The sequence below is a fragment of the Schistocerca serialis genome, chromosome 3 (genome assembly GCF_023864345.2).
Source record: "Schistocerca serialis cubense isolate TAMUIC-IGC-003099 chromosome 3, iqSchSeri2.2, whole genome shotgun sequence".
NCBI classification, from domain to species: Eukaryota; Metazoa; Arthropoda; class Insecta; order Orthoptera; family Acrididae; genus Schistocerca; species Schistocerca serialis.
The window spans coordinates 338,710,889-338,782,977 of NC_064640.1; the positions used below are offsets into that span (position 1 = coordinate 338,710,889).

At 43.1% G+C, this 72,089-nt stretch overlaps 1 protein-coding gene across 1 annotated transcript; it reads left to right on the top strand.

Annotated features, from left to right (window-relative positions):
* The first annotated feature begins 6,734 nt into the window (after positions 1–6,734).
* On the top strand, positions 6,735–42,479 carry LOC126470149 (activating signal cointegrator 1 complex subunit 2 homolog). The gene is made up of 3 exons (XM_050097762.1): positions 6,735–6,867; positions 27,092–27,345; positions 41,701–42,479. The coding sequence occupies exons 1-3, from the start codon at positions 6,781–6,783 to the stop codon at positions 42,146–42,148; spliced, it is 789 nt and encodes a 262-aa protein (XP_049953719.1). The 5' UTR covers positions 6,735–6,780; the 3' UTR covers positions 42,149–42,479.
* The last annotated feature ends 29,610 nt before the right edge of the window (positions 42,480–72,089 follow it).

Sequence of the window (72,089 nt, forward strand, 5' to 3'; positions counted from 1 at the left end):
TTAGAATTTCTCTCAGCACACTACAAATCAGATTAAAGAGTCAAACTGAATCATATCTGAGCTATGGAAGGAAACGTGAATACGAGGTTAAAACACCAAAGCTACAGTGTGTCTCACATGAGATTCAAGAAGCATGTGCTTCATCTTCCCATCAGACGCGCTTCTTATCTGCTACAGAGATTGCTTCAAGGAGGACAGCTATTCTGAAAGGAGAAGAAGACAGAAGACAGACCAAGATGAAGAAGATAAAGTCAAAGAAAACCTAATGTGTGAAAGGAGGAGACAGGCAAGAAGAAGAAGAAGAAGATGATGATGTATAATATGATGAGAAAATGATGATGATGTTAAAGAAGAATCATGAAAGAAAATTGCAGCAGAGACAGGAGATAGATGTCAGCATCATATTCTAGTGAACAAACAGACAAAATACGTAATACTGTAAAAGGCAACAATGGTTCAAATAGCTCTGAGCACTATGGGACTCAACTGCTGTGGTCATCAGTGCCCTAGAACTTAGAACTACTTAAACCTAACTAACCTAAGGACATCACACACATCCATGCCCGAGGCAGTACTCGAACCTGCGACCGTAGCAGCAGCGCGGCTCCGGACTGGAGCGCCCAGAACCGCACGGCCACCGCGGCCGGCTAAAACGCAACAAATTTGAAACACAATCAGGGGTGTGGATGATTGATAATTCACAGGTAGATGTTGGTAAATATGATTTAATAAATCATAATGTAAGTTACCTGAGAATGAAAGAATTATGCATGGTGTAATGGGTGTAAGTCCAGATATTTTTATATATCAGTTTGTTCGTAGCTTTTTCTTTGTGTCGAACAGTCTTTCCATAAACATGTGACAAAGTTTACTACCTGATGTTTTCTTCGTGGCCATAGCTGCAACACTAGGTGGACTACGCCTGTCAGTCGAGACTAACCGTTCTGTGTCCACGTGTCCACACTTCAACACCTGACATGCTGCCCAGGGGAAAATAAACATTAATGCCTTGCTCTTAGCACATGCACTTGGATATACTAACCAGATATACTAACCAACCTAAAAACAAAATACTCCTAATAACTATAGTTATTAGTCTGTAAATAAAGTAAGTACTGATGTAATGTTGTTCAGTACACGATCCTCAGCCACCAATAAAAATATCAGATTTTATACCTGTCGTATCATGTATAGTGTGTTGTTTAAAATTAAACATCAAAAGAGTTTCACAACACAAGATCTTCAAAACTGTAGTAAAATTCTAGAGACTGCCAAGTCTCCAAAGTAAAACTATCTCTCCTACAGTCCATTAGATCTATACACAGCCTATAAATATACGCATATTGTTACATTTGCATTATATAAAGGTTGTGAATCATTATTGAGAAATAATGACAAGCATATCAGTATAGGGAGAATGAAAATGCGCCCGACAGTTGTGATTGGGAGACAGTCTCCAAAGAATGATCAGCGCATGTGTATACTATTCAATGGAATAATCTGAATGAATTGGTGGAATGATTAGTTTTCCTAATAGCTTCGAAAACGGCCGGCAGTAATTCACATATAATGAAATAATACCTGTTGATGAGGAATTTCCCAAAACATTGATTATTGCTTGAAGTTAACTATGGATATCGAAAATTATAAGGTGAAAGACATAATAGCAGAATGAGAAGTTGCAAATGAGAACGTTCTATCAGTTGAAAGACACCCACAAAGGGCACATGTCGCAGGTTTGGAAACATTTCAGGTAATTACTGAGTCGGATTTCGCATATCGAATAGCACACGCTGGGTGCTTCGAACAGGCAGCAAGGAACCATATTCAGTTTCAGAGGAGAACTGAATATACGGGCCGAATTATGTCACGGATATAAGCAAAGATAATGAAGAAAGACCGAAACTGTAATCTGGTGGCTTTATTAAAGCATTCAACAACAAAAATCGACACCCGTCAAAATTTTTTAAAGTCTTTGCTTCATATAATTCCAAGCGAAAGTTTATTAGCACAAAAACTCGAAAACTGCACTCCAACACCAAGCCTATGGACATATTGTAAAATTGAACCCTTTTATCAAATTCCTTGCTCATAACTTTAACCCCCAAGCTATTGCTTGTAAGAGCAAAGAATTTTGGCTTTGAGGGTATTTTTCCATCGCGGATATGACTTCTTAATCAAAATGGTGGGTCACCATAGTATGTAATTTTTCAGCACTAAGGCTGATGCATTCTTTCTCTCTGCAAAGCCGTGGCAGACCATATAGCGGGAGGCATGCCTTATCATGAGTTGCCTCCGTAGCGGGAGCATGAAACCATACGTTCCACTACTGAGCTGACCAGGTCGCTTTCCCAGAGATGTCGGTTAGCTGTACCACTGGACTTCTCTCTTGGTCATCCAGCCAGTAACTGGAAATATTGGCATTATGTGTTTCTGAGATGTATGTGTTAGATGTGTGAGCGTGTGTGTGTGGTTGTGTGGTGTGTGTGTATGTATGTGTGTGTGTGTGTGTGAGAGAGAGAGAGAGAGAGAGGGAGAGTGTGTGTGTGTGTGTGTGTGTGTGTGTGTGAGAGAGAGAGAGAGAGAGAGAGAGAGAGAGAGAGAGAGAGAGAGAGAGATTTTGGAAATACTGTAATATTCACAAAATTTTTTTGAAGATGACGCCAATTTTGCACAGTTTAGGTGACACTTGTGCTTGTGACGTGTGTGTAAATGTAATATAAGTACAGCAACTGATAAAAACCTTTTTGTTAGATAATACAGAGGTTGAAGTACTGTATTGTCACTCATTTTGGAATCTGACACAAAAATTCAGATTCTTCTGAATAATTTGTTAACCTGCTGCATAACATTCTCATACTTTTCAACATACCAACTACAGTGTGACTAGATGTTTCATTTCATAGTCTGCTAAAACACTAGGCTGTGTTTTTCTGTTTCGTTTTAATGGTAGGTAAATTACTACGCTCTCGTGGGAGGAGAGGGCAGAACAGTGAGGTAAGGGAGTGGGGAGGGGGGAGATAGGAGAATTTGGACCTTGCCTAAGAAGTGGGCGTGGATTACCGCCATCTTGCATTGTGACATCATGTACAAAGAAGGGCAACACACATTTCACACGCTGCGACTGTTTTTGATACAGAATCTACATTTTATTCTTACTAATGCAGCTAAACGATAGTAGTTTTCCGGCTGTTTGTTTGTACAGAGAGACATTTGCCAGTCGTTACAATGAGCGTGAATCCTCTGCAAGAGTTCTTACACTTTGCAACAATTTTTTCTTCACCTTTATATGTGAACCACTCATTCCTAAAATTCTCCCAATAAACCGAAGTCGACCATTTGCCTTCCCTACCACAGTTCTCACATGCTCGTTCCACCTCACATCGCTTTGCAACGCTATGCCCAGATATTTAAACGACTTGACTGTGTCAAGCAGGACACTAGTAATACTGTATCCGAACATTACAAGTTTGATCTTCCTACTCATCCGCATGAACTTACATTTTTCTACATTTAGGGCTAGCCGCCATTCATCACACCTACTGGAAATTTTGTCTTGTACCTTTCTATAGTCACTCAATTTCGACATCTTACCGTACACCATGACATCATCAGCAAACAGTCGCTGATTGCTGCCCAGTTTGTCTGCCAAATAATTTATGTATATAGAGAACAACAACGATCCTATCACACATCCCTGGGGCACTCCTGACGATACCCTTGTCTCTGATGAACACTCGCCGTCGAGGACAACATACTGGGTTCTATTATTTAAGATGTCTTCGAGCCACTCACATATCTATGAACTTATTTCATATGCTCATACCTTCGTCAACAGACTGCAATGGGGCACCGTGAACATAAACAATGCTATAACACCTATCTTAGGCATGCGAAAAGCTGCATTTCCATCTTACTAATTCCTGGGTTGAGAATTATGTCCAAAGTTTTACTTGCTAGTAAGTCTTGTATTCAAGCACAAAGCTGGTCTGATATACAGTAAGCTTGTACTTTTTGCACTAGGTGACAGTATGCCGCTGTATGTAAAGCATTCTGAAAATCAAAGAACACAGCACCAACCTGGGTACGACAAACAAGTTACTGTGACACAAGTGCTTCCTACACTTGGTAGTTCTTCCATCACGCCTAATACTTGAGGGGTATTGGCTCTAATGAGAGCCACACTCTTTTCCATGCTGTAAGACCTGATTTTGATTATATAAATACTCACGTGACTACTAATTGATATTATTTTTAATTTATTAGTTACTTACATTTTCTCGTTGGGGGACAATCAGACAGTAGCCATTTTGCCGCTGGCCCTACCTGAACCCAATGGAACACCTTTGGGATGAGTCGACTTCGCCCCATACCCAACCATCCAACATCACTAGCTTCTCCAGTTTTGGTTCTTGAGGAAGAATGGGCTGCTGTTCTTCCACAGACAGGAGATGTGGTCTCCGAGTAAGTGTTACATCACGAAACGTATAAGGTAAAAAAAAAAAAAAAAAAAAAAAAAAAAAAACAAGCCGCATTCTGATTGGGAGATGATGGACGAAATCTTATCGTGTGAAGAAAAAGCTGCTTCTTTTGCATCACAGGTCACTCAAAATGGCCCTCATACAAGGTATGTTTTTTTCGCTGCCGAACTGAACAAGAAAAGTTCCACCGTTCCGGTCTCAGACCGCCCAGTCTTGACCGACCGACAGACCGCCGTATCATCTTCATCCAGTGGTGTCATTTGAAAGCGGTATGGAGGGGCACGCCACCCTCCCGTCGTATAGGTAGCAGGAACGACGTGAGGCAGTCGAAAGCCTCACAACTAAGAAGAAACACAGCTTAATGTAGGCAAAACAGTGTAAGGCTATTAGCCCTTCGAATCATGAAACATGAAAACCAAACCTGCAACATGGTTCTCAAGCCTAATGCGAACGACAATGACGACGACGGCGACAACCGTCTGTTGTCAGCTTTGTAGACCTAGGAGCCGCTAACTCTCATTGACGTAGCTCATCAGTTGGCATCACGAAGCTGAGTGGATCCATTTCCATTCCTCTCACTAAGGAAAAATCCCTGTTGGTATCGGTAACTGAAAACGGTTCCTCTACATCGTAATCAGCAACAGTGACCGCTCAGTTACGGAGGCGGACCTAACCAGTCTATACTATGTGATCGGTCTCACTGAAAGCATTCTCGGTATACTGCCATGTCATCTTAAAAATACTTAAAATACTGAAGTACCACAAATAGTCAACCATATAACCATTCCTCCTCTCTTTATACCCACCGATGTTACTTTAGGGCCAATAGAATCTAATAAATGTTACGTAAGTGGTCTAGTAACAGAGTCAGGAAAGCGATATATTAATGCAACCACACCTCAGATAACATCTCTTTGCACTGAGGGAGGCAGCTGATGCTCGGCCAAAACGTCGCTACATTTTAATATTTAAATTTTTATCTTAGATGGCGCGTCAACATAACCAGAATGCCTTTGATGAGATTCACACCGGCCGCGGAAGCCTACGCATTTCTATAACTGATCGATTTCAGTCCATGACGTGTAGTTTAATGCGTATAGTATAGACGATGATCCCATGATGGTGTTACAAACTTTCAGGGATGAAGGATAAATGTATCGATTTGAGCTAAGGGATCCTGGTTCGGAAACGACTGAGTCGAAAGTTATAATCGGATATCGTTCTCATACCTCTGACGGTGGATTACGTGTACTGGTACTGCTTTTGCCTAGAGTGCTAATACAGCTTTCAGAGGTGGTAGTGTGGACGTAAACAAGGATAAAGATTCCTAGTAAACATGAGCTCTAAAATACTAAGCGTAAGAGCTCGATTACTTGTTCATCTTCAATACTGTGAGAGACATCTCTCCAACTGCAAGTTCTTTCAATTATATATTTTTTGAGGAGGTAGTATCAACCACAACAAGAAAAATACGTCCAATAGAAATGGGCTCTAAAATGCATGCTCTAAGAGCTATGAGTACTTGTTCACCTTCGCCTTTGTGAAAAACATCTCTTCTACTGGACAAGTGCCCACATCTCTTAAGGTACGCATTTTGGACCCCATATTTACTGGACATATTTTCTTGTTTTGGTCGATATTACTTCCTGCAAAAATGTGAAAACCAAAGAACTTCCAGCAGAAGAGATGCGTGTTACAGTATTGAAGATGAACAAGTGCTCACAGCTCTTAAGACAAGCATTTTAGAGTCCGTATTTACTAGAAATATTTTTTCTTGTTTACGTCCACACTACCACCTCTGAAAGTTGCCTACTCTACAGTCTTGGCAACAACAGTACCGGGACATGTATTCCACTGTCAGGGGTATCAGAACGGTTTTCGATTATAACTTTTTACTCGGTCGCTTCCGGATCGGTATCCTTTATCTCAAATTGATACATTTACCCTTCTCCATCGTCGCTGAAAGTCGGCAACATCATCACGGAATCACCCTGCATTGTTTTAGGAGGGTGACAGCAGAAATGTATCATATCGAAAGGTACAATATCTACTGGTGTGTAAGTCTACCTATGGACTGACAACAGCGTTATTTTTTATATCTCTAGTTACTCACTCTATTAAAGATCAGGTCGTTGGTCTGGCAATGACAACTGCTTTTCGCGTTGCATAACCAGGAAAAACTGTTCGCGACAGAGGTCACCCGGCGGAGGCAACCAGCGCAGTAGAAGATCAGGATTTTCGGGCGCCGTCCCTTTCTCCGCAGGAAGCCGCAACCGCTGATTCGCCGGGAAGTACCGCTATGACGTCAGTAGGCTGTGCTGGAAGCTATATGCGCGGAACCAGTGCTCCTGTCTTCAGTTCAGTCTGTGACGCCGCTGTCGAAATGGTAAGCTGCCCAGCCTTGCTTATTATATTTGGTATGGACTTACTTCGTGTTTATGCTTTGACAGAGATTCTTCCAACGTCTAACTCCACAATCTCCAAGCCTGGCTACTACGACTATCGTATTAAAAATTGATCACATTGACTTCCAGCCGCGTCATTTCAAACTTCATAGCAGATCAGTCTTAATACACTCCTTAGACGTCATGAGTTGACTTTTTCTTAAGAAGTGTGGGAATGGAAGGAGCAAACGACTTTTCGCAATCCAAAATAAACAAGAGGATGATCATCTGAAATTCAAATTGAATAGGCTGTCGGAGGAAGGGAGGGAGGGATGGTATGAGGCATGGCCTACTTGTAAATAGGTGCCATTATTAGTCAGAGTCAAGTGGGTGGGACTGGGGACATACACGTTTAGATTCCCCTTGTGTTGGGGAGGACAATTACATATTTATATCAGTGAACTTTACTAAGAAGTATCTGCTTATGTCAAGTGAACTTAATCAAAAAATCACGCAGTGGTTAAAAATAAGTACCTTACATAATACTGCAGATATTTTAGCAAAATAAATGGCGACATCATCTTCAGAGCGAAGAAATAGTGTGACTCTCCTTGTACGATACACTGTATCCAATTGCCTATCCAGCTGTTCTGTATGGTTGGAAGGTCCTGCCATTTATGCCGAAGATAACCTTCTATTCGCACAGGTTGCTGGGTGGTAATGTTTCGATTTACAGGTACACATTTCAAAAATTTAGTTATTTGCAGATTGTCCAGTGCCAAGGTTGCATATACCCGTGGGCAAGTGTGGTCGCCCCCTCGCCTCTCCCCCCCTCTTCACACTAGTTCGCATGCAATGAGAAAAATGTAGTGTAATCAGGTGCTTTTCTTTCAAGAAAATGATTAAAAGTCTGTAACAGTGCCGTAAAAGGCTCTTTTTTACGGCTGCTTACAAGTCATCTCTGTCTTTCAAAATATAAAATATTAAAAATACACCATACCCTAATTCGAGGGTGAGAGCCCTTTTCCAGTGCTAACTTAAGGATTTTTCTAAGCAAACTGGAGACTGTTTTGACTTTTATACAATGTAAACACTAGTTTCATACTACATAAGAACTTCAGTGCTGAACTTATAGACAATATGGAAGTAGAATGTCTCGTACTATACTTTCGACTCTGACTTTTGCAGTAAGAACACAGGAAAACTAATATACAGCAGTATATAGCATTTTAATTAATGTCACAATATTAAATAGTTCAAGTGTGTAAATGTTTAGTAATGGGATCTCAGGCAATGAAGCTGTATTACGAAACAACTGAGGAGCACACAGATATGCAAGAAATTTAGGGCCATTAACATACTTGCCATACAATAACTTATTCAGTTGTTGAAGCACTGTCGGTGGCAGGAAGTGTATAATGTAAACACTTAGAATAATAAACACAATGCATTCATATAGACTCTTCTTAAATTTTACGAAAGCTACTTCCCACTAAAGTACAAAATACGAAACCCCAGTTGTGGCAAGTAGTGGCAGGCAGACAGTTTGGAAAATACAGACCATCAGGATCTCTTGTATAAATAAGCAGTAAGTCTATCAGAGTTAGTGGCACAATTAATACCTACTTGCAGTAGCTGGTTACATGAAATCCTGCAAGATCTCAAGAAATTTTGCAAGAGAGCCTATGATTATATGTTTCACAAGGAGGATACGTAAATCTCAGCATAAAATTAAAAAAGAAAAATATGGAGTGTAGTGACGTCAGTGCCAAAGACGCAGGCGAAAGTTTCAGTTGTCAGTTTGGTGAAATGGGAGAATAAAGACGTTACTGGCATTACTGAGTTCTTGAAGGATCATTTATTATCTATTTTGGGTAAACTGATTCAAAACTATTTGCTCAACACAAGTCACATAGATGTGTTACAGATTGCTTTTTCGAGAGAACAACAAGAGATGAGGCAGCTAGACCTTAATACAAGGCGAACTGAGTCAATAATTAAGCCGATGAAGTGTTATATTCAAGTGGGTACAGTCATATACCAAGTAGGATATTGAAGATTTGTGCACTACACTTTGGCAATGTCCTTAGTCACTCATGCATCACGTCTTTCCATGTTAGTATTTTCCCAGAGGGGATCCTACATAGTAAAAGGGAAAGGATACTGTTGGCAACTATAGGCCTATATCATTGTCACATGTATCGTCACAAACTGAGTGAAAGGTATTTTGCAATAGAGCAGTCGCATATTTCTCGGGCCACATATAGACAGATACACCGTTCGATCTGTGTTGGCTGCTTAGTTTGCAGGCAGCTACATTCCTTCTTGCAGTACACAGAGAACCGTATTGAATAAAAACTGTCGTCATTGGATATATGCTTTTACTCCACAATAACACTGAATGTCCCAATAATGATAGTAACAACTTTATTGACACTGTGGACCAAAACTGCGAAACTACGGTATTTATAAGGCTTGAATCTCAGTCTAAGCAATAGGAAGCAGAAGTTTGCATTACGGGGTTTCTTCTGTTGTACAGATAACTGTCAGTTTTTTTTTCTTTTTCTTTTTTTGCGACTAATGTAAACATAATTGTTACAGATGCGATGAAGAACTCATTAATAAAACAAAATCATGACATAAAGATACACAACTTTCGTTTCACACTCTTAACTGCAATAAAATACATTTTATTCAATTTCTAACATACAATGCTGTTCGTGCTGATTTTCAACTCTTCCGTGGGAAAGAGAGGCACCAGTTTTCGAGGTTTGAACAAATTATAAGGTTTCGTGGAAGACACCTATGCGGGACCTTCCATAGAAGCTACATGCAACTACCTTTACTTTATGGTCTATAGTCCACTACCAGTACCACTGATTCAGTGAGACACGTTTACTTCACACATTTCCATTCCTTGAGTTCATATGTGATAATATTTTGGGGACAGTCCGTCCAGGCAGAAAGAATACGTTTTAGCCAAAAAGCGAGCGACCTGGATCATATATTGAAATAATCAACGGCGTTTAAGTAGGTCTCTATGTGATAAGCTGAGGATTATTACGCAATTGAACTTGTTTAAAAGTGATAGCAGCATTCGTCCGGTGAATTTTAGACACAATAATGATCTTTATGTGCGAGTAAATCCTTGACTACTGTTCGTACACAGGTGTTGCACTTTTCAATAGGCTTCCACAAAAACTGAAGACCATGAGTGACACACCACACGTTTTCACAATCAAGCTGAAGGATTTTCTCCGTCGAACGTTTCCTTTTTCTTGAAGTATTAACCTACGTCCATTTCTTTTCAAGAAATGTAATTTGGCTTGATTAATGGGTCATTACAATTGTAAGTCATTAAAGTGCAGTAGAAAGTTCGAACACAGGTCACTTAATGAAGATAAACTTTTTCGATCCGATACAGCCATCCTTATTTGGACTTTCCTTGATTTCGCCAAGTCGATACAAGAGAGAGTATCATGCCTAGTTGAATAAAAAGTAAATAAATTAATTACATAGATACATAAAATTCAGTCACTTCGCTACCTTAGCCACATAATCGGAGTAGCTCTACCGTCTGGGAATCCAGATTCAGGCTTTCTAAATTGTTCCAGGGCTGTGCTGGGATGGTTCCTTTGAAAAGGGCACGCTCGATTTCCTTTCCCATCCCTTCATAACAGAAGCCAGTCTTCCGTCTCTAAGGCGCCTTGCCACGGTCCTTGCGGCTCCACCCGTCGGAGGTTCGAGTCCTCCCTCGGGTTTGGGTGTGTGTCTTGTCCTTAGCGTAAATTAGTTTAAGGTAGATTAAGTAGTGTGTAAGCTTAGGGACCGATGACCTCAGCAGTTTGGTCCCATAAGACCTTACCACAAATTTCCAAATTTTTTTCCGTCTGTAATGACCTCGCTGTCAACGGGACGTTAAACTCTAATCTTCCTTCCTTCCTTCCTTCATTGCTTCCTTCTGAGTAGCCGAAGAGGCTTTAGCCAACAAAACGTATGTATTTCCGACACGTTCCTTTCTCCGTGGAATTTTCAGTGGCAATGTTCTCGATAGAAGTATCTTAATAATTATATTCCACTTACACTAATAACACCACGAGTTCTTTGTTTTATAATTTCTGAGGAGATCATATCCTGAAACAGAGGTTTGGGCAGGATATGTTTCTCACGAAGAAGAAAAACCATCGTCACGTTCCAATACTGCAGTACCACATTAGTTCATAAAACCGTTTGTAATGCAACTGATTAGATCCAACAGAGTTATATGAATGCTAAGTACTTAACTCCTTATTCACTACAAATATTACATGCTGTGTCATCATAACCACTGTTTATGTAGTTTAAAATAAGTCAGTTACTAGTTTTTAAAAGGCATCAAACTTTATGAGTAGGAGCCTTAAATCCTCAAGAAAAAATTTCTAAGTTGAAGAAATACATTTTTTATTTCATCTATTTGCCTTTGGTATACGAGAGGGAGAGCGGTGTGCTGACCACATGCTCCTCCATATCCGCATCCAGTGACGCCTATGGGCTGAGGATGACACGGCGAGCGGTCGGTACCGTTGGGTCTTCATGGCCTGTTCGGGAGGAGTTTAGTTTTATTTGCCTTGGGTACCCATATACAGGGTGTTTCAAAAATGACCGGTATATTTGAAACGGCAATAAAAACTAAATGAGCAGCGGTAGAAATACACCGTTTGTTGCAATATGCTTGGGACAACAGTACATTTTCAGGCAGACAAACTTTCGAAATTACAGTAGTTACAATTTTCAACAACAGATGGCGCTGCGGTCTGGGAAACTCTATAGTACGATATTTTCCACATATCCACCATGCGTAGCAATAATATGGCGTAGTCTCTGAATGAAATTACCCGAAACCTTTGACAACGTGTCTGGCGGAATGGCTTCACATGCAGATGAGATGTACTGCTTCAGCTGTTCAAGTGTTTCTGGATTCTGGCGGTACACCTGGTCTTTCAAGTGTCCCCACAGAAAGAAGTCACAGGGGTTCATGTCTGGCGAATAGGGATGCCAATCCACGCCGCCTCCTGTATGTTTCGGATAGCCCAAAGCAATCACACGATCAACGAAATATTCATTCAGGAAATTAAAGACGTCGGCCGCGCGATGTGGCCGGGCACCATATTGCATAAACCACGAGGTGTTCGCAGTGTCGTCTAAGGCAGTTTGTACCGCCAAAAATTCACGAAGAATGTCCAGATAGCGTGATACAGTAATCGTTTCGGATCTGAGAAATGGGCCAATGATTCCTTTGGAAGAAATGGCGGCCCAAACCAGTACTTTTTGAGGATGCAGGGACGATGGGACTGCAACATGGGGCTTTTCGGTTCCCCATATGCGCCAGTTCTGTTTATTGACGAAGCCGTCCAGGTAAAAATAAGCTTCGTCAGTAAAGCAAATGCTGCCTACATGCATATCGCCGTCATCAATCCTGTGCACTATATCGTTAGCGAATGTCTCTCGTGCAGCAATGGTAGCGGCGCTGAGGGGTTGCCGCATTTGAATTTTGTATGGATAGAGGTGTAAACTCTGGCGCATGAGACGATACGTGGATGTTGGCGTCATTTGGACCGCAGCTGTAACACGGCGAACGGAAACCCGAGGCCGCTGTTGGATCACCTGCTGCACTAGCTGCGCGTTGCCCTCTGTGGTTGCCTTACGCGGTCGCCCTACCTTTCCAGCACGTTCATCCGTCACGTTCCCAGTCCGTTGAAATTTTTCAAACAGATCCTTTATTGTATCGCTTTTCGGTCCTTTGGTTACATTAAACCTCCGTTGAAAACTTCGTCTTGTTGCAACAACACTGTGTTCTAGGCGGTGGAATTCCAACACCAGAAAAATCCTCTGTTCTAAGGAATAAACCATGTTGTCTACAGCACACTTGCACGTTGTGAACAGCACACGCTTACAGCAGAAAGACGACGTACAGAATGGCGCACCCACAGACTGCGTTGTCTTCTATATCTTTCACATCACTTGCAGCGCCATCTGTTGTTGAAAATTGTAACTACTGTAATTTCGAAAGTTTGTCAGCCTGAAAATGTACTTTTGTCCCAAGCATATTGCAACAAACGGTGTATTTCTATCGCTGCTCGTTTAGTTTTTATTGCCGTTTCAAATATACCGGTCATTTTTGAAACACCCTGTATAAGTGTATACTGCTGCAGTGAGATACCAACGGAACCAAATGCTTGCGAGAAAGGTTACATGTAATTTCACAACTGTAGATCTGCCAACACTCTGACAGCGGATAGTGACTCGTGTTTGAATAGCTCAGTCGGTAGCACATTTGCCCACGAAAGGCACAGGTTCCAGATTCGAGTCCCGGTCCGGTACACAGATTTATTCTGCTAGGAAGTTGCAAATCAGCATACACTCCAATGAGGGGGAAACTCATTCTGGGAAGATTACATGTAGTTGTGACGCGGCCATCAGAGGTCAGTGCCCAGACACGTCATCTCGAACGCCTGTAGCAATGAAATTACTGAGACTAGGTTCAAATACTTCCACTTTATCGTTGGTCACTGGTGAATAAAAAATCTGATTTCGTCCATCGCTAGTTTCATAAACCGTTATTTGCACTTTTGCGTAGTATTATTATCATATGAAAAAAAATATTTTCCGATACTGATATTATTTTTAATTCATAAGTGCTAAAACATACAACGACCAAGTGCCTGATATCTGCGTCTGACACAGGAAATATTCACAGACAAAATTGACAAAAGTCTTCAAATATCTGAAACTACCTTTCTACTTTTGTCTCGAAAAGTGGTTGTAACGTTTAAAAAGATACCTTGCTTTGAGTCTACTACCCATATCTTATACGGAATTGAAGAAAACCTAACAGCGGTTAGGAAAATCATTTCACCGACGACAAAGAACATATAATATAGGCGAAGAGAATTTCCAACACTAACAGTGAAACGCCAGAACTAGCTCAGACAGAAATTTCAAGACTGATATGTACTATCTTTCGCCTCTTTCAATGAACAGAATGCCGAGAAAAGTGAACTAGACGACGAAAATAATTTAGGGTAGAGAAGTAAAGGTAACAGATTCTGATCATTATCTATGCTAGGCTCAAAACTTATGGTACTCCAGATGTAGTTCCTTGTGACAGTCTTTGCTGCACTTCCACTTCTGTTTGTAACAAATATACGTTTAATCTGAAAGCAATAAATGATTCGAACACATGCTGCTATCAAATACTTTTTTTAACTCATTGCATTTTAAGGAGAACTCGCTGTTAATCAGAAGTAATAATGAAATTCAGCTTATAACAGGATCTACAACACGACTGTCTATTTTTAAAGCGCGAACATTTACTTATATTTAGTTATCATTGTTTAGCGAATACATCTGTTATTACGTTAAATTTTGAACTAACAGTGGAGCTAATTATGTATATGCACGTCGGGGTCATTAGAGATGAACCGTTATATAATTTGAAAAATGAATCCGATATGCCCAGATTAATAAATCATACCAAATTCCCACTAGCTAAGGCCCAAGTAGCCCAAATTAGGACAATATGTCGGATATTTGAGCATAACTCCTCTCGAATACCACACCAGTGTTTAATTTACTATGCTATCTCTCGCTGATCTTTCAAGAATACTACGCTGAATTCACAGCTGGCACTGTTGCTGAATTTCCATGGCAAAATTAAGCAGCTTCTAAAAAGCACTTAGGCAACTTCCTCTAGCATGAAATAAGGGCTATCGAACCAGCTCACCTCGTCCTTTTGGAAGGACCTCAGCGGAAGATATTGTCCCCCGTGATGGCAATGCCTTTCAGTACCCGTGTTTATAGAAACTAAGATGGTGATTAGAATAATGAATGGATGTTATGCCACATCTGTGTCGTACATGAAAGTTTGTGTCAATACGTTGAGGCGAACGTACCGTACCAATATTTACATCTGGCAGGAATTAAGATTTTCTTTGTTTAATTCTTCCCAAGTGACACAAATTAAGGAGGAACAGGAAATACAGGGAGAATCTGAAGATCATAGAAAAAATTTAGGAGTTCGTTTCTAGATAGTTTCTGACTCTTTTCGTGTAATGGACCTATTGTCTCCAGTGTCTCGATGTAGATTAGTTGCATGTCATCTGATATTTTATTTCTTACCCCCATTTATATTTTTATCTGGATTGCACTGAAAAATCTGAACAACAGTGCAAATGCCCTGTGTGTCGTGCTCGGAAACGAACTTGTTCCATTCACCGACAGTACTTGTTGACAACTGTAATGCCCACTTATTCTTCGCCGTCAGCCTTGCACTGATTACAGCTCGGTTCTGTCCCAGATTTTTTTCCCGGCGGTGTTAGTTGTAGGTTAAGAGTGATATACAGCATTAGCATTTGAACCACTCAATAGCTGGTCGATATGCACGTGTGCATTGGGTCGCTGAATGCATTCGAGAAGCGACTTAACGATCCTATTCTCAACTGTTCGGCTACGACGGCAGTCACATCACAGTACATTCGAATCTCTAAGGAGTTGTTGGGTTACTCTGTCTTTTACGTTCTGGTGGTTGCATACTACAGGCTTTTTTTTTCACTGTTGTTAGGGTGTTTTCACAGAAACAAAAGTAAATTGGGTAACAAACCGAATAAATCATAATTTCATTATTACGCATTAAAGGGCCATTGCAGGCCACGTGTTTCTTGTACCAAAATATTCTTCAGCATCCTCCGAAACTTTGTCCTTAGAATTCAGGTCCACCCTATATATATCACGAGGTGAAAGTGACAAAAATTTCGAATAAAAACTTTCACACTGTAACATGTCCTATTTTCTGTTACGGCCCTCGTCTAAACGCATGAAGCAAACCATACAGGATAGTCAAGGGGAAAGGTACATGCTTTAAGAGGTGTTAATATTAGTGGTCAAAACCCTACCATCTGGTGAGCAAGATGTATGAAACAGGCGAAATACCCTCAGACTTCAAGAAGAATATAATAATTCCAATCCCAAAGAAAGCAGGTGTTGACAGATGTGAAAATTACCGAACTATCAGCTTAATAAGTCACAGCTGCAAAATACTAACACGAATTCTTTACAGACGAATGGAAAAACTAGTAGAAGCCAACCTCGGGGAAGATTAGTTTGGATTCCGTAGAAACACTGGAACACGTGAGGCAATACTGACCTTACGACTTATCTTAGAAGAAAGATTAAGGAAAGGCAAACCTACGTTTCTAGCATTTGTAGACTTAGAGAAAGCTTTTGACAATGTTGACTGGAATACTCTCTTTCAAATTCTAAAGGTGGCAGGGGTAAAATACAGGGAGCGAAAGGCTATTTATCATTTGTACAGAAACCAGATGGCAGTTATAAGAGTCGAGGGACATGAAAGGGAAGCAGTGGTTGGGAAGGGAGTAAGACAGGGTTGTAGCCTCTCCCCGATGTTGTTCAATCTGTATATTGAGCAAGCAGTAAAGGAAACAAAAGAAAAATTCGGAGTAGGTATTAAAATTCATGGAGAAGAAATAAAAACTTTGAGGTTCGCCGATGACATTGTAATTCTGTCAGAGACAACAAAGGACTTGGAAGAGCAGTTGAATGGAATGTACAGTGTCTTGAAAGGAGGATATAAGATGAACATCAACAAAAGCAAAACAAGGATAATGGAATGTAGTCTAATTAAGTCGGGTGATGCTGAGGGAATTAGATTAGGAAATGAGGCACTTAAAGTAGTAAAGGAGTTTTGCTATTTGGGGAGCAAAATAACTGATGATGGTCGAAGTAGAGAGGATATAAAATGTAGGCTGGTAATGGCAAGGAAAGCGTTTCTGAAGAAGAGAAATTTGTTAACATCCAGTATTGATTTAAGTGTCAGGAAGTCATTTCTGAAAGTATTCGTATGGAGTGTAGCCATGTATGGAAGTGAAACATGGACGATAAATAGTTTGGACAAGAAGAGAATAGAAGCTTTCGAAATGTGGTGCTACAGAAGAATGCTGAAGATTAGATGGGTAGATCACATAACTAATGAGGAAGTATTGAATAGGATTGGGGAGAAGAGAAGTTTGTGGCACAACTTGACCAGAAGAAGGGATCGGTTGGTAGGACATGTTCTGAGGCATCAAGGGATCACCAATTTAGTATTTGAGGGCAGCGTGGAGGGTAAAAATCGTAGAGGGAGACCAAGAGATGAATACACTAAGCAGATTCAGAAGGATGTAGGTTGCAGTAGGTACTGGGAGATGAAAAAGCTTGCACAGGATAGAGTAGCATGGAGAGCTGCATCAAACCAGTCTCAGGACTGAAGACCACAACAACAACAACAATATTAGTGGTTCTGACATAAAAAGTTATACGAACGTATGTCCTGCTTTACGAGTTTCGAGGAAACTAATGAACAAATCGGGAACAGTACAAATCCAGATAATAGTAAGTGAAATATTGTGATCTAATGTTTTGTTTAATTGTGTACATTTCTTCTAAAAGATGTTTAAAACGTCCGCCGTCAACTGCAATGCATTTTGCAGCTCTTGTGGACAGCTGCTGTGTTCCTGATCTGATCTCACTCCTACGATCGTTTACTTGAGAACAAGCATGTAAAATACGAAATGGAAGTTCCTTCTTTGTGTCCACTCTATGCGTCTAGACTTCGCTCTTACGCCAACCACACAAACAGTAATCTAATGGAGGAAGACAGGGTGACCTCGACGGCTAAGAAATGACTATACGTCGACTGACCGAACGCCCAGCATATATTTTAGTGAGGTGCTGTGTGACCGTACGCAGAGTGAAGACGGAGGAGAAGAAAGAAAAAGGAAGGGAACAGTGGTGCTAGCTGCAGCGGGACATTATGAGGAATCATTGGCGACAATCGGAAATGTGTACCAGACCGGTATTCGAACCTGGGCCCTCCTAGTTACTAGGCAGGTTCGTTAACCACTGAACTACCTCCAACACATTTTCAAGGAAATCAAGACAATGTACCCCATTAACACGGTTATCGAAAACTACTGGACGGATGAGCTGGTGGTCAATAATGCTGAACTACACTTTTACTGGATAACGTCAAATGGCTCTGAGCACTATGGGACTTAACATCAATGGTCATCAGTCCCCTAGAACTTAGAACTACTTAAACCTAACTAACCTAAGGACATCACACACATCCATGCCCTGGATAACGTCGTTGAAAATTTGTTTCAACAGTGACGTGCATATTTTCATTTGCCCACACGTGAGAGTTGCGTGTGTTATTGATGCCATTGCTGGTAGATGTTGACTCGTTAGTGAACAGAATTATTGGAATACAGCGTTCATTGGCAATGATCCATTGACAGAATTCCTTTTGTTTGGCATAATCTCCCGCACGCAGGTGTTGCACACTGCCGATGATACGGATGCAGGTAGCCGGTAGTTGGACTGCGTTCTACCACTTCAAGAATGTTCTCAACTTTAGTGATATCTCATGTTGGACGGAACGTTCAGATACATGTACGCTGGGAAGCGTACCACGCTCACGCAATCTGTCAAACGCCGGCCGAAGTGGCCGTGCGGTTAAAGGCGCTGCAGTCTGGAACCGCAAGACCGCTACGGTCGCAGGTTCGAATCCTGCCTCGGGCATGGATGTTTGTGATGTCCTTAGGTTAGTTAGGTTTAACTAGTTCTAAGTTCTAGGGGACTAATGACCTCAGCAGTTGAGTCCCATAGTGCTCAGAGCCAATCTGTCAAACACCCTGTTAAATATCCGTATCCAGAACTCCGTGATAGGAAATGGCCGTTCGTATTCGCGAACAGCGGCTCTGGAATTACTATTGCAAAACCCGTAGACAATGATCATGTCACCATACTCTGCCTCTGTGAAGACCTGTGGCATTTTCACTACAGTGACTCGTACTGCTTTGATTGTACCAGTGTAGTACACTGGTGTAACCACTGCGAGGTAAACAACGTGTAAACCCACAGGACTCGTCACCCCACCATGTGCAAGTGAAGTGTGTATTAGAATGGTCAGTTAAGACTACACTATGTAGCGTAATGTCGCTTTGGTTGTATCCACGTGCGAGTGCTGGTGAAGACGGACATGCGACAGACGCCTGTTATTTCCAAACAGCTGTATGTTGGATACAGTTAAGAAATTGCTAATTTTCATTTGAAGTTTTTGTTCAAAATCACTAATACTATCACCCCTCAAAGCATGTGCCTTTATTCCTGACTCGCCCTGTATAAACATGTTTTAAGATTCATGGATTGATTAGTGATACATTAAATGATTACGAACAACAGAATAATTTCGAGAATTTAAATACTAAAACTTAAATCAGCTGTACAAATGCACGTTAAGGCATTTTTCACAAGAGTAAGTGTAAATACTTTTGTCCAAAAAAAAAATCTAATGTGTGTGAAATCTTATGGGACTTAACTGTGAAGGTCATCAGTCCCTAACCTTACACACTACTTAACCTAAATTATCCTAAGGACAAACACACACACCCATGCCCGAGGGAGGAGTCGAACCTCCGCCGGGACCAGCCGCACAGTCCATGACTGCAGCGCCTAAGACCGCTCGGCTAATCCCGCGCGGCGAATATTTTTGTGTTTTGTTTACATACCTTTGGAAAGCAGTAATGATCACAATATGAAAGAACATTTCGTCTCACATTTTTATTTCCGTGATACTTATTTTTAAATTCTACACAGAGATAACCGATATTTTGCGTCTTATTTTCTTTTATCAGAAATATCTTTCTCTAAATTCTTCTGATAACCAGTAATTACTGTTAGAGCCTGCATTCGGGAGGACGACGGGTCAATCCCACGCCCGGTCATTCTGATTTGGGTTGTCCGTGATTTCCCTAAATCGCTCCAGGCAAATGCCGGAATAGTTCCTTTGAAAGGGCTCGGCCAACTTCCTTCCCCGTCCTTCCCTAATCCGATGAGACCGATGACCTCGCTGTTTGGTCTCCTCCCCCAAAAACAACCCAACAACTGTTAGAGCCATCTGAGTGACTGAGGTAAAAGTAAGCCTTTATTTTCAGTGCAGTGCAGATTCAGTATACTGTTCCGTCTGTCAATATCCCTCCAAAGAATCAAATCAAGGTTAGACTGCGAGAGCACTGTCACTTCACGACAAGAAGAGTGACAGCATAAGCCATAGCCTGCCGAACTGGCATATGTCGTTCAAGCATTCGACCGCTATCGTGAGAAAAAGAACTGAAGATCAACCTCCTTGAGGTCGCTTGCCTGACATCACCATCTGATGATCGCTACCAGAACTCATTTCGCGTAGGCATCACATGTTGAATGCTACAGCACTGTGCGCTGCCGTTTTGGAGGCAATTGGGAGGGCTGTGTCAAAGCAGACAGTACCTAACCATCTTCACACGATACATTTGGCCTCTAGGTCTCCATTACGAACAATAGTACGAACCCCTTGCTCCTCCGTGGGCGAACACAGTGGACAAGGAAACATCTGAAGTGGAATCTGGATATAAGTCGTTGTATTCTCTTCATCGTCGAGTGTAGGATTTGCCTGACGCCTGGTGATCGTAGTGGGAGAGTGTGAAGACGGTCAGATATTAAATCAGGTTTCTGTTAGACTTAATTAAGATAAAGTTTTACCCCCGCATAAGAGTGATGGGCACAAAACAGGACCAGTGAGTGACGCATTACGCTATCATCGTTCTGCGTCAAATAATTTGCCGAACTGTTCAAATGGTTCAAATGGCTCTGAGCACTATGGGACTCAACTGCTGTGGTCATAAGTCCCCTAGAACTTAGAACTACTTAAACCTAACTAACCTAAGGACATCACACACATCCATACCCGAGGCAGGATTCAAACCTGCGACCGTAGCGGTCGTGCGGTTCCAGACTGTAGCGCCTTTAACCGCTCGGCCACTCCGGCCGGTTGCCGATCTGTGATTCCACGTAAAGACATACCACTCCACGCGCAATCACTCCGTTTGGAAGGAATTACTTTCACAGTTAAGAGTTGGATGATGTAGTATTTCGGCTTCTGGACAACTTAAAGCACGTATTCCCTGGCAGCACTTGAGTAAAAATTTTGAATACTAAAATTATGGTTCGAAATTAATGGTGTACTTTCGATGAAATCAGCAATTCGACTGGAACCCGAAAGCACATCATTAATAAATCACACCGAGGCAGTTGAGCCACTGATTTATATGCTGCTTCTTTGTGCAGTACTACTGTTAAAATAACATATATGTTTCGTATTGACTGCTTTATGTTTTTCTGAGTTATTGTTGTTTCTGTAATTTTTTGTTAATTCGTAGAATAAACTTGAGTATAACACACTAAAAAAGATGCATATCGACTGATGAACAAAACATTATGACCACCTGTTTAATAGCTTGTTTGACCTTCTTTGGAACGAAATACATCATTGATTCTGGGTATCAGGAATCCTACAGTTTGTTGGTAGGTGTGTGGAGGTATGTGGCATTAGATGTCTACGCACAGGTCATGTAATTCACGTAAATAACGGGCCGCTGATATGCGTACGCGGTGATGGCGCCCGATAGCAACGCAGGTGGTTCAAATGGCTCTGAGCACTATGGGATTCAACTGCTGTGGTCATAACTCCCCTAGAACTTAGAACTACTTAAACCTAACTAACCTAAGGACATCACACACATCCATGCCCGAGGCAGGATTCGAACCTGCGACCGTAGCGGTCGTGCGGTTCCAGACTGTAGCGCCTTTAACCGCTCGGCCACTCCGGCCGGCCAACGCAGGTGGGTTACATAGGATTTTCATCAGGTGAATTTGGTCGCCGAGACGTCAACATGAGTTCTCTATAATGCTTCTCAAACCACTGTAGCACTGTTCTGGTTCCGAGACAGGGACAATTATACTGCTGGAAGATAACATCACCGTTGGAGAAGACATCAAGCATGAAGGGATCCAGGTGATTCGCAGCTATCAGAGTGTTTTAGATTGCTACCACAGGTCCCATGCAAGCGCAGGAGAATGTCTCTCGAAGTACGAGTATAATACTGCTCCCACCAGCCTGCATCCGTGGCGGGCTGGACGTTTCGAGCCACCGTTCACCTCGATTACGGCGTTTGCGGAGACGACCATCGACAAAAATTTGGTTCACCCGAAGAACCGACACGTTTCCATTGATCGACGATCGAATCCCTATTGTCCCGCGCCCACTGCAATCTTAATTGACAATGTCGTTGAGTCAATGTGTGAACACATAGGGGTGGTCTGTTGCGGAGTTCCATGTTCAACAATGTACGATGAATGATATGCTCCAAAACACTTGTGCGTGCACCAGCATTGTGATCTTTCGGCAGATGTGCCACAGATCACCATTTGTTCTAATTTACAGAGCAAACAAGCCTCCAAACCCCATGTTCTATGAGGAGCCTTCAACGTCCAACCATTTAGTGTCTAGTGGTAATTGCACTGTTTTTCTACCTCTTTCCGTAGATACGAGAGTAGCATGTGAACATTCGACCAGTTTCACCGTTTTCTTGATCTTATTCACACGTTGTGTGTAGTAAGAATCTCCTCTTTGTCAAAGTCGCTTAGCTCAATGGATTTCGCCGTTTGCAGCCCATATTTTTGTTAGGGTGATCCCACGCCCGTGTCTGCTCCTCTTACATCCTTTTGTTACAGCGTCACGTGCCCGCGTAGACACCAGGTGACATCCAACGTCGCGGTGGGCAGTGGTCATAATGTTTTGGCTTATCGGTGTATTTTGCTCAGGTTCTCAAATGGAGTCTACGAAACAGTACCTGAAGGAAAAATCAGAATTATGGTTTAACGCCCAGTCGATAACAAGGGCTTTATGGATGGAGTACACGCTGAATGGGGAACGACGGGGAAAGAAATCTGCTGTCCTTTTTCAAGGAAACTTCTAGGTATCTACCTTAAGAGAATCAGGGAAACCATACTAAACCTAAACCTGTGTGGACAGACCGGGATTTGCACCATCATCCTCCCGAATGCAAGCTCAGTGTCTTTACACAGCGCCTCCTCGCTCAGTAAAAATGTCCTGCTTAACGCCAGGAAGTTTCACACGTATTACTTTTTCACGAAGAGGAAATAGTAAGCAAGATAGTTTCTTTTATAAACTATACTGCGTGTCAAAAAAAAGTGAAGAACTCACAAGGGGAAGAGGAAACGAAATTAAAGTTCACCAGTTAAGAAGGCATATGATATCGTGTCGTTTCGGAGATTACAAACTTGAGCCAAATTTACAAAGAATTTGACAATATGAGCCCACTTATAATTATGACGTTGCACACCTTCTCACCTCAATGTACACACTGATTCAGTTGGGAGTGTTGTCATAAAGTCGTTGTATCCTCTTCTAACGCAAGGTGACGTACAACTGTTGTAACTGATCGCTGAAACCCAGGATGCTGGATGGAGATATCGTGGAGCTGCTCCCACACGTTTTCTATCGGGAATGATTTGGCGATCTTGCTAGTCACCGGACTACCTCATCAAGTAGACAGTTCGCAGACACAAATGGTTCAAATGGCTCTGAGCACTATGCGACTTAACTTTCGAGGTCATCAGTCGCCTAGAACTTAGAACTAATTAAACCTAACTAACCTAAGGACATCACACACATCCATGCCCGAGGCAGGATTCGAACCTGCGACCGTAGCGGTCGCTCGGTTCCAGACTGTAGCGACTAGAACCGCACGACCACTCCGGCCGGCTCGCAGACACACACGTGCCATGAGTGAACGAGTATTGTTCTGTTGAAAAATGGCACTGCTGTACTGTCGCATGAGAGAGAACGCATGAGCACACAGGATGTCCATGAGGTACCGTTGTGCTTTCAGAGTTCCATCCATCTCCACCAACCATAACGTGAAGGCATACCTGATGGCTCTCCGCCTCATGACGTCAGGAGCAGTCGCGCTCTGCCTCTCCAAAAGTCTCTCCCCAAGTTCCAATCATAGTCGCCGAAGACGGTCATGCAGGAAACCACGATTCATCGCTGAACGCAATGCGGTGTCATTCATCAGCAATCTATACTCCACGGTCGAGTCACCACGCCAAACACAGCTGTTAGGAGGTGTTAACGGCAATCTGCATGTGGTATTGTAGTTATTCTGGAGTTCGGCTGCCGCTGGGTATGGTCGACCGGAACTTTGATGACGAGTATACCTGTCTTCACGCTCCCATGCAGTCCAATTCGACCCACTGTCACGTCTGAATGCCTCATAATGCTGGATATTGCACGATTCGACCAGCCATCCTAATCAAAACCCGCAATGAGGCTCCTTTCAAACTCCGTTAGGTGCTGATAACGCTGTCTCCGTGTCCGCAGTGATCACTCAACATCTGATGTTGTTCACCCCCGTTATTTAACCTACCAAGCACTCTGGTGGCCGTTCTATCTGTCACAGAGAACCGCACCTCTAATCATTTACATATGCGACGATGGTGTGTACATGTACGTAATTACACTGACATTAGACCATGTCTCTTGGGTGCTTCATGTTTTTGTGAGGCAATGTATACAAGATGGCGCCAACTGCACTAATGCCCTATAGCATCAGCAACATGTATTGATCGGGAGGGCCTCGGGAATATTTATTAGCCGCAAAAACCTCGGCCTCACAAATTATAAGTTTCCGGAAATTCCTGACGCAGATTCCGTGTAGAGGCTGCAGGAACGACAGAAATTTTAATAGATACCCAAGTCCGGAGGTCTATTGTACCTACGATATAGCATCAAACACATGGAACAGACTGTTTCTCTTTCCTCGTCTACAGTGGGAAAAAGAGAAAAATAATTTACAGTGAATCTGCTAATTACCACATAGGCAACTGACTAGCAAACCGCTATCGCATTCATGTAAGAGAATGAGGACTAGGACAAAAAAGGTAACGAGTGAATAATATGAAACCTGAATGCTGTACACTTTGTTGCACTCCATGGCAATGAGCATTGTAACCGCTTTAGTTAGCTGGTTACAAAAGCAGTAACTCGCAGGTTTACAGCAAATTCTTGTCGCTTTTTTGAACATCAGACGCTTATTTCCGAATCACGACGTCTCTGGACATGGATTCATGTGCAAACAATTACCCATCCAGTTTTCTCTGCATACCCAGAGAGACATTATGCGGATTTTCCAAATATCCTGTTAACTTCATACTGTATGTGCCTGGAAGGTTTTGTAGTGGCAGTTTCATATCAATTAAAATAACCATGTGATTGATAGTAGCAGGAAGCGGGTAATGGGGAACAGCTATCATGTTATTCATCATTCATCTTAAACACCACTGGTTTGCTGCCTTTCCTAATCCACAGAAACGTGCGTGACTTTCAGATCGTAACAGCTTTTTCTCCTGCACGTACCTGCACAGTCCTAATTCTCAAGGTTTTATAAATAAATTTATGAAATATGCAACAACAGAAACAAATACCCAACTTCTCGACGAATATCGGTGCAACACAGTCGGATTCCGCATTAAAGGCAAGGATCAACAATAATCCCGTCTACAAGCAGAGTAACAGATATAACCCACAAAACTATTGTGCAAACTCATTCACATCCATCTATCGCAGAATGTTAGAATATATTCTGAGATCAAATTTCATGAGCTATCTTGAACACAATGACCTCCTCCTTGCGAGAAAGCACGGATTCAGAAAACAGCGGTCATGCGAAATCCAACATGCACTGAAAGCCAGGGCAGTCAGGTCTGACTCAGTACCACACACTTGTTAAAGGAAGTATGATCATATACGATATCAAATGAAATTTCGACTAGATTGATGATTTCTTGGTACGGATTTACATTGGAAGCATTGATTGAGAGTGATTAGATAATGGAGAGTCATCAACAGGTGTAGAAGTAACTTCTGGCATGCCCAAGGGACGTGTGTTGTAACCCCTGCTGCTCATGTTGTATGTCAATAACATGATAGTTACAATTAATAGTGACCTCAGAATTCAGAAATTTTACGGGTGATGCAGTTATCTGTAATGAAGTATTATCTGAAAAAATCTGCACAAATATGATTAGGCCCTTTGGTAGGATATTGAGGAAATGCTTTTAGTCTACAGAGAAGGCTACTTACAAATCATCAGTGCGACTCAACCCATAACATTGTTAAGATGTATGGGGCCAGTATCAAACACATATAACGGGGAATATTGAACTTATACTAAGAGGGCAATACGATTAGTCACAGGGCTGTATGACACCCCGGAAAGTGTCAAAAAAATGGCTCTGAGCACTATGGGACTTAACATCTGAGGTCATCAGTCCCCTAGAACGTAGAACTACTTAAACCTAACTAACCTAAGGACATCACACACATCCATGACCGAGGCAGGATTCTAACCTGCGACCGTAGCAGTCGCGCGGTTCCTGACTGAGTGCCTAGAACCGCTAGACCACCGCGGCCGGCCTCGGAAAGTGTCACAAATATGTTGACAAATCTGAACTGACAGACTCTTTAAGAGAGATACCAGCTCTCCTGCGAAAGGCTATTTCAGATACTCTAACAACCAACATTAAATGAGAAATCTAGGAATATATTAAAACCCCATGCGCATCGCTTCTACCGGGTCAAGATAAGATTAGACTACCTTGAACAATCGGGTCCTCTGCCGGTTGTTCGTGTCGTTCTAGAACGATATTTCGACGTCGTGTCTCACTGTCTTCTTCAGGTGGCTAGGGGACCACCTAAAGAATACAGCGAATCACTCTGTCAAAATATAGTGCAAGAACGACGCGAACATCCGGCAGAAGATCTGATTATTCAACATGTCAACATATCGCCTGGAAAAACTAAAGAATTACATAAGATAGACTAATTAGCACGCACACGAAGGCATTTAAGTAGTCACAACTAGTGCGTTATATGCGTGAATGGATAAGAAAGAAACTTAATACGTGGTATTATGGGGAGTATCCTCTATCATACACACAGAGCGAGGTGACGCAGTGGTTAGCACACTGAACTCGCATTCAGGGGACCGACGTTTCAGATCTGACCAGCCATACAGATTTAGGTTTTATTTATATTGCCCGTGATTTCTCTGAGTCGTCCCAGATATGCCTTCCCCATCCCTGAAAAAGTCCGAGCTTGTCCTCCATCTCTAATGACCTCGATGTTGACGGGACGTTTTCCTGACGTAGAATTCATCATAGATTAAACTCGGCATCAGAAGTGGACGACACATCTTACGTATCGATTTGCAGTAATTTTTTGCCTAACAGCTGGGGATGAAAGCGGCGTTGGTGGCGGTGCTGACGCTCGTGGGAACGGCGATGTCGCAGTACCAATCGTTCTACGCAGGCGGTGGCTGGTCGTACCCGGGCCCGCTGCCGCAGTTCGCCGCGGCCAACTCTGAGGAAGGCCTTGAAAACCGTGTTGGTGCGACGACTACTACCACGCAGTCGCCTGAACAGTTCATCTCTTCGCAAGTCGGTGCCTGGCCAGAGGACCGTCAACCATTCTGGTTCGTCAACAGGTACGCAGATACTGCCACAGCACCACTAATGTTTGTTCGCAATGTGTCCTTGTGTCACTGTATCACTGTGGAGCTGTTGATACTTCTTCATCAATGATTCCAGCTTTGAACGAAGTCTGCGCGTGTTTTATCTTCCTACAGTACAATATCTAGTAGGAAGGAACATCCATTGGGAAACTAGAGACACTGGACATTTAAGACAATGTGATACTACACTACTGGTCATTAAAGTTGCTACACCAAGAAGAAATGCAGATGACAAACGGGTATTCATTCGACAAATATATTATACTAGAACTGACATAGGATTACATTTTCACGCAATCTGGATGCATAGATCCTGAGAAATCAGTATCCAGAACAACCACCTCTGGGCGTAATGACGGCCTTGATACGCCTGGGCATTGAGTCACACAGAGCTTGGATGGCGTGTACAGGTACAGCTGCCCATACAGCTTCAAGTCGATACCACAGTTCATCAAGCGTAGAGATTGGCGTATTGTAAGGAGCCAGTTGCTCGGCCACCATTGACCAGATGTTTTCAGTTGGTGAGCGATCTGGAGAATGTGTTGGCCAGGGCAGCAGTCGAACATTTTCTGTATCCAGAAAGACCCGTACAGGACCTGCAACATGCGGTCGTGCAGTATCCTGCTGAAATATAGGGTTTCGCAGGGATCGAATAAAGGGTAGAGCCACGGGTCGTAAGACATCTGAAATGTAACGTCCACTGTTCAAAGTGCCGTCAGTGTGAACAAGAGGTGAACGGGACATGTAACCAATGGCACCCCATACCACCACACCGAGTGATACGCCAGTATGGCGATGACGAATCCACGCTTCCAATGTGCGTTCACCGCGATGTCGTAAAACACGGATGCGACCTTCATAATGTTGTAAACAGAACCTGGATTCATCCGAAAAAATGACGTTTTGCCATTCGTGCACCCAGGTTCCTCGTGAGTACACCATCGCAGGTGCTCCTGTCTGTGATGCAGCATCAAGGGTAACCGCAACCATGGTCTCCGAGCTGATAGTCCATGCTGCTGCAAACGTCGTGGAACTGTTCGTGCAGATGGTTGTTGTTGTGGCGTAACAAGCTAGCTACGCCACACTGAGAAGGGAGCCGAAAGGCACGCGTACACACACGCCGACTGGCGTCAAGTCTGGAACAGGATAAGTATTGAATTCTAATAAGAAAAGTATGCAGCTCCTCGAATACTTATCTTTTATTTATCCTTGTGGTACATCGCTCTTGATAATACAAATAAGACTATCTTCAGATACGGTTAATGGCGCCTTGCTAGGTCGTAGCCATGGACTTAGCTGAAGGCTATTCTAACTGTTTCTCGGCAAATGAGAGCAAAGGCTTCGTCAGTGTAGTCGCTAGCAAAGTCGTCGTACAACTGGGGCGAGTGCTATTCCGTATCTCGAGACCTGCCTTGTGGTGGCGCTCGGTCTGCGATCACACAGTGGCGACACGCAGGTCCGACATGTACTAAATGGACCGCGGCCGATTTAAGCTACCACCTAGCAAGTGTGGTGTCTGGCGGTGACACCACAGTTGTTGTCTTGCAAACGTCCCCATCTGTTGAATCAGGGATCGAGACGTGGCTGCACGATCCGTTACAGCCATGCGGATAAGATGCCTGCCATCTCGACTGCAAGTGATACAAGGCCGTTGAGATCCAGCATGGCGTTCCGCATTACCCTCCTGAACCCACCGATTCCATATTCTGCTAACAGTCATTGGATCTCGACCAACGCGAGCAGCAGTGTCGCGATACGATAAAATACAATCGCAATAGGCTACAATCCGACCTTTATCAAAGTCGGAAACGTGATGGTACGCATTTCTCCTCCTTACCCGAGTCATCACAACAACATTTCACCAGGCAACGCCGGTCGACTGCTGTTTGTGTATGAGAAATCGGTTGGAAACTTTCCTCATGTCAGCACGTTGTAGGTGTCGCCACCGGCGCCAGCCTTGTGTGAATGCTCTTAAAAGCTAATCATTTGCATATCACAGCATCTTCTTCCTGTCGGTTAAATTTCGCGTCTGTAGCACGTCATCTTTGTGATGTAGCAATTTTAATGGCCAGTAGTGTACCTTATTACTAGCGAAACTTTGAGATTTTCCCCGCTTATAAATTTTCCAACAAATTTCGAGAATGAAGTCGTCTGACGTCTTCGACAACCGCCGACATTACGGCAGTTGCACATCCCATCATTTTCAAGGCGCAAATGCAACGAGAGAGCGCTTTGGAAGAAAATTTAGAAGTTCTGTATGGAGGGCATGTGCTGAAAGACAACACACACACACACACACACACACACACACACACACACACAGTAAACATAAGTGTCACCACACAACCACACAGACAAAGATAGTCTACATCAGATGTTATCAATACAAACACACACACACACACCTTTCGAACAGGCCTTGAAGGCAGAACGGTACCGACCGGCCACTGTGTCAACCTCAGCCCCTAGGCGTCACTGGATGTGAATACAGAGGGGCAGCGGTCAGCACACCGCTCTCCTGACTGTTGTCAGTTTGGGTGGCGGGTGCCGCTACTTCTCAGTCAAGTAGCCCCTCAGTTGGCCTCAAGGCCTGAATGCACCCCGCTTGCAAACAACATTCGGCAGACCCGGACGGTGAACCATCCAAGTGCTAGCCAAGCCTGACAGTTCTTAACATCCATGATCTGACGGGAACCGATGTTACCACTGCGGCAAGGCCGTTGGCGCCAGATGTTATCAGTAGTGAATATTAAGTAGCAGCAACTGAGTTAACGTTAAGTCTACTGTTTGACTAGGGAGAGAGCAAGATTCCAAACAGAATTTAAACAAAAACCTCCACTCTTCTTTGCAATATCGCTCGCTAATTTAATCTCAGCTGCTTCCTTAATAACACCATCCCAATAGCTGGAATAGCTGGAATAGCTGGAAGTGCGTGCCAGAATCTCCGTGTGTTTATATTCCATAGGATGAAGGGTACCGAGGAAATGTTATCCAACAGTTGATTTTCTCAGGTGTTTTAAGCGTGTGGGCCACTTACACTCAGTACACGAGTTCTCTACAGTCCAGATGGTCTGACAAGTGTAACATGCCACAGCTGCAAGAGATATGGTAGACACCCGCCTTACGTAAACCAAGATCATTCTTAACAGACCCTCCAGGTCCCTAATCTTAGATCAGGGCCGGCTATGGCGTGCCAAAGTTCATGCGTACAGCGTGTGCGGTCCACTGGCGAGCCGAGACCCGGCCTGGTACGCGGCTTTGCTCGCTCCTTCTCGGAAGAGCCTGGAACAGCGCCACATTTCATTTAACATTACGGTGCAGCATTTCGCGATCGTCACAATTCTCTGAGTTTGGCGGAATCGTGGTGTCAGCTCCGTTTACCTTTGCTATTTGTCCGCGGTATGAAGGACGTTCACAGGTCCAATGGCTGATTGCACAAAAGAGGCAGTCTAGCGATCTGTCGTCACAATCCTTTAAAATGGAAGGGAATTACAGATCAGAGGGATGAGAATTCTCAATTCACATAAGAGACGGGTCTTGCTTATTTGCTATGAAACGACATTATAATACCATCCCGAAAGAATTTAAACCTTTACATGACAATGAAAGAAAACAAAATTTCAAAGATCAATGGATGGGATTCATTGTTCTGTACATCAAGAAGCACTTTGTGGCAATTTTGCAAGCATGGAGCGCTTGAAGAAATTGGTAATACGAATAGTAAAATTTCTGAAGTTGCATCCGTTATTCCAATTCAGTTGCAATAGTTTTCAATGGAAATGAACGAAGAGTATGGAAACTTCATGTAGCACTTTGGCTAAGTCAAGGGGCATGATTAGAACGATTTTTCGATTAAAATATCTCTATTGTTGAATTTATGAAGGAAAATGGAATGCAGGAATGAAAATTAGAACGTCCAGAATGGACTGCAAACTTCGCATTTTAAGTTGACTTGACTACACGCTGCTCAAAGTAAGGCATTGCAAAGTATCTTCTTTGTGGTTTATGGGCATTCATTTAAAGAGGAAATCGCGTTGTAGAAGGGACACATTCTGACGAAGACAATCCAGTTTCCTAAGCTCACATGCGTTAAAGAAAGCCCGAGGTTTGAAGAATTTATTGTGGCCTTGCAAGAACTACAACGTTAGTTTTATAAAAGTTTTGAGGACAGTGTTAATCTTAGTCCGCAGCTCGTGGTCGTGCGGTGGCGTTCTCACTTCCCACGCCGGGTTCCCGGGTTCGATTCCCGGCGGGGTCAGGGATTTTCTCTGCTTCGTGATGACTGGGTGTTGCGTGCTGTCCTTAGGTTAGTTAGGTTTAAGAAGTTCTAAGCTCTAGGGGACTGATGACCATAGATGTTAAGTCCCATAGTGCTCAGAGCCATTTTTGTTAATCTTACATCTGTTTTCGAGTCTGTCTGCCGTTTCTGTTGAATGCGCCCCTGTGCATGTGCAGATGTAACTGATTGACTTCAAGGTAATTCCAGTTTCAATTACAAATCTTTTAACGTGAAAACTGTCCAGGACGTCTACATTGTTTTTCTCAGTTGGATTTTCCAAGTCTCCATAATAAGGCCGCAAAAGTGCTATAATATTTCGATCGACATACTGATGTGAAAGACCTTTTTTTCGAATATGAAACTACGTAAGTCACGTTTATGTGGCAACTTGAGAGCGAAACTCGCCGAAATTGTCAGTCTCTGTCCGTATGCCGACAGTTTGTACCTGATAGAAATTACATTGTATTTTCAGCACGACAAATATAATTAATTAATACTGAAAGCTTGTTTTGTTTGTAATGTATGTTGTTGAGAAATGTGAAATACAAAACCAGGTCATACGCGGTACGACTGCACTGCCATTTAAATTCGGCGCGTTCGCTGTTTTATCCTCTTCTCCCTACACGCGCTCAGACAGCGCGACGTGCTGGAGGCGGAAATACGAAGCGAGGCTGAGCACGTCAGCACTCGGTCCCGGGTATGGCCCGCGTGCCGAAATCTTGGCCATCCCTGTCTTAGATGACGGTCGAAAGAAATTTCACATCTCGTTTTCGCAGAAAATGATGAAACCTGTTAGTGCCACCTCCATATTATCATCACTCACTCGGTCCACGGCTGGTTGATAATGCGATGTGTGTCTCACCTGTATTTCACTAGAACCATTCTGGTTAAAGGTGACTGCGAGATGGACTAACTCAGCGTATAGGCTATCAGAGTCTGAGGTGAAGTAGGACCTATGAACCAAGGTACGAATTACCCCTTCATGCTGAGCCCAATGGTGACGACGACCTGTCTGAAGATACAAGGGTTTCCTGTTTGCGTATTGTCAATAACACTGGTACTCCGACATACCGTGTAGCGAAACCTCATGTTACTCTGCTGATACCTCCAGTAGAGTGGTGTGTGCATTACATTAAGAGCTCGAATAAATTCTTATATCGGTTAGAGGGATTGAGTTTGAATGCCACTGATATTTTAGTAAGTTTCGATATGGTCTCTTTCTTCACTCGCATTCCACTGTCTCGTCCGTTATGTTTAACTGAGGTTAGCTTTGTTGTTGAATTAACAAACCTATTTCGAATGTGTTGTCTTACTTTTTATTCGATGACCAGTTTTAAGCACAGACAGGAAGAGTAGTGATGGGGATGTTTTTGTCACCTATTGTTGCCAGTCTAAAACGTTTTCGATTATGTTGAGTCACAGTAATGCAGTACTGTTTAAAAAAGTAAACCATCATTTGACTATGTATTACTATATTTATCCTTTGTACTATCTAGATTTCGGCTTTTATGCCCTTCTAAAATACAATGCTAAAAGTTATTGGACCATTATTATGTCATATCTATTAAGGCAGTCCAGAGTAGAACTTGTTTATCTGCTTTGGACTGTTTTAACAGATATGACATAATAATGGTCCAACAACTTTTAGCACTGTACTTGAGAATGGCATAAAAACCGAAATCTAGATAGTACAAAAGATAGTAATGCACAGTCAAATTGCAATTTACTCTTCTAAACAGTATTGTCAGTCTGTTAATGTAAGATTTCCAGGAATGTGCCTTAGAGTCGGCGGCACTGAAACCTGCGTCTTTTTCAGATACGTAGGCGATAATTTTGTTGTTTGGCCTCATACAAATAAAAATTGAAATGACTTTGTGGAATATCTGAATTCAATTCACCCGTATATTCGCTTCATGATGGATGTAGGAAAGGATGGCTGCCTTCCCTTCCTTGGTATATTGGTCGGGAGGAAGGTTAATGGTACGTTCGGACATGCCGTTTATTGGAAGCCACCTCACACTGATTTACATTTCCAAACTGATTATTGTCACCACTCGGCTCAGCATGACGGGGAATTGACTATCTTGGGTTCTAGTACCCACGCCATCTCAGAACCTGAAAGTTTGTCAGCTGAGTTATCTCACTTCACGGTCTCATTTTGTCTGAATGGTTAAAGTGAAAGGCAGATGAGACACACGTGAATTGGCTGAGTGTTAAAAATAACAAGGTGGCATGAAAGTCTATGGTGTTTTTACGTTACGCATATAGCATTTCCAACAGGATTGGTCATATTTTACGAAAACATGACCACCATTTAAGATTGGGATCTTTTTAGTGTCCGTAAACTATAATCTCGGTTTGCGTAAGGCTGAGCCGGCCGCTGTAGCCGAGCGACTCTAGGCGCTTGAGTCCGGAACCTTGCTGATGCTACGGTCGCAGGTTCGAATCCTGCCTCGGGCATGGATGTGTGTGATGTCCTTAGGTTAGTTAGGTTTAAGTAGTTCTAAGTTTAGGGGACTGATGACCTCAGATGTTAAGTCCCATAGTGCTCAGAGCCATTTGAAACCTTTTTTTTTGCGTAAGGCTGGTGTGTGCCACATACCTTGCATTTGTGGCACATTGTGCATTGGTCAGACCATCAGGACCGTGAAGGACTGGTATATTGAGCATGAGTTGAAACACGACAGTAGTCTGCAACAGATGTGTTAGAATGGGAATGGCATGCGAACGTGTATTTTATCTCGTCGCTTATGCGCTTTGCCCTGTAATGAACATTTCTGACTGCGAGAATGTTAATTGTCAATAACTTTAAACCTAACCAAAACTGCACGAATTTACGTAGTACAAAAACTGAATCTGATGCAACACTATTGATTGGGAATGGCCCCGGTAATAAAACAAAACTTGATCAGTTTGAAAATAATGTTCCCTGTGCTTAATGAATGATATCCGTGAAATAATAAAATTTCTTACCTTTATCTGCGCAATGGTAACGCTCTTCCCACTGTTCTCTGTTAGTATATTAAATTGTATAGTTTGCATACAGCTATTGTGTAACGCTGTTGCTTATCATACATTTTAATTAAATCGAATATGGCTGAGATAATAACTTCTTGAGCAAAATAGTTTATCAAAAATGACATGGGTATGGTAACTGGTATTGATTTGTGGTAAATAACAATATGGCAATAACTTTAAAACTTGAATTTTGACTCTGAAAATTAATAACGCTCACAATTAACACACAATAAACTGATTATACAGTAACAGTTAGCTTTAGAGAGTCATTGGATGTGAGTGCCATACATTGTCTCAGTAATCACTTACGATTACGTGCATTGCATTGGTAACAGAACAACTTTCTTTACCTTAATTATTTCCAGTATGGTATCTTGGAAATAAAAAATCATCGTATATATCCAGCACACATCAGCTACAACTCGCCTTTACGCTTGAGAGTCCTCCATACATCTCGCTATCTAAAGTTACTCTACACATTACCCATAACACCTTGAACCAGCGATCGCTGTTGAACAGCGACGCCACTATACAATCGATACTACATTTGACCATCTCTGGTTCAATATAAAGTTTTCTTGTAAAATTTTATCCTGTGTATATACCTTTCAAAGAGTCACGCACGATTATAACAGCTCAGCAAATCTACTGCTGCAAAACATTGTCTTGGTACCGGTCATCCTATGGAAAATGGCAACGCAGAGAATCTGGCATGCACTTCCAGCTATTGGTACAATGTAATCAAAGATTTAAATTCTGCTTGGAATCTTGCTTTCTTCCTGTTCAAATAACAGAGGGACAGAGTTAACGCTACCTCACCTGTTGGTAATTAATATTCACTTTAGATAACATCTGCCGTTGGTCATCTTTGGTTGTGCTACGGCACCAGTGTTTACGGGGTGTGTGTGTGTGTGTGTGTGTGTGTGTGTGTGTGTTCTCTTTCGGCATATGCCCCATGTACCGAGATTTTAAATTTGCTTGCACACGGCTCTCATATTGCATTTGTGCCTTGAAAATGACGGGTTGTGCACCTGCCGAAATGTCGATGGTTGTCGAAGCTACTATCCTAGGCTAAATCCTCGTGAAGGTGGTTTATCGTTGCATTCCTCAGACCTGTTATGAAGTGGAGTGTCAAGTGGGTATCTGTATCGTGTAGATGGATAGAGTGAGTACTTGTGCAACGTAATATTGCTTGAGTATGGAGTAGGTGGCTGTCGCGAGTACTTGTGCAATGTAATATTGCTTGAATGTGGAGTGAAAGGAAGGGAGAGAATGAAACTCGGAGCAGGCATATGCTACAGAAGAGATGATACATGTCTCGAATAACACCAAGTATACCGATGAAGTCATCGTCTGATTTCGACACATGGATCATTCACTCAGCCACATAATCCAACTCACAGGAGACTGCGAACGCGTTTTTAAGTACTTTGGCGCACTGACGCAGATTTAAACGCTGACCCTCTCCTCATCTTCCCAAACAAAGTCCGATAATGGACATTTATTCTGTCACACCAGCTAATTTTGGGTCGTCCATCACCACTCTAGAATGTGTTTGCCATATCGACACCAGAATCGGCTTCTACACAACAATAAAACAAATAATTGCTCTGTAAACTGCTCTGTATTTGAAATATGAAACTCTCATCTACATTAGGGTTCCAGATGCCTCAATGATCGTCAAATGACTGTTCTTCATAGTGGAGATTAGAATCAAACACCGCTTTCAGTCACAATTATATTTTTCAAAGTTTTTATGTACAATGAATCGACATGTCATTAACTGCAACTACAGGTACTACACCAGTTACGTGCTGCGATTGCACTGATTATACATTGATGACTAATGTCGAGTACGCCGACTGTATTCTCAATTTCACCATTTAACATTTGAAACTGGCACTCTATTTCATCTGTGATCTTTCATGAGTACAAGGGATGCATAAAACTTTAAGTTGGTTTGAAAATAACATTGTTATGGAATTCATATAAGTATAGGCGCCCTCAATCTGGAGGTTGTTGGAAGCATTATAGTGCTGTACCAGATGTACCTCTGTTGGTGGTGATATGATTTGCCTCCCTGCGATCTTCGAAGAGACTTGTCTAACCAGTTAAACGAACACTTAAAGTTTAACACGAGTATCAAAGCACGGTGCAAGTCAGTGTTTCTCACACAAAAATCACTTCCTGAGATGACAAAAGGATAAACGACCAAAAAAAAAAAAAAATCCTAGGACTGACAAGTCACTGAATAACAGACTTTTGAACAGATAGTCGAACTAGGTAGGCACACGGAACACGGTTATCTACTAGAAATAGCATGTATTTCTTACCCAAAGAATCAGCCATTAGTGAGACACCAACAATAATTTAACGTGGAACATGAACACCGGCACGACTTCGCTTATTCACATTCATAGAGCATTTTCGAAGGTGAAACCCGTGTTTAAAGCCAGCTGGAACATGAACTGAAACTCTAATCTGTGAGTTTTACATGTGGATTCTAAGTACAAGTAGGAACAGCCAGACATTGTTTATTAAAATGACACCGTTACTGTATACAAAGTGTTAGGTCCATCTTCAGACGGTTGTTAATATTTAACTCGATCCATTTAAATAGTTCTGACCATATAACGTCTATTTTCAGTTGTGGTGAAATTGTGTTAGGTTAGTGATGCCCTACAGCAACACAAGATATTGTAAGAGGACTATTTTATTTTCATTTCCACAAAACAACATAATTAGCTTTGTAACTGCTACGTGCGGCCGGCCGTTGTGGCCGAGCGGTTCTAGGCGCTTCAGTCTGGAACCGCGCGATCGCTACGGTCGCAGTTTCGAACCCTGCCTCGGGCATGGATGTGTGTGATGTCCTTAGGTTAGTTAGGTTTAAGTAGTTCTAAGTTCTAGGGGACTGATGACCTCAGATGTTAAGTCCCATAGTGCTTAGAGCCACTTTTTTTGCTACGCGCATAAAACATCCTGCTTTGTTTTTGTGGACCCGATGTTTGCTGTTGGTGAGCTTCACATAACGCGGAAAAATAAGCTCATTTTATATTTCAGACTTCCATTCAGTGTAAAGCACCGCACACACACACCTCAATTCTGATGAAATTTGACAGACAGAAAATAGTGCCATAGAATACGTATTTGGACATGTTACAACATCGATATAATTTTTACAGAAATTTGTTGTCCGTGACAGGATTTACAATAAAATAAAATAAGTAATTCCTGGATCGCTGAAGAAACTTACTGCGACTATGCTGCAACTCGTGAATTGACATAAGTATCGCCACAAGGAGTTGTTGTTATATAAACCTTCTTTAAGCAATTTGCGTTGAAGTAACTTTTCTTGATAATACAAATATTTGACAGTGTTTGATTGTTGTTATTAATAAAAGTAACAATTAACCTGTATTTTCCACAGCTATGGCCCCATTATGTCAGTTTTGGACAAAATAATCTTTGAAGTCTTAATCTGGTACAACCACTTCACTACCGAGCCTTACGTTCTGTACGATATCTGATCAAGTTATATGTATACAACGCTAGAAGGACGTTGCAGGCGCGATGATGTTGCACGCATAGCGTTCTCTCTCGCAAGCTAGCAGGAGAGAAAAGCTCAGGGGTCTGCAACACGATCAGGTGAGGTATACTAAGCACAAAGAGTCAACCTGGAGGACTACAGATCGCCAAAGCGTCACTGGTTAATTTCTGGAATCTAAAAGTGTAGTAGAGGCGCTCACAACCAATATGTGAGAACTGAACATGTTAAGTTTCAAAAACTGTAGGCAGAAGGGTAGGGTGGAGGGAATCGATCCGCGAAGCCAGCAGCCATCATACGGTACTCTCACCGTGATTTCCTTATTGTGGCATTAACTCCACTGAAGACCTTGACGGTTCGTTGCGAAGTACGGTAACCTGGTTTTCGTGCTGGCATTTTGTCAGTCACACATCACACAGACATTGTAATGGTCAAATTGCATCTTTTTCCAGATCGTGTTCCTTGTCACTTCCATACTACTGCAATCCAAAAGTTCTGAAAACTGTATGTGAGCCATACATTTTTGGAAATACAGGGTCGAAAACAAAATGAAACACCCTTAAAGACAAGGTCATTTTATTGACAAGTTATGTGACAGAAAACTCATCATTGTAGGAGTAGTATATGATAACAAACTCAGACCGAATGAAACACTCATGTCACAGTAAGGGGAGCTCGACCTGTCGCATCAGTACACAGATATCCCACTCAGGCGGCAACGCAGACGTACATTCTCACAAAGGTGTCGAATAGCATCTTGTGATAGATTGTCCGAAGATTTTCGCACCTTTAGTTCCATTTATGCAGTGGTTCCTGTAGGCTACGGTGAACGAATAAGTTCCAGCTTCACCTATACGTGTTCAATAGTAGAGAGATCTGGTTATCTTGCTGGCTAGGCAGTAGTTGTGTAGTACGAAAAGCATATAGCGTCACAGCATCCGTATTTGGACGTGCGTTGTCCAGCTGAAAAAGCGCAGCACCATCACATCGACGAAATGGCAGGAGCAAGGTGATAACCTGTGCAGTGTAATGGTCCTGCAGAAACATCAAATGTTACCACGCGTTCTAAATGATAGCCCCCATAACATGAAGCCCAGGGCGAGACCTGTCTGTCGTGGGTGAATGCATTCTGAAATAGACCGCTCACAAGGTTTACGTCTTACTCGTGTACGTCCATCATCCGCATACAGATAAAACTTACACTCATCACTCTAGTCGACAGAGCGCCATTCCACACTCTAGTCGACTCTTTGACGACACCAGAGTAGGTATGCTTGGCAGTGTCGTGATGTCAGTTGTTGCCTGGCCAGAAGCACACGTGCCGGCCGGAGTGGCCGAGGGGTTTTAGGCGCTACAGTCTGGAACCGAGCGACCGCTGCGGTCGCATATTCGAATCCTGCCTCGGGCATGGGTGGTTGTGATGCCCTTAGGTTAGTTAGGTTTAAGTAGTTCCAAGTTCTAGGGGACTGATGACCACAGCAGTTAAGTCCCATAGTGCTCAGAGCCATTTGAACCAGAAGCACGCGTGATCTTAGTCTTGGTGCCAGCACACCATCTCCGATGGTGATATCGGAGATCGTGTGCTGGCACCAAGACTAAGATCATGCGTGCTTCTGGCCAGGCAACAACTGACATCACGACACTGCCAAGCATGACACAGCAGGTAAACATGTGCCCAGATTCCATCACGTGACGTTAAACTGTACCTTAGGGTCTCATAACTTACTTATCACGACTAGTACCTGTGAAAAAATGTATTATATATGTGAAAAAAAGTTCCACTGTCGCTTTCACTGTGAACAATAGCGGCGTTATTTACACTACTGGCCATTAAAATTGCTACACCACGAAGATGACGTGCTACAGATGCGAAATTTAACAGACAAGAAGAAGATGCTGTGATATGCAAATGATTAGCTTTTTAGAGCATTCACACAAGGTTAGCGCTGTTGGCGACACCTACAACGTGCTGACATGAGGAAAGTTTCCAACCGATTTCTCATACACGAACGGCAGTTGACCGATGTTGCGTGGTGAAACATTGTTGTGATGCCTCGTGTAAGGAGCAGAAATGCGTACCATCACGTTTCCCACTTTGATAAAGGTCGGATTGTAGCCTGTCGCGATTACGGTTTATCGTATGGCGACATTGCTGCTCGCGTTGGCCGAAATTCGGTGACTGTTAGCAGAATACGGAATCGGTGGGTTCAGGAGGGTAAAACGGAACGCTGTGCTGGATACCAACAGCCTCGTATCATTAGCAGTCGAGATGACAGGCATCTTATCCGCAAGGCTGTAACGGATCGTGCAGCTACGTCTCGTTCCCTGAGTCAACAGATGGGGACGTTTGCAAGACAACAACCATGTGCACGAACAATTAGACGACGATTGCAGCAGCACGGGCCATCAGCTCGGAGACGGTGATTGCGGTTACCCTTGACGCTGCATCACAGACAGGACCGCCTGCAATGGTGTACTCGACGACGAACCTGGATGCACGAATGGCAAAACGTCATTTTTTGGATGAATCCAGGTTCTGTTTACAGCATCATGATGGTCGCATCCGTGTTTGGCGACATCGTGGTGAACGCACATTGGAAGCGTGTATTCGTCATTACCATACTGGCGTATCACCGGGCGTGATGGTATGGGGTGGCATTGGTTACACGTCTCAGTCACCTCTTGTTCGCACTGATGGCACTTTGAGCAGTGGACGTTACATTTCAGATGTCTTACGACCCGTGGCTCTACCCTTCATTCGATCCTTGCGAAACCCTACATTTCAGCAGGATAATGCACGACCGCATGTTGCAGGTCCTGTACGGGCCTTTCTGGATACAGAAAAGGTTCGACTGCTGCCTTGGCCAGCACATTCTCCAGATCTCTCACCAATTAAAAACGTCTGGTCAATGGTGGCCGAGCAACTGGCTCATCACAATACGCCAGTCACTACTCTTGATGAACTGTGGTATTGTGTTGAAGCTGCATGGGGAGCTGTACCTGTACACGCCATCCAAACTCTGTTTGACTCAATGCCCAGGCGTATCAAGGCTGTTATTACGGCCAGAGGTGGTTGTTCTGGGTACTGATTTCTCAGGATCTATGCACCCAAATTGCGTGAAAATGTAGTCGCATGTCAATTCTAGTATAATATATTTGTCCAATGAATACCCGTTTATAATCTGCATTTCTTCTTGGTGTAGCAGTTTTAATGACCAGTAGTGTAGTTTGTTATAATGCTTCATTCAAAATTAAAAAACCTCATTGAATGACTTGAAGTTATTGCATTTCCAGTCCTCGATGTACTGTCGGAGGAATGATTTAATACAGAAATAAAACGGACATGAGGAAAGAGCATTTCACGATGAGAAAATGCGTGGGAACACATGTGGGTAAAAATCAAGGGGTCTGGTGTGTAATAAAAGCGATCGGCCATATTTTGTTATACAATATTAACTCCATAAAAACACCCATTATTTTCTTTCAGGGAGCACATTCAGCAGCACCTCGGACGTCCACAGCCTCAAGGATTTCCGCAGGGGCAAGGGACACAGCGGCAGCCACAGAATCAGCCGAATACGCAGACACAAAGGCCAGATGCTCAGCGTCAACCACAGAACCAGCCGGATTCACAAACGCAGCCTCAGTCGCAACCTCAAGATCTGCCGAACACACGTTCGCGGACACCAGTCACCCAGACCGAAATCCGAAAACAACCTGAAATAGGGTCACAGACAGAAGACAATCAGTCGCAAGTGCAGAACCAGCTGGAAGCTGATCGGCAGTACCAGTTGTGGCTACAGAACCAGTTCTTCGCTCGACGTCCGCAGCAGTGGTCGGCACAGAATCAGCCCGGCATACAGACACAAATTGCTCAGGAGCCACTCCGGTGGCGGGGTCGCCCTGGTACCAAGACCATTTACGGGCGACAATAGGGACTGGCACTACCCACTTTCCTCATTTTATTCCACATTATTGAAACACAAGTCCTACCGGAACGAGTAAGAATCTTGACAGCAGTATAAAATGCTTTATTTACTTTCTGTACCAAAAAGTTAGAAACGCGAAATTATTGTGAAAATGTTGACAATTCACCTTAATATAGTTGGTAATAAAGATACTAATAGAATTAGATTGGTGTTTACAGTTTCCCCAAATTACTTGATGTGAACTTGAGGATGGTTACTTAAGTATGACATCCTCACCCTTGGTCAATGTGAGTTTGTGCTGTAACACGTGTAATAAATATGTCAACGGTATATGAAACTCCAGTCTTTCTTCTCACTCTTACACTGACTTCATCAGTAAGCTTATGATGGACAGATCATTAAACAGTCACCATAACTGTAGACGATTGAATCTGAGAGAGTGTTGCAGACCTGATTTTTATACCTCTAAAGTATCTTGGCCTTTCTTCTTTGGTCGTCCTCCTGCGACTGTTGGATTTGCTGGACAGCTGTTAAATAACACACACAAATCTACACACATTGTCTATCTCCTCATATTATTTGTCAGCTGGTAAAATTTCGATGTTCAGCTTGTATTGAGGAATTTTGACAGTAAGTGTATCACAGGTCACTACTTCAAACCATCTAAAAACGGATTAAAAGATTTTTTTTTCACTTTAACTACCGACGACTGACTGATAACACAGTGGGTATGCTTAACGTATGGTCCGCACTGATTGAATGTTTGTCACTGACTGACTTAGTAGCTTTACATTATGATAGCTGAATACCATTTGACTAATAACATAATGACTATACTGTCTGACTAGCAAACTGCATCATGTTCACTCCCGGGCACTGACTGATTATGGCTCGGCAACACTTATTTACAGGCGCACGTACTACAGAAAATTATGGACTGTCAAAATACTGGACTATTATGTTTTAGTTATTGACATAAAACACGTATAACTAGCAAAAAAATGGCTCTAAGAACTATTGGACTTAACGTCTGAGGTCATCAGTTCCCTAGACTTAGAACTATATAAACCTAACTAACCTAAGGAGATCACACACATCCATGCCCGAGGCAGGATTCAAACCTGCGAGCGTAGGAGCCGCGTGGTTCCGGACTGAAGCGCCTAGAACCGCTCGGCCACCGCGGCCGGCTATAAGTAGCAAATGACAAAATTATCATCACTGGAGTATTACGTTTTATTTACTAACATAAAACACGTATAACTAGCAAATAACAAAATTATCAGTACCATTTTATGGTACAGCCATTTAATGTGGAGGGCGCCTCCCAAAATTCACAAGTCCTACCCCAACCCTAGAAGTCCGCACAGAAACTCCAGTTTTGGAGTAAACTTTGAATATGTTTAATGAAACCACAATCTTTTGTTATACTGTAGATCGTCTGTGACAGTCCACAGTGATTGACAAATTCGAAAGCAGCCGTCAGGCCTATAAAAGCTACTCCTCTAATTTTCCGTCTTTCAAAGTCATCCTCAATAAGTTACGTGAGATTGAGGACCTGAGACGTACTGCATTTTCCCGGTCTGAAACATGTTTGTTCTTGTATTAGAACTGGCTCTACAACATGAATCAAGCGATTTAGCACCATTCACTTGTGGGGCAGCGGGTGGAATAATTGTTAATGTTCCTATTATTTATTTAATGCTGTTGTTTGCCGTTCTCAACACTGGCTCTCTAACTACAATATTGGCAACCAGAAAGTGATTAGCAAAACGTGAAGCCTGTAATTAGAATTCCTAGTGCCCACTTCATCTGAGAAATACATTTATAGCTACAGCTTATAGCTCTGAGGAATTGGGAGATTGTCTGGGATTCATAATCAAAAACCATTCTCTCTAAAATGTTCACTATATTCTGAAAGTCACAGACCAAAAAGAATCCACACAATCCAACTACCAGAGCAGTTCAGAGTCTAATGCATTGATGCAACTATAACTGTTCAAATTAAATGTTTAAGTGAATGCTCGCCATAATTTGATGATAATGTTCATCAAACGCCATGCTAATAATGGTAGAATGTCTGTCCTGCGGCGGCCCGTGAAAATACGACATACGCAAACTAAAGATAGATCATTAATGTCATCCCAAAATTAACACTTCACTCGAAAACGATTTCATGGTTACGCGTATCCCGAGTAACTTATTACTGCATCCGAGGCTCTTTATATCAATGATACCGACGCGACGCGACTCCCGGCACAGGTGGTGCGCTAATCAGCATCTGGAGAGAACTGGGGCCTTCTTTCTTTTCACGCAGCTTTCTTACGTATAACGCCGTATAAATCCGCGGTGCGGACGGCTAAGGGAACGCCTGATCAAATCTGCTCTCCCGACTAGCCGCTGGGCTAGTAATGCACCACTTTAAGTTATCGAATAAATCATTGCTTCCTTTGCTGATGGTCGATGAAGCTCTCAATTTAAATGTGCAATAAGCACACAGGTAAGTAATCATAATAAAAGTCTGACGTGGCTAAGTCAAATATTTTGGGCGAGATAATTAATTTAATTACACTACACAGTAGACGAGCTCTGAACTTGCCCTTTGGAAAAACGCTATCGCTATAGTTTTATAGTTATTCAGTTGAAACTTCTCACATTTTTATGATTATAGCGGATCTCCCCTCTACTTAAACATCCTAGCTTTATTTATTCGCCTACTTAATCTATCTTGCTTCCTTAATTTCTAAGACAAAAACCAGAAAATCATGAGTTTCAACTAAAATTTTAATTTGTAAGATCCAGAATACTGTTTCTACTAAATTATTATGCAAAAGGAATCTAAATATAAATTTTTAAGTTTCTAGCTCTTTTCTGTTGCGCCAATGATTTTTACAGAAAAACATCCAAATTTCGAAAATGGTTAAAGTTATTGAACTGATATCCAACACATATTGATTTTGTCTTACTCCTGACATGCTAGAAACGTTTCAGGTTATTTACTTCATTTTAAAGTATTGTGCAATATTTATGACGTCAGCGGACTAGGCTGGCACACAATGGAAAGACTGATGTGAATTTTATAAGGCGTGAGTATGCTGCTTCCCTACACACTCAAAGATACTGAGCAGATGACACAAGAAGGATATTGGCCTGTAGGTTTATGGCTCAGATGACAGTTTTCCGAGATTTAAGATACGGATTACACAAGATTCTCTCCAGATTTTGGGGAAATTATAGGCTTTTATACAGTTGTTGAAAAGTGCAAAAATCCACTCTCTCGCTTGACCACCAAATTGTTTGATCTGCTCCATTCTGATGCCATATACCTCTACTGGTTTGCCGGCTATACAGCTGTTTCTGGCTGCATTTAATTCTACTATGCAAAAAGGCTGTAAAAGTTTGCTAGTCTACTTCTTCTGCCGGTACAAGTTTGCAATCTGACTTACGTATTCGATACTCCATTTTACCGCTGTTTGCAGATTGCCGAGCAATTTGTTTATCTGTTACATTTGCACGTTCCTTTGTAGTTGTTGAGTCACAGCTCAGACCTTTAAGAAACCTCCAGGCTTTGTTACTACTCTTGCTCAGATATATGTCCTCCATCAATGTATATCAAGCATTTTCTTTGTTCTTGGACATTGCTGTTAATAACTCTCCTCCGGCCTGCAAGGTGTCGTCTCTAAAAGGACCATTACTGAAGAGATCAAGATAGTTTTCCAAACTTTGCTGAGTTTCTGAAGGAGTGAAGCTGATTGCTGCACATGATACCGCTACATAGGTTCCTAGTTTATAAATTCAGTTACTGACCCGAACATCAGCACTCCAGAAGAAAGTCTATTATCTAGCAGTTAAGCTACCCTTTAAGTCATCAAATACTGAAATCTGTAGTAGGTCGCTTCAACTCTTTTAGAAAAAAAAACCACTCGTAGTGGTCACTCAGACAGAATTTGGCAACGTAAATAAAGAGACGGTCAATCGTATAGTCTCCTGGTTGAAAATCTCGAGAAACTTAGGTGACGTTGCTACTTTCACTGTAAAAATTATGATTCCAAACATTACATCAAAATCATCAAATCGTCACGTCATAGCGCGCTTAATCAAAATGTGTGTGTGAATTCCTAAGGGACCAAACTGCTAAGGTAATCGGTCCCTAGTCTTACACGCTACTTAAACTAACTTATGCTAAGAACAACACACTCACCCAGGCCCGGTGGAGGACTCGAACCTCCGGCCGGAGGGGCCACGCAGTTCGTGACATGGCGCCTCAAACCGCGCGGCCGCTCTTATTCCCGCATCATAAGTACACATGCAAACTAAAAAGTTGCCAAATATTTTTTTGGTTCGAGCGCGATCGTTTCGGAACAATACGAGAATTGATAAGAACCTCATAAGTCATCTTGCGAAGAATTTGAGGTATCACGAGGCAGCACGTCGACTGCTCTTTAAAAGTGATGGATGAACTGAAATTGGCTGTGAACAAGCAACAGGTTACTACTATGTGTTTTTTATACTTCAGCAAAGCTTTCGACTTTGTCAGATTTGGCATTCTACTTGCGAAACTCACAAGTTAAAAATTTTATTCACATACACTACAATGTTTCTGCTCGTACCTTACATCCCACCATCAAAGTGTAATAATCGGAGGAACAGGGTGACAATGGAAGGATGAAGTATGAGGTGTCCGCATTGGTCAGTGCAGGGTCCATTACTTTTCTCATGGTGTGTTACTGATGTATCAACTCCTCTCTCCCACTGAAAATATCACTTCTATGCTGATGACCTCCTGTCACAGCATGTGCAAGTCCAGGTAAACACTGACTTGATTTATCACAGTGGGAATAGATTATAGGTTTGAAACTTAATGCACCTAAAACGTGAGCAATTTTAATCGCTCACAAAAGGCTTACTACCTTTCAGTTCAGAAAATTACTTCCACACCTAGTCCTAAACGGTACAGAAATAACATTCCTTCCTCTTCAAAGAGCTTGCAGTTAATACTGCACTATTACTTACATTGAGATTTTTGGACCATATCACTCCTGTCTACGAATAAACAACATTGTTTCGTGCAGATAATCGTAGAGACCATCAAATCCTCTGTTGGTTCTACTGTTTTCTCAACAATTGCATTTCCGGTTACTCTTCTACGACTATAACACTTCTAACAAAACAAAATTTCAGAAATATTGGTTCTCAACAGGATAAAATTCTCTTTATACCACTACGTCAGTCATGTCGTGAAAATCATTTTCTGTAATAGGATCACAACTTTGGAACGATTTTCACCAAAATCTCAGAGAAACTACAATCATTTCCAGCATCAAAAGACGGTTAAAGTCTTCTATTACAATAGCCATCTCTTCCACATACTGGTCTGCAGCTCACTTCAGATCAGCAACCCACCCTCACCTGCCCTCCCCCTTGTGTCAGTATTGAAAGAGTCAGCTTTATCATAACTTTTGCTATAACTGACATTTCAATATTCTCCGTTGTAATATCGCTCCTGTTTCTAATGGTAGTCAACACGGCTTCAGAAGTGCTAAGCTAATCAATAGAACCCCTAAATTCGACGGTGATCTAATTTTGTCTACCGAACTAAATTTTCACTGCCCGAGCGCCACTACGAAATCAAACGTAGACAGGAAGGACCGAGCCTAGCGACCCAGAATTATTATTGAAATTACCACAGCGAGGCAAGGAGCCCTGACGGATCTGGTAAATGAGGACAAATGCGCTCACACATCCAGATCCACTACGTCATCTGTTAAATAGAGAGCCTTTTGGCTCTGAGCACTAAGCGACTTAACTTCTGAGGTCATCAGTCCCCTAGAACTTAGAACTCATTAAACCTAACTAACCTAAGGACATCACACACATCCATGCCCGAGGCAGGATTCGAACCTGCGACCAGAGCGGTCGCTCGGCTCCAGACTGTAGCGCCTAGAACCGCACGGCCACTCCGGCCGGCCAGAAAGGCTTTTGCAGCTCAAGAACATATTCCGTCGTTCTTTCATTCTGCCTGCGTCTCTAGAACCAGAGAGAATGACAGTCAACTGAGATTCAGTGAAACTGGTCGACAGTGGCCAACCTGCTACTTGCTTGCTGACTCCAACAGGATGCATACCATTGCCATGGTCTACCACAACCGCCTACTGGGTCGTCATGGATGAGAAGATTGGTGAGCAGCCATCCCTCTACCACTACTGGGTCATCGCAGATGATCTGCATGCTGCCATCTTCGCGCAGCCCGGGCAATGCGCCTCTATGCAGTCTCCTGGTCGACTCGTGAGCATTTGCTGCAGCCTTGGTCGATCCATGGTGGTTGACCTTGGTCTAGTCTTCACGACAACCAGCATCCTGAACCATAGTCGGCTGTGTCCATCTTAGTACACGACGGCGTATCTTCGAGAGTGCTGTGGTGGTAGCCGTATTCGGTCGTTGCAAAACGTCTTGGCACGCAATGCCGTCCTAGGCTTGCCTCCGTCGGCAGCATAGCACGTGGCTGTGGCAGTAATCTGATGCAACATCACAACTCGTTGACGTGCTGCAGCGACGTCTCAACTCTCTGGCGAGGCGTCAGCACTCCGTGGCACGTGCGTTCACACCCTGCTGCCGACCGCAGCTCTGACGACATTTACACCTTTATAAACTTTGCTCAAGCAATAAATGTTATTACGGGTAACGCTGTATCACTGACGCATACGTGCTTGCACTGGACCACATGAATTCACCCTACACTCGACGGCCTGAGCACAACGCGACCTCAGCGCTCTGACGACGCAACGTTGGTGCCAGAGAGTGGCTGGGTCCCAGCAGCAAAGTGACTGGCGCCACTGAGGTTGGAATGTACGCAACATATAAACGAAGAGAGTAAACAAATATTAAAATCTGCTCTGCAGTGTTCTCGCTATATACAAACTTAAGTGTTTCAACTAAAGAACACACAGAAAATTAACATTTGTGGCTTTCTATTGGAGTCTCTGCCAACTCACATACGAGATGATTCCCTTCGATGTGCTACTGCAGGGACGCAAGCTACCATTCAACTGAAGGATCTGCCAACTGTAGCTCGCTCTTCAAACAAAAACAAACGCCTGTCATGATTCAAACTACGGTACTATAGTAGCGGAAATCAGTATAAAGGCAGGGTTCCTACGAAAGGAATATACAATGTCTGAAGCATACATGTATCTAATTTATTATGAAAGTAGTAGATACATATAAAACATAAAGAAACATGACGGAATAACATAGTTTTTTCATAACACGAGTAACAAAATATGGCTTTTGCAATTCCCTGATGGAGGCACTCACTGTCCTGTTGTGTTATTGTAATGTTAGTACTTCGACCAACCTCCTTTCTTTCTAATTACCTCAAAATTGTCCTCAGCGTTGATTTTGTTAGGGCTTTTACCTCTTGCAGTGAAGTTGTCACCCGCTCTTCTCGTATCACTCTTTTCAGCTCATATATGGCCCCAAATTGCCTTCCATTGCGATAAACACGCCTTGCAGGTATTCAAATGGCTCTAAGCACTATGGGACTTAACATCTGAGGTCATCAGTCCCATAGGCTTAGAACTACTTAAACCTAACTAACCTAAGGACATCAAATACATCCATGTCCGAGGCAGGATTCGAATCTGCGACCGTAGCAGCAGCGCGGTTCCAGACTGAAGCGCCTAGAACCGCTCGGTCAGAGAGGACGGCCCTTGCAGGTATTCCCCAAAAGGTTCAAATCCGGGTTATTTGTAGTCCAGAGAAAGACATCGATATCTTTATCTTCAGGCCACTATTTGGTTGTAGCAGAAACATGCACAGATGCATCACAATATTGAAACATTAGACGTTCTTCACATAGTTCCTCATACATTGTAATCAATTCTGTCTCTAGCATCTCAGTGTACATGTTAGAGTTCACTTTATTGTTCGGCCAAACACTGCGTGATTTATCTTTAGCGCAGAAAATTGCCCAAATCATAATACTTCCACCATAGAAATTTCTACTCATTCTGACCTGTGCTCTGTTCTCAGATCATGCCAAGATTGTTGAAATCCGTCTAAGGTAAATCCGTTCTAAGGTAAAATTCTTCTCATCGCTGAAGATCACTTTATGCCATTCTGAAGTCCATGATATAGGTTTTTCAGCAAATTCTAATCTAGTCTGTTTACGTTTGGGTGTTAGGGCAGATCTCTGCAGCCGTTTCTTGCGTGCAACAAGTTTGTCCTTTGAAAAAATCCGTCGCACACGTCTGACATTTACTGGCAACCGTAAATCAGCAATAAGTTGAGAAGAATAGCGGTTTGTGGCGTTTGCTTTACGCAAAGTAAACCATTTCATTGCTTCAGATAATTTTCACATATTTTCCATACTGTCCAAACCAACTAAATTATCAATCACTGCACTTGAACAGTTTAATTTCTTGGCGATTTGACGTCTGGAGAGTCCCATTTCCTTGTACGCAGCTATTTTTGCTGTTTCATCATATGATAACTGTTTGCCGCGTGGCATTGGCACAATCGTGCTTTATGTACGAGTACACAACACGCACTGTCACTAATGATGTCTGTTTTCTATCTGCAACAACGTCCCACAAAGTCGACTATCCTCATACCGAGTTCCACCCTCTACCACCTTAATCGTTAATGTCATGTTATATACTTTACTACCGACATCGAAACGATACCGTTTGACTGTATCTGTTGATATACTGCAACTCATAGTATTGTATATACACTGTGCAGAACTATTCCAACCGACAATGTCAATTTTCCTACAAATATCCATGCCTTTATATTTATTTCCACTATTGTATGCACTACACAGGTATTAAAACGGGCAGCTGTCCTGGCAAAAGCTCATACACGCTAGGAATGTAAAGCATTTAACCTAAAGAGCACCCAGGAAGTTAAAATTAGTCGTTTCCTGTTAGAAACTGTCTCAACACACAAACGAAACAGTAGGCTTCGATGCACTGCTGCAGGGAGGGAAGCTACCACACGACTATCTCCAGCGATGGTAATGACGTCACACTATATTTTCGTCTGAGAATAGATTCTTATGAGAAATTTGTTTTGTGTTAAAGGTTTTGATGATTGCATATTAAGGCATTTTTCGCTCTTGTGACGGCATTTCCACAGAAAAAAGATGACTAGAGTAACAAACTAAACAAATAATAATTACATTATTATTCTGCAAGATACACCGGATACCATGAATCTCTTTTGCCAAAATACTAAGAAAATATTCCTCAAAGACCTCCGAATATTAATGGTGGAGTTGAGTTCCAACAGCTGTAACAGAATGGTACATTGAACTTCTGGGTGGTTTTAATTAAAGTGCAGCTTCTCACAAAGGTGCAGTGTGGGTAATAATTATTGTATGGCAGCGAAATGCGTTAATGCCGAACCGATATACGCTGAAACAAAAATTAGTTCCGATTTTGGCCAGCTGGTGCAAATCTGACGCTGTGAATCTACATCTACATATATACTCCGCTAGCCACCAAGCGCTGTGTGGCGGAGGGCACAACTCGCGCCAAAGTCTTATTCCCCCCCCCCCCCCCCCCCCCCCTCTGTGCCATTCGCGGATCGCTCGAGGGAAAAACGACTGTCTGAACGCCTCAGTATGAGCTCTAATTTCCCTTATCTTTGAATGGTGATCATTGCGCGATGTGAAAGTTGGTAGTCATAATATATGCTCTACATCCTCGGTGAAGATCGGATTTCGGAATTTAGTGAGAAGCCCCTTCCGTTTGGCGCTCCGTCCATCTGCAGGTGTGTCCCACTTCAAACTTTCTATCAGATTTGTAACACTCTCGCGATGGCTCGTGGCAGAAAGGGTCAAACAAGCGAGAAAGGCATAATGTTTACTTTATTATTAACCGCCGCTTACACAGTTTGTTCAGTAAGAGCACCGTAGACGTCGACGAGATGTGGCATCCGTAAAACGACGTGATCAACAGTTGCTTGCAGCAGTTCCCATGGAATCTGAGTTACGCGTTCCTGGCCTTCAGATGAGGTAGATATGGAACGTGTTCTTTTAGACATCCCCAAAGCCAAAAGACACATGGATTCAGATCAGGTGATCTTGCAGGCCATGCATCTGGATAACTTCTGGAGATAACAATTTCCTGAAAGGTTGCATTGAATTGATCTTTCATTGGGCGAGCGACATGACGTGTTGCCCCATCTTGCAAGAAAACAGTGGTATCCATACACTTACGTTCTTGTCTAGGTGTATTCTCTTCAATGACGAACAGACCGAAAATAAAGGTGCTTGTGAACCCACACCGCCGGTGTCTGTGTCCGAGCGGTTCTAGGCGCTACAGTCCGGAACCACGCGGCTGCTACGGTCGCAGGTTCGATCCTGTCTCGGGCATGGATGTGTGGGATTGTGATGTCCTTAGGTTAGTTAGGTTTAAGTAGTTCTAAGTCTAGGGGACTGATGACCTCATATGTTAAGTCGCATAATGCTTAGAGCCATTTGAACCATTTTTTTGAATCCACACCACACAGTCACATATGCCGAGTGCAGTGGCTCCTCGTGCACAATACGCAGTGCAACAGTACTCCAAATTCGGCAATTCTGTATATTCACTGCACACTGTAGTGTAAAATGTACCTCGTCATTCCACAGAATACTTCCCGGCCACATGTCATCAACTTCGATTCATACCAGAAACCGAGGAGCAAATTCAGAATGTTGCTGATGATCATGTGGTTTCAGTTGCTGCACCGACTGGATCTTTTAGGGGTACGAGAGTAAAACAGAACACAAACGTTTCCGTACTGTTGACGATGGGATGCACAATTCCCGTGACACTGCACGAGGACTAGCACTACCCGAGGCACGTGATGAATCGTCAGTCATAGCAACAGCAGACTCGTCAATAGCTTCCACCCATATAGGACACCTTCCTCTTCCGGATGCCACATCAAGCTCACCCGTGTTTTCGAATTTCATTGTTACCTTACTTAAACCATTTAATGACACCGGGCCTCTCCTCAGACCTTTCTGATGGCGATACTCTCTCAATGCAGCGATATAATTGCTAACGTCCACAGGAAACAGTTTCACTAACAACGCATGGTCTCTCTTCTCGAGCACACTGGACTCGCATTCGGGAAGACAACGGTTCAATCCCGCGTCGGCCATCCTGATTTCGGTTTTCCGTGATTTTCTCTAAATCGCTCCACGCAAATGCCCGGATAGTTCCTTTGAAAGGGCACGGCCGACTTCCTTCCCCGTCCTTCCCTAATCCGATCAGACCGATGACCTCGTAGTTTGGTCTCTTCCTCCAAACAACCCAACCCAACTATCTCTTCTCGATAGTCATAGTGTTCACACGCGTCATGTAAAATGACAGCGTGGGTGTCATACTGTCATACAAACAGTGTACAGCAACAGGTTTGCACCTGGTGGCCAAAACTGGAACTATTTTTTCCAGCGTAAATCAGTTTCACATTAGTCCAAGTTTCACTGCCATACGATAATTACAGCCGACACTGGGCCTCCGTGAGTTGCTGCACTTTAATTATAACCACCCAGTATTAAGTGGTTCGTCATGGATAAGCAAGTCGTGCGTCACATGCCTGCACATTTGCACATGCTGTCCTGTTGGTAATCCTAAGCGCAGCATCTATGGTGTGGGTGGGTAGTGGGCTCACCCCATTCCTACTCAGTGTGGTTGTCTGCATTCACTGTTCCTGTTAACACTCGATGTGTTGTAAACTCGAAGAAAAACAAGTAGTAACTAAGTGTCCACTTCCAGATAACATTTTGGACATTGACAAAGTAATTTCCACTTGTAAAGGTTTACATACGTACAAATATGTGCTGGCCACCACTACAGTACAAGGTCCGCAGTTAATTTTTTTTTTCTTCCTTTCTTTCTCAAACGATCAAATAACTTCCATTTCTTCCTTCACGGCAAACATGTGGTGTTTCTGAAATAGTTTTAAGTCTTTTGCTTGTTTTAGCCTCCCAATCACGTCTACACTTCCTTTTTCTTTCTTGACCATGCATTTTCACCTTTAATTTTCCTTTTCTGGTATTTTGGTTTTGTTTTATTGGTTTTGGCATCATTTTCTTTGATTTTCTGGGCAATTTACTCTTCTTCAATGGGGCTTTCTCCTCTATTAGATGCCGTTTCAAATTGCTATATCTAATATGATCTATATTTTGTTCCCTCATCCCATGGCTTTCTTTTTTACCATAGCGCAATATGTCTTTCTAAAAGCCGCAGTATCCTCTACACCCTACTGCTATTTAGACATAACCATTTGCTCTCTTTCACCGTTCCCTATCATCATAGCGTTTACGCAAAAATTAACCTCTACTTTATGTTCTGTGGTCTTGTCTGCTCCTAGTATGCCATGCACACACAAATTATTACTAAAGTACCCATGATACAAACGTATTCCACTACTTTGGTTACACTTCTGTGTCAGTTTTTCCTTTTGCACGATCATTCTGTTCTAAATCTGTAGGCATACAGATTTTTTCATTCATATCTTGAACTGCCCATTTGTTTTTGAAGCTATGTGTCCAGTTCGGAAGGTCGTACTTGATTTTCAGTTTCTTAACCTTCAAATCCAGCTTTTTATTTTCTGTCTTGTGTAAAATTTGCTCAAAAATTTTAAATGTTTCCCACCATAGTACTTTCTTTCTCCTGTTTTTCCCACGTCGGATCCACGTTTATAACAATACACTTCTACAAATTGTGAACAGTCGTTTTAAAACAGTCGATCCATGTATACGGATATTCAAGATCGGTGAACGTCACATATAATTTCAAGAGAGCCTACCAAATGCTTTTAGTGAAATATTTATGGTATGTTAAGACGATGACCGTAATCTACGAACTTACAACAAAACAGACTGTGTGATAGTAAACACGGCATCTATGATAGAAGTGTTGTTGATTAATTAATCAGCAATAATCTGTCTATAGTGTTTAACATTCTCGGTGTAATTATTACGCACGTGGAACAACGCGCCGCAAATTATACACTGAAGCGCCAAAGAAACTGGTACAGGCATGCGAATTCAAATACAGAGATATCTAAACCTGCACAACACGGCACTGCGGTCGGCAACGCATATATAAGACAAGTATCTTGCGCAGTTGTCAGATCGGTTACTACTGCTAAATGGCAGGTTATCAAGATTTAAGTGAGTTTGCACATGGCGTGATAGTCGGCGCAAGAACAATGGGACACAGCATCTCCGAGGAAGCGATGAAGTGGGGATTTTGCCGTACGACCACTTCACGAGTGTACAGTGAATATCAGGAATTCGGTAAAACACCAAATCTCCGACATATCTGTGGTCGGAAAAAGATCCTGCATGAACGGGACCAACGACAACTCAGGAAAAACGTTCAACGTGACAGAAACAAAGCCCTTCCGAAAATTGCTGCAGATTTCAATGCTGGGCCATCAACAAGCGTCAGCGTGGGAACTATTCAACGAAACATCATCCATATGGGCTTTCGAAGTCGAAGACCCACTCGTGTACCCTTGATGACTGCATGACACAAAGCTTTACGCCTCGCCAGAGCCCGTCAAACACCGACATCGGACTGTTGTTGACTGGAAACATGTTGCCTGGTTGGACGAGTCTCGTTTCAAATTGTATCGAGCGGATGGACGTGTACGCCTATGGAGACAACCTCATGAATCTATGGACCCTACATGTCAGCAGAGGGCTCTTCAAACCGGTGGAGGCTCTGTAATGATTTGGGGCGTATACAGTTGGAGTGATATGGGATCCCTGAAACCTCTAGATATGACCTCGGCAGGTGACACGTACGTAAGCATCCTGTCTGATCACCTGCACCCATTCTTGTCCATTGTGCACTCTAACGGTTCAAATGGGTCTGAGCACTATGGGACTTAACATCTGAGGTCATCAGTCCCCTAGGACTTAGAACTACTTAAACCTAACTAACCTAAGGACATCACACACATCCATGCCCGAAGCAAGATTCGAACCTGCGACCGTAGCAGTAGCGCGGTTCCGGACTGAAGCGCCTAGAACTGCTCGGCCACCGCGGCCGGCATTCCGAAGGACTTGGGCAATTCCAGCAGGACACTGTGACACCCCACACGTCTATAATTGCTACAGAGTGGCTCCAGGAACACTCTTCTGAGGTTAAACTCTTCCGCTGGCCACAAACTCCCCAGACATGAACATTATTGAGCATACCTGTGATGCTTTGGAACGTGCTGTTCAGAAGAGAACTCCACCCCTTCGTACTCTCACGGATTTATGGACAGTCCTGCAGGATTATAGGTGCCAATTCCCTCCAGCACTACTTCAGACATTAGTCGAGTCCATGCCACGTCGTGTTGCCTCACTTCTGTGTGCACGCGGGGGCCCTACACGATATTAGGCAGGTGTACCAGTTTCTTTGGCTCTTCAGTGTATATGATCTCAAAAGGCAGAGAGCTTAAGCAAGGCAGCAATCGAGCATAGTATTTCCGAAATTTTTTGCTGAAAAATTTTGCGTACTGAACTTAAGATGTCTCCTAGAACATAAGTATTAACGCATTAAGAAAGAATGAGATAAACTTGGTGTAAAACAGAAGACAATGATGAAAGATTATGTTTTTCCACTTTCTTAGATGAATGCTACAACTCGGAGAATAACACCACTCTTTGTTTCCTACCTTATCTGCAGTGAGTGCTGTGTGCTCCCTAGCGGGCAATGGTGCATGGAATCACAAAAAACAATGAATCTGAGAAAAATGACAAGGAACTACTACATGAAGATAAATAGTATAATCACATTAAGGAAGTACAACTTGACGAGTGATGCTTATAAACTACCAAAAAAAGATTTGCGGTGAAACATTTCTTCATCTCGTCCTCGGAGAGGTTGTGGTGTTGCGACAAATCTCATTTGAAAGCATCTTGGTAATCTACGCGGTTTTAGCGCTCGAGACAAATTACTCAACACATTGCTCCGACTACTAACTACGAAGCGTTCACTGTCGGACCTCTATAAATTTCTGCACTGCTAAACTTGCAAAAAGTTTTAATAAACGTAGTCAGCCTCCTTTTAACTCGCTAGGCAGGATTAACCTTGTCTGTGCTCCGAAACTAATTACTGATGCATGGTAGCTATGTGCATTCAGGAAGAATCCGAGATAGACCACTTAAATGGAAAAAGTACAACACTAAACAGTCAATACTCCGCCTTCAGCTGGCTCCTGGCAACTTGTACCGATTCCCTCCTCAAAGACAAAATATATTGAGATGACAAAAGTCAGTGGATACCGCCCAATATCGTGTCGGACCTCCTTCTGCCCGGTGCAGTGTAGCAAGTCGACGTGGCATGAACTCAACAAATCGTTGGAATTCGCCTGCATATTGAGCCATGCTGCCTCTATAGCCGTTCATAGCTGCGAAAATGTTGCCGGTGCAAGATTTTGCCGGCCACTGTGGCCGAGCGGTTCTAGGCGTTTCAGTCCGGAACCGCACTGCTGCTACGGTCGCAGGTTCGAATCCTGCCTCGGGCATGGATGTGTGTGATGTCCTTAGGTTAGTTAGGTTCAAATGGCTCTGAGCACTATGAGACTTAACTTCTGAGGTCATCAGTCCCCTAGAACTTAGAACTACTTAAACCTAACTAACCTAAGGACATCACACATACCCATACCCGAGGCAGGATTCGAACCTGCGACCTTAGCGGTCTCGCGGTTCCAGACTGTAGCGCCTAGAACCGCTCGGCCACTTCGGCTGGCGGTTAGTTAGGTTTAAGTAGTTCTAAGTCTAGGGGACTGATTACCTCAGATGTTAAGTCCCATAGTGCTTAGAGCCATTTGAACCATTTTTGCAAGATTTTGTGCATGAACTGACCTCTCGATTACGTCCCATAAGTACTCCATGGGATTCATGTCGGTCGATCTCGGTGGCCAAATCAACGCTCGAATTGTCCAGAATGTTCTTGAAACCAATCGCAAACAACTGTGGCCCTTTGAGATGACGCATTGTCGTCCATAAAAGTTCCATCGTTATTTAGGAACATAAAGCCCATGAATGGCTGCAAACGGTCTCCAAGTAGCCGAACATAACCATTTGCAGTCAGTGATCGATTCAGTTGGACCAGAGTACCTAGTCCATTTCGTCCAAACACATAACACACCATTATGGAGCCCCTACCAACTTACACAGTAACTTGCTAACAACTTGCGTCCATGGCTTCGTGGGGTCTATGCCACACTCCAACCCTATAGTCATCTCTTATCAACCTCAATCTGGACTCATCTGAACAGGCTACGTTTTATCAGTAGTCTAGAGTCCAATCGATATGGTCATGAGCCCAGGAGAGGCGATGCAGGCGTTGTCGTGCTGTTAGGGAAGGGACTCTCGTTGTTCGTCTGCTGCCATAGCCTATTAACGCTGAACTTCACCGGACTGTCCCAACGGATACGTTCATCGTACGTCCCACATTGATCTCTGCTGTTATTTCACGCAGTATTGCTTGTCTGTTAGCACTGACAACTCTACACAAACGCCGCTGCTCTCAGTCGTTTAAGTGAACGCCGTAGGCTACTGCGTTGTCCGTGGTGAGAGGTAATTCCCGAAATTAGGTATTCTCGACACACTCTTGACACTGTGGATCTCGGAATAGTTAATTCCCTAACGATTTCCGAAATGGAACGCCCAATGCATCTACCTCCAACTACCATTCCGCGTTGAAAAATCTGTTAATTACCGTCGTGCGGTCATAAACACCTTGGAAACCTTTTCCACGCATAACCTGAAAAAAATGGCAGCACAGCCAATGCACTGCCCTTTTACAGTTTGTGTACGCTATGCTACCGCAATCTGTACATGTGCACATCGCTATCCCTTGACTTATGTCACCTCATTGTACAATAATAGTCCAATGTCAGCAGTTCAAAGTCACACAAAGACACCATACTACATTTTCCATCGGAATATTTGTACTTTATTGACTTCAGATAGACCTCGCTAAGCCCGTCTCTTTCAATGAAGACCACCTCCAACTAGCAGATGGTTCCACGCTCTGTTACAGCACCGCTGCCTACCAGGCACGTCTGCATTCACTGAACTGCAACTCTACCCAAGTAAACTGGAAAATCATGTTATATTATAGCTGATTTTTAGGTTACAACCGTCTGTATGCAACAGAATAAAGGCAATATTTATCTCCCACAAGCGTTTCGTCTCATTTCGTTAAGGCATCATCAGTGGATGTGGGTGCTGATAATGGTCTACATATGTTCTTACTATACTGCTTGTGAAGCTGTTTTCTGATTGCAGCACTAAACACAGTTTTCAGCACAGGATACAATCTGCATGCACACTCTTCCACCATGTTAATTCCATAGCCGTGCACGGATATACACTTTCGAATTTTTGCATACTTTCCATATTGAAAAAATAACTTTAGTGGCCTCAAAAAGGATCACTATATACTGACCTCAGAAATGTTTCACACTTTCAAATATCACCTCCGTCCCAAACGGCACTTATCTTGCGCCTTTCAAGCTGGAGGGCTGTCAGCAATTTCTAGATACTGCAAGCTCCCAGCACAACATTGTTTGCAACATTCAGGCCTTTGTTCCAGTCATCCTCAGAATACAGGCAGTTCCATTGATCATTACATGCTCCAGCTAACAGCTCTCTCTGGAAAGTGCTGCTCCCTTACAGGAACTTCTGCATGTTGATTTCACCCGCCATATTAGCCGAGCACATAGAGCATGCTGGTTCGTTTTGTGTTTTTGTCACTGCGCTTCAGCTATGGTAAATGTTCTGACGACAGTGATCACCCAGGTGATGGACTGCGTGACGCAATATGCTGTGAAAAAAAGAAAGCTCGTTAACGCGCCGCTTTCGGGACGAGGGGGTGCGAGCCTGACCTAACGACGAGGGCTGGTGAGCTGCCAAGCCTGGATATCAGTTTTATACGGTTTCCCACATCCCACTAGGTGAATACTGGGCTGGTAATCACGTCCCGCCTCAAACACACGCTGCAGAAAACATGTAGGAAACGTCCTCACACTTGCGCACGTGAGATTAACTCTAGACGCAAACAGATGAGGTACACTGACTCAGTGGAATGGGAGGAGACTGATGCCATTAGGTGTTTAGTCTTCTTGCACCTATAATCAGCAGCAACGCCTGCATCAATTGTATTTCAAAAAGGAGCTGGAAAAACTCTTGCTTTCATGAGGAAGTTACTAGCCCTTAGGCTTGTTTAGTAAGCTCTGATTGCAGATCGCCTAAAGCAGATTATGGGAAGACCAACTGTAGTGTTCACCAAATGCACTTGACGTCAAACACAGGAAAAGTGGAAACAGAAAACATTCTAAGTGCCAAATCTGCCATTTGTCTGGAGAATGAAAAAAACAATGTAAGTAACTCGTATCCAAAAAACTAAGAGTGATTCGATATCACAGAACTATGCTGCTCACCGTATTATGGCAAAAAATAACGAGAAAAATTAGAAAACAAATACTCTATTAAGAACGTCTTAAGTGCCATACTAGGAAACTGATTGGTTCTAAGTACCAATAAGGAAGTTTTCATAAGCTAATTCTTGAAAAGAGGAAAACAGCAACCATTCACTGTTAATAATAATATTTAGTAACCCAAATAGCGCCGTTAGGGGCTCCGAACAGTCAAGTTTATCTTCAGATGGCTGTTCACATTTATGTTACATTTGTTAGTTGTTGGCTGTTTTTCCAACAATTGATGTAAACAACAAGAAATGTAATATAAAGGTGAACAGCCGTCTGTAGATGAACCTTTCGACTGGAGACCGGTAACGCCGCTTTTTGTGTAAATAATTAGCATTATTGGCAGTGGCTGGTTTCTGTTTCCATCTTTGCCAAAATCACCTTGTATTTTGTCACAGGCGGTCTCAGAAATGCCATTTTTCGACAAAATAGCAGGAATAAAGTTTTTGTTCCAAAAGTGCCATTATTATTGAGCCTACGTTTTATTTGTAATTATACAAATGCAGCATTATGTTTTTAACTACTAGAACTGTAGTCAGCAAAACCACTCGTTACATCATTTAATATTTGGATCTCCAGAGGGAAGCACTGCTTGATACCTGCATACAGTCTACGGACGTGCAACAAAGTATTGAGACCACAACCGCATCGAAAATGCCTTTTGAAAAAAAAAAAAAAAAGATCATAGAACTTTTCCCATTTCCACTCACCATTATAAATATGGCAAGAAGAGAATCCCCTCCACAGAAAGCATCTGCTGCTACGAAGTGCCTTGCTTGCACGCATAATCCTTAGTCTCGTCACGGGTCAAATAGGATGAAGTAACAGCAATGCAAAAATGGATGCCAACACAGATTAAGATCAATTTACAATGATATATTAATTGAAGTTTTTGCAATACTTAACTGGAGTACGAATATTGTGTGTTGTAATATACGAGGGTTGTCCAGAAAGTAAGTTCCTGTCGGTCGCAAAATGGAAATGACAATGAAAACAGAAATGCATTATTTTCAACAGTTGACTACATCTTCTGGGTACTTCTCTACGCAGTCATCGCTTCGACTTAGACATTCTTCGTTGTGTTGTACCAGATTTCCAATATCGTCTTCATAGACGGCAGCCATCTGTGCTTTCCGCCAGTTCTCTACGCTGGTCTGCAGTTCGTTGACTGTGCCAAAATATTGTCTTCATAGCCGGCGGTTCATGTGAGAAGAGGCGAAAATCAGAGGGAGCCACGTCTGGGTGGGTAATCATACATTTCCCATCCAAAACGCTGCAGGAACGTCTTCATTGCCCCTGTAGTTTACGGCCGAGAACTGTTACGAATAAGGAAATGCATGACAGTTACGTTATGTAGTATTGCATGAAATTAAGCTAAATCTCTCGCTAGGTACCCATACTTCGCGGGACGCACTATTTTCTAGGCTTCTTTAAGTGCTCAGCGTGCACTCAGAACTGCAAAGTGCAACGTGACACGATTGACGGACATACTAGTCACTGCCCAGTACATTTGTGCAAAGCTTCTTCGGATTTTCACTATGGTTTCCATTTCGTGACTGATCGGAACTTACTTTCTGGACGCCCCTCGGAGACCAATGTTCACTTGTACTGATCTGTGTTTAAGCACTGTTATAGATATAGATTCAGTGAACGACGACTAACATCACTTGTATAAAGTCCAACTTGAGTCTTCTTGGCGTCGACTGTACATTAGTGCTGACATTCCCAGAAACCAGGTCCTGTGGTGAGGTACTATTCTGTGGTACTGCCTAGCTCTTGAGTGGAGAAGTGGACTTTCTTTTATCAACATCTGGCGGATGGATGTCCACTTTGGAACTATCTGTGTGACAGATGGAGGATGCCTAACGTTGTTCATGTCGTATGGAGTGAAGAGGAAGGGAGCCCTGACCGGAGGAACTGGGGTGGGTTCTGTTTAGATCTATTAGGACAGGTATATATCAGGGAGGATTTCATGTTCGGGTAAGAAAAGCAATTAAAATTTCCTTGGGAGAGGATGTGGAGATTGTGGAGATGTAGCGTTGGGTGAATGTGGTGGTAAAGGGATGGCGGAGTGCCAGGAGCAGTGAACAGAGGGGAAACTAGAGGGTGGGTAGTCTCGAGTTTATGGGTAATGTAGAATATTTAGAGGAGTTCAAGATGAAAGAGGCGAGATGAGAATTTTATAAGCTAGTGGAGGATGTGTCTGGGGAAGGGCAGGCGGATTCGAAAGGTTAGGCAGAGTGCATGGAATCTGAGGATCTGTAGGCGTGATAAAAGGAGGGAGGAGCTGAAGTCCATTCCATAATGTCATAGGAGAGGATGGGTCTGACAGAGATTTATAGGTGTGGAGGGCTGTGCAAGGGTACAGTCCCCATGTTCAACCGGTTAGTAGTCTTATAATTTTAGTCTAATGTGTGCTTTCTGTTGAGTATTTAGTAGATGGGACTTCCATGTTAGTCGCCAATCAAGTGTTAGTCCGAGGTACTTTAGTGTGCTAGTTAACTGGATAAGACGGTCGTAAATGGTAAGGCAAAAGTCGTGGGAACAGAAGCTGTGGGAGGTTAGGTCTATAATTATTGCTGGGTTTTTATAGATTTTGAGGAGCCAATGGTTGCAACCCGAGGTGAACGATTGAGATGGAGCTGGATTGATCGTTGGGGTTTACGAATGGTAGGGTAGAGGGCAAGGAACACTGTGTCATCAGCATACTGGAGGAGATGAATAGGGGGAGGGTGCTTTGGCATATCAGTAGTGTACCTCTACCACATACAGGAGAGGAGAGAGGGCGGGATCTTGGGGAACACCTGCTGTGGGACGTCAGATATGGGAGTTGGTACTGTTGACGGTGACAGAAGACAGGTGATTAGAGAGAAAGTATGCAATAAGAAGGATATAATTTACGGGAAGTAGATGGATCTGCAGCTTAAAGAACCATAGGTTGCCATGACAAAAATGGTGGATTTTCGGTTGTCGATTTGGTAGGAGGAGGCGTCAGTGGCAGGTTTATTAGGTTTGAGGAAGAGGAGGATTCGACAGGTTTTTCACGGCTCAGGATAGAAACCCTTGTGAAGGATTATTTTATAAAGGGTGGCTAGGATTTCTAGGAAGGAGTGGTGGCATTCTTTCAGGTGTCTGTAGGTTATGAAGTCGTACCTGTTGAAGGTCTTGTGTCGTTACTGGAGTATTGATTTCTGTCTGTGGGATGTTGTAGAGATAGAAGGGAGTGGTGGGAGAGAGGTGTTGATATGCACATGTACTGTCAGCAATAAGGAGTAATCGAAGTAGATTCGTCTGGGAAGGTATAGGTGTCAAAGAGGTAGGATGCAAAGTGGTTGGCTTTGTTTAGGTTGTCAGAGAGAGGATTATTAACATGCAGGAGAGCACAGGGTTGTTGCCAGTAAGACGTGAACTGCCCGCCAGTACCTGGACGAGTTTATGGGCAGTGTGATGTTGAGGTCCTTGTATGTTTGGCGCCAAACGCGGCGTTTCTTGGCATTCAGCAGATTTCGGATGTATCATTGTCGTTGCCAGGGGCGTGTAAGTGTGCACAGGTCTGCAGGAAAGATCGGTAAAGAGGACTGTATTCATGGAGGAACAGGAGAGTACGTTGAGGGAGTGTGGAACAGTTTGGGTAGGTAGGTTTCGTTGGAATGTGGTGAGTTATGGCATCTGACAAGGTCTGCTGTAGGAAGGTGGCAGCATGGTGGACGTTAATGACATGTTGAAAGGTAAGGGATAGCTTCCGAGTTGGGTGGCAATGAATTCCCTGTAGGTATTCTAGGTAGTACAGGAGTAGTCCTGTATGTGTTTGGGAGAGGCAGGAGGAGTAGGTGGATGGGCAGGGTGTGTGATGTAGGGGATGGTGAGCAGGACAGGGAGATGGTAGCTTCCAGTGGCGTCAAGGACAGTTGCAGTAATGCACCCAAGGGGGTTAGGAGAGATGAGGATAACATCAAGAGTGGAATTGGTTTCAGAGCGGGTATGTACACTGGAGTCCAAAATTAAAGCAACAAGCGGAAATAGTGTTTATTTTGCCACGAAACAGTATAAACAGGTGATAGTAAAGTAGAAACGATGTAAGAAATGCAGAACATAAATAACTGTTATATGCACAACGGTAGACAAAAATGTTCTACGTTTTTTCCAACTTAAATGATTTGCACACCTCTGGCAGCAGTACAGGCCCGACAACGATGGGGCATGCTGTGAATGATGACATCAATATCATGCTGATTCAATAACGACCACTCTTCCGGCAGAGCTGCTCGCAAGTGTTGGAGAGCGGTTGGTGGATGCCGACGTGATGCAACCTGTCTCCCTAATGCATCCCAGACATGCTCTATGGGATTGAAATCGGGAGAGCGAGCAGGCCACGCCATGCTTACAACATTTTCCGTTTCCGAGAAAACACCAACCACTCGTTCTCTATGAGGTCGAGAATTTTCGTCCATCAGTACGAAGTCTGGGTCCACACCACCTCATAACGACTGCACATGAGGCTCCAAGATCTCGTTACAACACCTGACAGCAGTTAAACTTTGCTGATTCACCCATACAAGTTCACGAAGGGGTGTTCGAGGGTCCACATAATCCCAGGCCACACCATTAGGGATCCTCCTCGATATCAGTCTCTTTCCACAATGCTTGGGTCCCGAAAGCGTGCTCCATGTTCCTTCCAGATGCGAATGTTTGGAGAATCACTCTCCAGACCAAATCGGGTCTCGTATGTGAAAAGAACATTCGCCCACTGTTCGACGCCACGGTGGTATATTGATGACTCCACCCTAAACGTTCCCGCCTGTGAAGACCCATCAGAGGTATGCAGACAGCAGGTCTCCGACAAAAAAGGCCACTCTGTTGAAGCCTTCTGTCACCGTTTGTCTCGATACAACACGTCCAGCGAATAATGCGAGGTCAAATGCCAGTTGTCGTGCAGCACCAAGGCGGTACCGTCGGCCTTTACAGCCAAATAACACTCCTCTCTTTCTGATATCACACATAGTCAGCCCTGCTCTGGTCTACAGAATACTGTTTCGGTCTCCATAAATTGTCGCTACATCCGAGAAACAACAGAATGATTCACAATAAGCTATCGGGTCACATCGATTTGCGACTGTCCTGCTTCCATTCTTCTTATGGCCCTACACCGCACAGAGTATGGTAGTCGTCTTCTTTGTTCCATACCGCCCCATTTGTGATTGTCTACACAGCAATTGTGGATGTGGGGCTACCCGGCATACACTATCCCATTTGATAGGTGTCCTGACGTCAGCGTTGGTGTAGTTGTCCATTGACCGGAATGCCAATTTCCGTGCAGAGCTTGATTGTACGGACATCTGTTGATTGTTTATATGATTATACTGTGAATTAGACACAAGACGGGGAAATAGCAATTCGTTGCTCTAATTTTTGAATCCAGTGTAGTAGGAGAAGGACTACATCGTCATGACCGAGCGAGGTGGCGCAGTGGTTAGCACACTGGACTCGCATTCGGGAGGACGACGGTTCAATCCCGCGTCCGGCCATCCTGATTTAGGTTTTCCGTGATTTCCCTAGATCACTCCAGGCAAATGCCGCGATGGTTCCTTTGAAAGGGCACGGCCGACTTCCTTTCCCATCCTTCCCTAATCCCAGCTTGTGCTCCGTCTCTAATGACCTCGTTGTCGACGGGACGTTAAACACCAATATCCACCTCCTCTTACATCGTCATGGGGGGTGTCAGTAAACCGTTGCCACCGCTGGAGTTCAGAATGGGAACGGCTGTGGATTTTAAGGTCAGTAGCAATAACATAGGTGAAAAGATACGGTTTATGTGGATGAGGAAGTCGCATGAAATGGGATATTGTGGTCAGATATAGATAGTGGTACAGGTAACAGTTATGGTTTTGAGGAAGAGAGTGAGAATAAGGTGTTTGGTAGGAGTGTTGTAGAGGGTTTGTGGTTGAAGAGGGAGGTTCTTGTGATGGCCAACAACAAACCCATCTCGGGCTATGGGTAGCGGGTTGTCTGTTCGGCGGAGGATGTGGGGTGAAAGCAGATGGTATGATGAAGAAGGCTGGAGGATGGTTTCATTTAGGACGAAAACATCGACGTGGTGTTGCGAGATGGTGCCCATGAAGAGGTGTTTGTTGGCTGAAAATTACGGGATATTATGGAAGAGGATATTATATTACTGCCGCGCCATGATTTAGGGGGAGAAGGGTTGGTGAAGATGGATGGCTGGGGTGGATATTGACAGATTGTGAAGACGAGTGAAAAGAAAGTGGACCTGGTTGTGAGAATAGGTGACTTATATGTTGAGGTGGAAGGCAGAGCATGCAGCAAGGGAAATTTGGTGTAGGGTGTGTGGCCTTTGGAAACGGTGGATGTTTTGAAGAACTATGGATATTTTGATGGCTCAATGGTGTGTCGTCGTTTGTAGATCAGGACCTGTTGATGGAGAGGACAGTCGATTGTGGAAGGGGGTTCAGTGAAGATGTGGACTTTGAAGGTTGGGCTAGAATCGTCGAAGCTGAGTGCTTTTCGAACTGCAAGGTCAAGATGAGACTTGATCTCAGACTCCACCACCTCTTTCGTGGTTTCAGGGTCGATCCCTTTGATCATGGCAGTGAGGGTGGGGAGAGGTGGGGGGAGGACGACGAGAATGTTGTGGTTGCTTGGTCCTGGTGGTTGTGGGAATGAGTGCAAGGTTTGCGTAGGGACCGAAAGTGACATGGGGAATCTTATGGAGGAGTTTGGTGTAGAATTCGGGATCAGGGGATTTGATGTGGATGGAATCTTTTCTGGGGATGATCTGAGTGACGGGGAAGGAAGAGATATATTTTCAGATCTCGAGGAGGAGGGTTGTGGATCTGAGGAAGCTCAAGTCAGGACAGGAGAGAAGGAAGCCATGCAGGTCTGTAGTCTTAGTTGCAGAAGGGATGACCTGGCAGTCCATGACGTCTGGGCTTTCCGTTTGTTTGGGTGTTTTTGGGTATCGGAGATGACGGGGGGGGGGGGGGGGGTCCGCATCAGTGCTGAGGCGTTTGGCGGTCTTCCTGATTGGTGAAGGTAAGGAGGGAGTGGTGGGTACAACTGGGGGTAACAATAACAAGTGACAGGATTCGTTGGAAGGGAATTTGGCTGAAAAGGGTCCCACAGTCCAGGAACCCATTGAAGTGTGTGTGTTTTTGCCGATTGGTATTGTCTGGAGGATGTAGCTCCTGCATGCTGGGATTCTGTAATTAAAGAGGCTGTAAAAATAAAGGTGTGTGAGAAGAACTTCAACTGTAACAATGGATATACGAATATCGCTAAATTTTGGTCGCCACGAGGCACGAAAGCATATGATGTACACCACGAAATTCTTACAAGGAACACCTTGAGTGCGAGGTCGTCAATGATGTTCACGGCATTCGACGCACCACATATTGTCCGCCATGCAATCACAAATTGGGTGCTAATGGCAACATGGGGCGGAACTGGAGGTATCCAATGGCAAGCACAGCATGAGGCTACGGAAAGTAGTTGAACTGCTTAGTCGATGAGTAAATCACAACAGTGCTACAGAGAAAGTGGTGTTGATACAAACCAGAACTATGGCAACGATAAACAAAGCAAATATTGCATTATATCTACAACAACTGCCGAAGTTGACATCTCGTTAGTAAGGACCGCATGGAAATTTCACAGAAATGAAATGTTAGCGTTTTCGCAAGATGAGTCAGTGGAATGTGTGGTGTCGTACACGCTCGACTGTGTGGACAATGTACATGAGGAGTACAATAATGACAATATATGCTAAACAAGTGAAAGTGGTGTTGAAACACCTGTCGAACCATGTAGTTCATCATCCTTGTCGGACAGAGAGTCACAAATCCCGTCTCCAGTGAAACGTAGCAAAGGACAATCGTTGTCCAAGGAGCATAATTTGTACATTTGTATATGGAAGATGATCGGCAGCATCCTAAGGAATGATTATGAACAAATTTCGAATAAGTTCCCAGTGATATGGCTGTTCAGTGCATAAGAAAAACTATAGATATTCAAGGGCGGACAATGCGCACTTGTTACAAGAACTGATGTTTGCACGTTTCAAGATTATCCGATCAGTTTTCAGACTGTGAATCATAGTGACCTATTACATTATGCACATCAAATTGAGCGTGAGGTAGATTATAGTGATTTCAAGGGAAGCTGTGGATGGTTGCATAACGCCAAATAGTGCTGCAGAATTGGAAGAAGTAAGATAACGAAATTTCAAACAAAGCGTCACCTTGACGTTGGAGAGCAAAGTACGGAGTCGGCACGACAATTTTTAGACGATATGAACAAACTTATCCCGGAGATCAGTAAGGCATTTGTTTTCATCTCTGACCAATCGGAATTTGAAGAGGAAATGCAGATGGAAGGAACCCTAGTAAATTAGAGGTACCAAGAGACTTATATCAAGATCAGCTAACATCAACGCCTTAATGCATCCGTATGCAATTATGCACACTGTTAATCTGTTTGGTAAATTGGCCATAAAGTTATTTAATGTGTTGCGCGAAGTTGTAGGTGCTCTGCCCCTTACGATTCTGTCTCGTGTGCGTGATCTTGCAAGGGCGGGAGGGAGTCTTTACGCCACAGTAACCAAGAGTGGGAAAATGGGCGTAAGGGAACTACAGCTATGAGCACTGCTTCTGGTCAACAGCTGGTCAAAATAACTTGGTTTTGCTTGTTTCCTGGTCTGAGTATAAAAATCATACTCCTTTAAAGCAAACTACCGCTCCTGAAAAGTATATCACATTGTAGTTCATATTACCTGGAACCACTGATCACATTCTGCTTCTGGATATTTGTTTTTTTTTCGTGCCCATAAAACATATTAGTACACTATCTGCAGCTAAACATTGAAGGGTAGCCAGTTTCACGATAAGCTCCGTAACAGATTGTTTCGCATTCGGTCGCATGCCATCACATTCCATCAGTTCTCGTCACCACGTTATACCAACATAATTCTATATGTATTCTTTGAGAGTGAATACCTAGTGAAACGTCCTGCACAGTTTGTAATTCCCAAGGAGTTCACTTAGCAGCTGATATTTTTCCTGTAATAATTGTTAACACAACCCTTTCAAATGAGCCTTACTGAAGATTGAACTTGCGATCTAGCACTCATGTGGTTCCTTGTTTGTAAGGTCTCGACGTTTGATGAGCTGGCTAACGGTCTCGTCCAGCGATATCGTAAGCAGAGCAGAGAAAGGTTTTTCAGAGAGAAACACAGAGGACTGTGACAAAATAAACAAGGCGAGTCTATGGAGCAAAAAATCAAATGGCTCCCAAGCACTATGGGACTTAACATCTGAGGTCATCAGACCCCTAGAACTTAGAACTACTTAAACCTAACTACCCTAAGGACATCACACACATCCATGCCCGAGGCAGGATCCGAACCCGCGACCGTAGCTGCAGCGTGGTTCAGGACTGAAGCGCCTAGAACCGCTCGGTCACAGCGGCCGGCTATATGGAGCGATTCTCCGAATTAGGAAAGTGAATGCACAAATGTACAGGCCAACACACAACGCATAGGTCGACCGAGTTATCCTCCGTGAGGCAGAGAATAGGGCTCTGGATGTATTTGTAAGGGTATTTCTGCTGACATGCCAAGGAGAGTCCTGCGAGTGGCTTTTGAGATCACTGACCCAGACAGCAGAAGCTGGAATATTGAGCTCGTAAAGGTTAAGTAAGTCGTTAATTTTGTAACAGCTGTCAATTAATTTAATATTACGCCGTAAAAAAGATGATTATGGCCTATTCCAACTTATCTACTGAAAATTTCCGTTTGTCAAAAGTATTTTTTGAGAAAAGAAAACATTTCTTAATTGCCTGTTGTCGCATGTTCCATTTGCGTAAGTATTGAGTGCAGAATAGTTTGTTTTCGTTTCACATATATGTAGTAGATCCTATCTACTCTGGGAATGAAAGGTTTAAAGTTCTATCAATTATTTCTTTTAAAAAAAGATGAAATCCCTACCGTGCTTACGCGGTTTTAGGCCTAGTTTTTCGGGTGTATAAGTTTAACGTTTTAACGTGAATTTAAGTGCATTACATTACTACATTAATAGCGTATACGGATGTTAGTTTTCTACATAACTTCAGTGTCTTCTGTGATCTGTAGTTAACAGAATATTATCGTTATTATTTAGCTAAATTTCGTAAATAAATGTTAGTCACTCATGAGTACGAAGTGTTTGAGCTGCTGGAGAAAAGTTAGTTTTTGGGTTCTACCCAGCTGTTGTTACAGATAGTTTCATTGGGGGTAAATGTAGTGGCATGGGAATTGGGGAAGTAGATGAGACTCTTTCATGATATTGCAAAGTATGTTCATGGGACTGGAAAATAGCTAAGCAGGAATGGAAGCTTAGAGCCCTGATTGCTGAACTGGATAGTAGTGAGAGGGAACTGATGAGGTTAAGGAGGTAGAAGGGTAAAGACAAGTGGGAAGTGGTAGCAGAGTACAGGGGCCACAGAGAACAATGTCTCATAGTTGCATCATTGGCACAAGAAACAGATTTACCTTGCTGCCTTAGTTAAGTAATGAAGAGGCTCAAGTACACGTAGGTGTAGTTAATACCTAACAGACTTTCATTAGGAAACCAATTGTTTCAAAAAAAAAAAAAGGAGAAATTAGGAGAATGTATCCTAGGAAGTGGTGTGGCTCAGATTTTGGATAAAAAGTTAGGTGACAGGTATCAGGCGACAAACTTTTTCATGCCCAGTGCGTGTCGTATCCAAGCTTTACAGGATGTAGGATCTTTGTGATAGTGGGTGGAGCAGGAAACAGTATTAACAGGGATCAGGGCTACAACATTGTGACGTAATACAAATAACTTCTGAAATTAACCATACTAATGTAGGATTGGTGCTTGCTTTAATGCGGTATGATCGGCCCCAGCTGAACATCTCTGTAAGAAGGGTCAAAATGGAGTTAGATCAGCTGCTTTAGATGACTACTGGATGAGACGTGGGTTTGGTTCTTGTTAATGCTATTGGAAGGTGGGATTTCACTAGATGCGGCTGGTATCTCAGAAGGAAAAAGAAGGGTAAATTGGATGTGTTGAAAGCAAAATCCTTAAGGAGGAGGGACGCTGAAACTCATGGGAGTACCTTCCTTTTAGGGTCATATCAGTGTCCAGTGCCTCAACATTGAAAGGGATTAAGTTTAATAAGAAGCTCAGATAGGCAAGTACTAAAGATGTTAAAATATCACAAGATATTCATCAAATTACAGTGACAAATATTGTGGGTATACTGCATCAGAATATTGGGGGATTAAAAAACAAAGTAGATAAGCTTCTACTTGGAATATGTAGTAACTGAATATCTAGTAGATATGTTACCGGCCAAACCTGATTTAGGATGAACTAGTTTCGCTTAGGTCAAACTCGTTCATCCTGTTATCCACAGGATAAAACAGTTTAGTTTAGGTCAA

Excerpts from the sequence above, each read along its gene's own strand:
- LOC126470149 (XM_050097762.1), top strand. The coding sequence starts at position 6,781 with ATGACGTCAGTAGGCTGTGCTGGAAGCTATATGCGCGGAACCAGTGCT. Across the intron at positions 6,868-27,091 it reads GTGACGCCGCTGTCGAAATG|CTGGGGATGAAAGCGGCGTT; the intron begins GTAAGCTGCCCA and ends TTTGCCTAACAG. Across the intron at positions 27,346-41,700 it reads CCATTCTGGTTCGTCAACAG|GGAGCACATTCAGCAGCACC; the intron begins GTACGCAGATAC and ends ATTTTCTTTCAG.